General features: G+C 34.3%; 7 protein-coding genes across 7 annotated transcripts; 6 read left to right on the forward strand and 1 right to left on the reverse strand.

Moving 5' to 3' along the window:
- Positions 1-27974: 27974 nt before the first annotated feature.
- Positions 27975-29289, forward strand: LOC125056269 (alpha-protein kinase 1-like). Its single transcript, XM_047659299.1, has 2 exons — positions 27975-28110; positions 28479-29289. The coding sequence occupies exons 1-2, from the start codon at positions 28099-28101 to the stop codon at positions 29196-29198; spliced, it is 732 nt and encodes a 243-aa protein (XP_047515255.1). The 5' UTR covers positions 27975-28098; the 3' UTR covers positions 29199-29289.
- Positions 29290-31419: 2130 nt separating this feature from the next.
- On the forward strand, positions 31420-32498 carry LOC125056156 (larval/pupal rigid cuticle protein 66-like). The gene is made up of 2 exons (XM_047659127.1): positions 31420-31554; positions 32047-32498. Exons 1-2 carry the CDS (start codon positions 31543-31545, stop codon positions 32416-32418), a joined length of 384 nt encoding a protein of 127 aa, XP_047515083.1. The 5' UTR covers positions 31420-31542; the 3' UTR covers positions 32419-32498.
- A 727-nt stretch (positions 32499-33225) lies between these two features.
- On the forward strand, positions 33226-34251 carry LOC125055809 (cuticle protein 7-like). Its single transcript, XM_047658427.1, has 2 exons — positions 33226-33361; positions 33490-34251. The coding sequence occupies exons 1-2, from the start codon at positions 33350-33352 to the stop codon at positions 34126-34128; spliced, it is 651 nt and encodes a 216-aa protein (XP_047514383.1). The 5' UTR covers positions 33226-33349; the 3' UTR covers positions 34129-34251.
- A 4632-nt stretch (positions 34252-38883) lies between these two features.
- LOC125055811 (larval/pupal rigid cuticle protein 66-like) lies at positions 38884-39732 on the reverse strand. Its single transcript, XM_047658429.1, has 2 exons — positions 39602-39732; positions 38884-39527 (listed from the first exon to the last, which is right to left on the reverse strand). Exons 1-2 carry the CDS (start codon positions 39611-39613, stop codon positions 38955-38957), a joined length of 585 nt encoding a protein of 194 aa, XP_047514385.1. The 5' UTR covers positions 39614-39732; the 3' UTR covers positions 38884-38954.
- Positions 39733-41560: 1828 nt separating this feature from the next.
- On the forward strand, positions 41561-42603 carry LOC125055810 (larval/pupal rigid cuticle protein 66-like). The gene is made up of 2 exons (XM_047658428.1): positions 41561-41678; positions 41918-42603. The coding sequence occupies exons 1-2, from the start codon at positions 41667-41669 to the stop codon at positions 42488-42490; spliced, it is 585 nt and encodes a 194-aa protein (XP_047514384.1). The 5' UTR covers positions 41561-41666; the 3' UTR covers positions 42491-42603.
- Positions 42604-50257: 7654 nt separating this feature from the next.
- Positions 50258-51376, forward strand: LOC125055808 (cuticle protein 19.8-like). Its single transcript, XM_047658425.1, has 2 exons — positions 50258-50376; positions 50478-51376. The coding sequence occupies exons 1-2, from the start codon at positions 50365-50367 to the stop codon at positions 51276-51278; spliced, it is 813 nt and encodes a 270-aa protein (XP_047514381.1). The 5' UTR covers positions 50258-50364; the 3' UTR covers positions 51279-51376.
- Positions 51377-56006: 4630 nt separating this feature from the next.
- On the forward strand, positions 56007-57016 carry LOC125056153 (cuticle protein 7-like). Its single transcript, XM_047659121.1, has 2 exons — positions 56007-56110; positions 56436-57016. The coding sequence occupies exons 1-2, from the start codon at positions 56099-56101 to the stop codon at positions 56949-56951; spliced, it is 528 nt and encodes a 175-aa protein (XP_047515077.1). The 5' UTR covers positions 56007-56098; the 3' UTR covers positions 56952-57016.
- The last annotated feature ends 4180 nt before the right edge of the window (positions 57017-61196 follow it).

Genomic DNA, 61196 nt, shown 5'->3' on the forward strand with positions numbered 1-61196 from the left:
ATCTCGGCTTCGCACTGAATAACTGTTGAATAGGGCTTTTAGGTGTATCATGATTAAACGAGACCTATTTGTATGGTATGCTATAAAATAGGGTTTTTGTATATAAATTATCTTATTGCACTATATTGTTTTGGATTTTCTATCTATTACATTATTTATATTTTTATTTTGTGGTTGTTTGTTTAATTGTTTTCCCATGCTACATATGTTGTAATATAATTGAATTTATTTAATTTTGTTCCCTTTGAAGTTGAGACTCTTGGGCCGTGGGGTTCAAGAGCACAGGCGCTAGTTAAAGAGTTAAGTTTATTTATTTATTTATAAAAGCTTGCCAACGCTCCGCACACTGATACATTGATAGAAGAAAAATAAAATATAGTGACAAGTACTTACAGGCAAACATAGCATATAAGAAATAAAAATAAAAAATTGAGTCGCTAGGGTCCGCGAATATACACTGTACAATATATTATTGAAGACTTGTGTATGATAATAAAAATAATATAAGCGATTTTAAAGCAGAACAGAACAGAATTTCCACCAGCATAATACTCGAAAGAGAACTAATCTAAGCGTACGACCAACCAGGCTCCAGAAGAAAAACCACTCCTTACATGGAAATTGTAATCGTTTATACAACAACCTCCCAAGCGAAATTAGAGAATTATCTCTAAATAAATTCAAAGCCCTCGTTAAATCTAAATTAATCAATAAAGCTTTTTTAGAAATTCGACGGTTATTTAAATGTTCCTAATACTTGGTATTGATTTGCTCCAGTTCAAACAATTTGTATGACACAAAACTTGGCGATTAAAAAGAGTGGCGGAAAGTTTCTTGCCAGTTCTTCCTACCCGCTTTACGCCCTTGACTTGCGAACTAGTAGTAAATGTAAATTTACAATATTTTAACTTATTTCTGACATTTCATAAGTGTACTTGAATAAAGTTATTTTGAGTTTGAGTTCAAGTTTGTAAATACACATTTAATTTTTTCTTTACCAATTCAAACCAATATCCACTTAGACAGATCATGAATAAGGGACACAGAATCAAATGTTACTACTATCTACTGTGTACCTTAAACGCTGTAATAAACCGATGAGGTAGTTAATGAAAATAAACTACTGACCGTAGTCTTTTCCTACAAAAGTTTTACTGGCAATAAAGCAGTTATTCGTTTTAGTCGTAATTTATTAGCATATTAACCTATGTAATTACATAGTGATTTCCAGTATAATTAAATGGACTGAAAAAGTAATAAAATTACTCAAACTATAAAATGGAATGGAAAACAGAAAATTTTATTTGTTCGTAAAATGCTTGATAACTTTTGTTTGCCAGCGGGTACAATAAAAATAAAACATAAATAAATCAGTGGCGCTACAACCTCTTTAGGTTTGGGCCTCAGATTTCTGAATCAGTTTTATTATTTTTCAATATAATGAGCAGTAGGTGATCCAGCGCACATAGAAAGAAAGTCCATTAGTGCACAGCCGGGGATCGAACCTACGACCTCAGGGATGAGAGCCAACACTGCTCTTAAGCTGTAACCATTGTATTTTTTTAATGAATTTTCTCTGCACAATAAACATAAAACTATCTAATTTAACATTACTATCTAGCCTAACTTAAGACTAAAAAGTAATTTAAAACTTACTTAATTTACTAAAAAGCATATTTAACATAAGAAAGTGTCCAATAACACTACTTACAGTCTCTATTAAGGGAAAGACATTCTGTTTTTTTGCCTTATTTTTTTCTCACTTACACTTAAGACTAAGGTGCACTCACACTAAACCACTTATTGGAATGGTTTTGTCCTTTTCAATCTTCTCACTCTCATGGAGCCTCCATTCTCATAGACATTGTATAAATTATTACAAAGAAGGTTGAATTATGTTTAGGGGCATACGGGCAGAGTTCATCTGATGTTAAGTGTAGCAAATAAAGAAGCCAGAAGTCTTGCGAGCCGTTGCCTTTATTAAGTCCTTAAAAATATACAGCTACTCTTTGATATTAGACTTTGACTTCGGTATTCCTTTCCTTCTATGCTGGTCATATGCCGTGGTTTCCATATGTCCATAACAGCTCAGCTTAGAACGTATCACCTCTAGGTCAGGCGCCTACCGCTTATATATATAAAAGTGAATCGCCGTTGTTAGAGCAGTGTTGGCCTAGTGGCTTCAGCGTGCGACTCTCATATCTGAGGTCGTCGGTTCGATCCCCAGCTGTGCACCAATGGAATTTCTTTCTATGTTCGCATTTAACATATGCTCGAACGGTGAAAGAAAACATCGTGAGGAAACCGGCTTGCCTTAGACCCAAAAAGTCGACGGCTGATCACCTACTTGCCTATTAGATTTAAAAATAATCATGAAACAGATTCAGAAATCTGAGGCCAAAGAGTTTTTTTATTTTTAAACTCGATGGCTGGATCGATTTGGCTAATTATGATCTTGAAATATTTGTTCCGGGAAGGTTTAAACGGTGGGAAACTTTGGAACCGAAAAAACTGTTCATAGCTGGAAAGTATTAACTACAATCTATAACTACAAACAATAATTTTGACTTTGAGAAATAAAAAATTGTCGCTTGTCATATATTTATATACCTACGCCTTTAAAAATTTGCGTTTCATAACTGTAATATGAGGTCCGACATCTTTGAGTTGTATAAAAAAATCAATTAAAATTTGACACAAATATGACACGAAGTTCGCCGGGTGATTAAGTAGAATATACATATAACTAACCCGTAGTGAAGAAATCGTTTATATGAGAAGACATTAGAAGTTATGTTATACTCTCGACATAATATGAATTCTGTAACTTAGCGAATATTTGGTTTCCGCCACAATTCCAGAGACATAAATTGTTACATAATTACGCTAGCTTCCAGTTTTGAACTTAATATTACTTTTAGTTATAATGATGATATGCTACAGAAATAATACTTCATAGCATGGTCTGGGGGATTAGGGTTCCATTACCGGAAAAACAGTTATTAATGAATTAGCTTAGGTTTTATTTTTATCCACATTTCGTAATTCTTTCCTAGTTTTTAATTTGCACATACAATGCAGATCACATGCCTAAAAGAACACAATTAATTAAAGGGACGTAGGCGTATTTATCCCAAGCCCAAGTCACTAATTATAGATTTCCCTCTCGGGAGGTGAAATTAATTTCATTGACTGACTGAATAATTATTGGAACTCTTAAATAAATAATACCTTTGAAGTTATCTACATGACAAAAGCATACTTCGATGTACTTTTAAGATTGCATGCGTTTCTTTGAAGCTTTTTACTCCATGTACTCCATGGAATTCGAGTTAAAACATAAATCTAAATTAAATAACCTTCATATTTTGATAAAGTATAAAATATGCTGTATTATATGTTATAAACGATATTTTGAGGACATGCTAGGCTGACTACTTTTGGGAAAGTCTCCATGTCTTCATGCGTATGATGCTGCATCTATTGTTCTGGCACCGATAAAATTTTTATTATATATTTACTAAATGGATTTATCAATAATTGTAATTGTCTGCTGCAATATTGGAAATTGAGAAAATGCTTAGATCAGTCGGGATGGCCTCTATCGAACCCTGTACATGATAATCACAGCGAAAGGGCATTAATGTAAGTAAAGGATTTTCACAGAGTCATTGTTTGCGATAAGTCTTCACGAAAACGAGAAAAGCTTACGCGCCTTAAAACAGTTTGTAGTTTTCGTTAGTGTTACCTTAGTAACTGTCTTAGATCTGGCATGATCATTCAACTGTCATGGCGGACCGCAAGTCATGAGGTTCAATTTCCGGATGCTTAAATATGACGTTGCTGTTGATAGCCCGAAGTTAGGAGTGACTTGGATATTCGAACCATCATAGTTTTGGAATAGCGTGCACTTGTCTATTGAAGCTTGTACTCTATGTTATCTTTACAGGACTAGTCTTAATAGAGTGAACACCGTGGCCGAAACGACCAGGTAAATATTAATTAATAAGATGTGGTGGCGTATGTGGCTAAGTAAAGCTAGATACTGAGAACTAGCTCTTATATACATACAAAATATTTCATTTTCTTATTACAAAGTTCGAATCAAGTTTCGAAAGCGAATTGCACTTCAGTGATAGCTTGAGAATTGAAAACGTTGTTACGAAGTTATCATGAGGAGATTTCTTCAACTTGGAGAAAAACATTCCAGCTCTACGGAAAATCATTTCCCAATAGATTGAAGTAATAGAAAGTTTTATACTCTTTAACGATTTTATAATAGTTTTACATTTTTAAAGCAAATTTTATAAGTTATTGTTAATAAGTTAACGCCTTTAAATTTTATTTGTTTTATCTAATATATAAAATTCTCGAGTCACAATGTTCCTTCCCATACTCCTCGGAAACGGCTCGACCGATTCTTATGAATTTTTTATGCATACTCAGTAAGTTTGAGAATCGGCTACTATCTATATTTCAAACCCCTAAGTTATAAAATTTATGTTTTTTTTTATGATACAGCATACAAAAAAACATACCACACCTAATTTTCACCCCAATCAACCCCTATTTTTTATTATTGTAGATAGTTATTTTTATTCAACTAAAAAAATGTTACCTAGAAATAATATACATGGCAAAACAACGTTTGCCGGGTTAGCTAGTGGTATATAAAAATTGTTATCTAATTGAAAACGATATAACGTCATTAAATTACTGATTACAATAAATTTAAAAACAAAGGATTATCGGATGGATCGCTATATGAGTTATCGATGTAGGTCACGGAACAGCGACATATTTTTAAAAAGATTATGGATTTACAAGGGAATAAATACGCGTCGAATTTCATAACGAGAATTTTTAATTAATTTCCTGAATGCCCCACTATAGGTCTGTTTCGCTGTTGAATTTATTATCTCAATCATCTAATACACGTGAGAGTCATGTAAACACAAAAAGCTACGAATTATATTATGAAGTTAAATTAACGAAAAACCGTAGTCACCTTTATTATTTATTATATTACCTACCTCGATCTCAGTTAATAAATAAATATAGTTAAAAAAAACTAAAAAACACGCTTTTAAAGCACATCAAACTAAAAAGTGAAAAATAATTCCTAATTTAGGCTGAAAATGGTAATGAACAAAAAATACTGGTATTATTGTGAAAAAGCGTGGGTTGCTCGATAGACGAAAAATATGGCACAGATATTTATTTTCCACTTTTTAGTCCTAGCAGCAATACGTGTTGTCTCAATTTAAACGTATTGCTTTGTGGACTTAAAAAAAAATTTCATTGTTTTTTCGAGATAAACCTATGAAATTATTATATTGTCGCTGATTCTTTATAAGTGTACAAAGTTTGAATTAAATCTGTCCGTTTAATGTCGGTCAAAATCGAGTCCGAAGGAGTCGGTTACATACATACATACATACATACAGGTGAAGCTAATATAAAGCGTGTAAAAATTACATTAACGCTACTAGATTTTATGAGTCTTGGCCCCAGATTGCATTTCTTCCTTTGATTGTCGTATTCTCTGATTGGCAAGTGATCCGTATTCTGTGCTTGACACAAGTCGTTTCCTTCACTGTACAACCAAGTATTCATTTCGAATATGGATATAAAAATGCATTGATGGTAACCCAGATTACTCAACTTAATGGGACGCTTAATTTATTTCAATATTCCAATATTTATTAAATTATTAAGGAGTTAGTGCAATTCAGGTCTAAGATATCAAGAGAAATTGACTTATGACTCGCAACTTCTAACATTTTAACTTTTAATGGGTTTTGTTAATAACTGCTTCAGTATTTAAACTTAAGTATTTGACAAATTAAATTGGAGCTTTTGATTAAAATTCATAACAATAGTTAAAAATTAACAAAAGTATTTTTTACCAGGCGCTTAAAAATGAGAAATATGCCCATGAGTTTTTTACAGTTTATCTAGTCCAGCTATTGATTTGAGAACTAGCAGTAAATGTATTTTTTTTTATAATTAATGTTCATAACCGTTGTGTAAAAAAATATAATGATAGATTTATTTTATTTATTTCTTCCGTACTCTGTACTGTAGGAGAACTTAAATTATATATAAAAAACAGAACAAAACAATTATACTAAACATATGGCCAAAGAGTATAATATATACTTTACACTATTTTACACTACCACCCTCCACCTCCCATCTCAACCATGTAAACCTGTATCCTTAGTTTAGTAATTAGTCTTAGTTTTCTGTTTTCTTTATAATATAGTATTTTGGTTTCAATTATTGTTAAGTTACTATTTCGTTATACCATTTGAAGAGCGGCTACCCTGATGTACAGGTCTCTCTAGACTTAGTTCAGGGGCTCCAATATCTGCTAAAAATGTAACTTGTTATTGAATTTTTTGAATATATTTACGAAACTTAGGAAGGAAACAATAAAAAAAGTTATTAAATACATTAAACCAAGTAATAGCTAATTGGGATGTGTTATGAGATGGTGTGTACGTGAGGGCGTGTGGGGTATGCTCATGATGTAGCTTATTTAGCGCTGGGTATTCTTAATACTTCTTTAGCATATTCCGCGATAGCTTAAATGAGTCAAGGCTTAAATATTGGTCGTATATCTAAGCTGTGCGATACAAAACTGAGATTTGTTCATAGTTGTTGTTAATGTGAGCGTTCCTCTCCTTAAACAAAGCATGTTTACGAGTCGGTAGGCAGGAACATGGAACCAAGAAGGTGAAGAGTGAAGTAAGAGTGAAGTGATAATGACCACGCCTATTCATAAAATTTCGTTCTGAATTAATTTTACAGAACAGGGGGAAAACGCGCAGGCGGCTCATCTGATGTTACGTGATATCGCCGCCTATGCCAGAGGACTCGTGAGTGCGTTACCGGCCTTTTAAGTATTAGTAAATTGCAGGTTTCCTTTAAATGTTTTTCTACATGACTTAACGAAAGCAGAACAGCGCTTAACATATTCACCTCATCAATTAGATCTTCTTGAAACCAAATTAACATGAATTCAAATTATATAATAACCACGCTGAATATAAAAGATAATTAAGTAATATCTCAAGATGTTTGACGATTAAAATTTCCAGAGGGATGTTAAAAATTTCCCGACAAGATGATTTATTATATCTCCATTATATAAAATCCTTCGTTGAGCGAAAGTGAACACTTTTTAAAGATTTTCTTTTTTCTTCAGATTTGTATGTTTAAGACAAAATAATTATACTTTAAAATTATTTGGAATTGGTGTTTTTACTTCAATCAAGTCCAAAGATGACACCTGAAGTCTAATGATCTGTAACGCCCACACGAGTCTTAACATGTCTATGATCCGTTGACGACCTTTTAATTGGAAAATAACCTCACTTAACTTATTAAAAGTGGTAAAGGGCGGGGCTAATAGCAAGATACACAGATAAAAGGTGGACTTTAAAGACAACTGTATGGAATGGACCAAGGGGAAGTAGGAGAAGAGGCGCCCCAAAAAAAGGTGGATAGAATATATAGAAGCGTTAGCAGGAAGCGAATGGAGAAAGAAAGCCATAGATAGAGTCAGTTGGAAAAAGCTGGAAGAGGCCTTTACCCGTGAAGGGGTTCCGATCGACGGTACTGAAGGTAGCTTAGATATAGGATAACAAGATAAATAAAATAATGTATAAAATGTAGAAAATCTTTTTTTTTTGTCATGATTGGAAATTAAATGGGCTTTATTATTAATATTAAAAGTTAAAATAATAAATAAAAATAAATCAGAGGCGCTACACCCTCTTTAGTTCTTGGCCTCAGATTTCTGAATCTGTTTCATGATCATTTTTAAATCTAATAGGCAAGTAAGTGATCAGCCTCCAGTGCCTGACACAAACCCTCGACTTTTTGTGTCTAAGATATGTCGATTTCCTTACGATGTTTTCCTTCACCGTACAAGCAAATGTTAAATTCGCACATAGAAAGTCCATTGGTGCACAGGGATTGAACCTACGACCTCAGGTATGAGATTTGCACGCTTAAGCCACTAGGCCAACACTAAAATAATAAATATATTTAAATAAATTCAATTCATATTGTAAGCTCGTTGTTGTTTCAACATTTTTCTTCAATCATTAATCTTAATTAAAAAGTATACTAATTGAGATATTAATAACCTACCTGGTGCAGAAATCTGCCTATGCATTGTGTTGTCGCTTGCAGCTGACGCTCATCAAATGCCACCTGACCTACACCAAACACTCCAAAACACTTTGTTAAACTTATCTAGAAAATAACAGGAATAATACAAAAATAATTAAAAATTAAATTAAACTAATATGTAGTTACGAAAGTTGGCGCGTGAATCGCACGTGAAAATTTTCCTCGGAAATTATTTGAAACAGTCCGGACCGCCGGCGTTCGTAGGAGCTTCTGAGGGCAGATTTTGTTGGGCGGATTCAACGCTGGGCGGCGGCGCGGCGCCCGCCCAAGGCGCGCCCGATACCAGGCTGTCATAACGCACCAGAAGCAAGCATAGTACAAGTGGAACTACTGCGCATGTCCAAGAAAAGCTTGGGGAAAGCGAGTGAGACGGGTATACGCTAAAAATAGGGGTGCGAATGAAACAGATTGAAGTTAAATCGGGAAGCGCCAAGCAGTCTGTGAAGTTGATACGTATGATTTTGTTCCGAAGTTATTCGTGTATCAGTTGATGGAACACCTGTGTACACTAACTTCGATGAAAAGCTCTAGGCATTGCTCATTACAATATAACAGATGATATGATATATAATGATCATACTTTTGTTTGGTATTACAAACATAATCACAATATAGTATACCATTTTTAGGAAACAAATCTTTGGTTCAATAAAAATAACTATCTACTATAATAAAAAATAGGGGTTGATTGTAGAGGGGTAAAAATTAGAGGTTGTATGTATTTTTGTATGCTGTATCATAAAAAAATAAAAACAAAAAATTTTATCTAAAAAATTTAAATTTAAATTTAGGGGTGGACCCTTAACATTTACGGGTTTGAAAGATAAATAGTATCCGATCAGACTTACTGAATATGCATAAAAAAATTCATAAGAATCGGTCGAGCCATTTCGGAGGAGTATAATAACGAACACTGTGACACGAGAATTTTATATATTAGATACATTAGACATTTAAGTGTTATAAATAGTTGGTATGTTATTTGACAGCCAAATGTCACATGAGCCAATTGTTTTTAATATTAAACTTAAAATGATGTTATGATATTTTAAATAGTTAGTAAGTCCTCTGTAGAGGAAACAAAAAATTCTATCAATCATCAGACTTCAACCTCGTGATACTCACACTTATCTCCCAATACGCATGACCAATACTTCCAAAATATTCTATACACTTCTTACCGCCTGGTATTTTTAACCTTATTCCTGAATTTCAAGGAAAGGTCCTTCACTAAAGGAAAACGTGGGGAAATGTTTCAGCTGTCATAATGTATCGTTGAAAGTTTCCCTCTCGTCAAAATAAGCACGGAAATCGAATCCTGTATACGACATTTCTTTTTTCGTGAAAAATGTTGAAGTTTATCTTTGATAAAAAAAAGAAATTATTTTAAGCTTTTTCCAAAATATTTCATAACCTTTGGCGGGAAATGGTTCTTAAAGCTGGATTTCACTTTGATGAACAAAATATTGGTGGATTACCTTCAAATTAAATTTAAAAAAAAAATATAACACATGTGTATCACATGAAACACTAATAGAAGTGGGATTAGTCCCACAACGGTTCTCGTTTCGCTCTAAAATAAATCTCGATATTGAACTAGATTAAACAAAAAAGTGTCCCATTGTAAACTTAGTATTGATACATGAAAAGTAATGATAATTAACTAATAAATTACTCATAAAATAAATAAATGTATAAAATTACATTAAATATTGGCCCATAAACTAAACAACGTTAACCTTAGGAAACTACCCCACGTCTATTATGTGCTACAATTTTTTAATGATTACAATGAGTGTTTAATATACTCTTCTACCTGCTTCGAAAAAGAAATTTTCTAGCATATACTTTTTATTTTCCATAGCCAAAACAATCATTTTAATAATAACATTAAATAATAAAATATTAATGTAGTATACCTACATTAATAATAATGTAGGTATTCAATATATACAACTGCACATCGGCTACATTGGCCGATGTGCAGTTGTGTATAGCTTTTATTATTTTTATTAGTCAAACAATTTCTAAGAGCTTGGGCTATTGTGTAATGTGTCGAGACCATTTTATTTTAGTAATAGACAAGATGATCAACATTCTATACTGTTACACGAGTGTATGTTAATAGTACGTAGTAAGAAAAATTCAAGACCTAATTCGAACTCGCGACCTCATCGCGGAGAGTCGCTCGCTTAAGCCAAACACACCAGGGTTTGCAAAAAGTTTATCTAAATTTATGCTTTGGAAATTACAATTTCCAATTCTAATTTAATTGGTTCGTCGTTTGTTATGAACATACTCATGGTTGTCAACGGTCATGTTATATATATTATGTCATGAATAGCGGAAACAATCATACAATTTTTAGCAGAACATTTTCCGCGTTTTGCACCACGTCAAAACCGACACTGACAAGGGTGTGACAGTGACGGGCGTATGTCTGCCACGTCATCACTACGCTTTCGCCCCATCGGTACCAGGGGAGCAGCTCAGTAGGGGAGATCAAAGTGAGTTTAGAAATAGATCGCGCTTCGCCGGTTACAAATAGATATTTTATGAGCACGTGTAATGGCGCGATTTTAAATTTAGAATGCCTGCACTTGTTTGTAATTTATGTTTAAAAGATTAGTACAGTATGAGGTGACCTAAATATTAAAGTAAACAAAAGCTTTAATTGTAGATCAACAGATGGCGCTATACATAATAATATATCGTCACTACATAGTATAAAACAAAGTCTCTTTCTCTGTCGCTATGTATGCTTAAATCTTTAAAACTACGCAACGGACTTTGTTGCGGTTTTTTAATAAATAGAGTGATTGAAGAGGAAGGTTTATATGTATAATAACATACATTAATAGTGGAGAAAAACTGTTATTTTTGTGGTTTCTAATGTGATGTCGTAAATCGTAAATAAATACATTTTTCCGCTTACATTGCGATCCCTACGAGATTTTTCAAAATAATGTACTAAGTATTGTACACATTGAAAAGGTCTCCAGAAAACTCCGCGATGGTATATGTCTACCTCTTATGGAAATCCCACAATAAAATTTTTTGTCATTTACTTTTTACGACAAATAATGACTAATTTTCGAAGCGATTTTAACCAATACAGCATTAATTCTTATCCAATTAAATATGTTAAATACATTGTTGATTTAATATAGATCTATATGGCCCTTTACAGCATATGATTTAAATGAATATTTTCGAAGATATTACAAATTTAAAATTGCGGGACGCAGCGCATCGGAGGCCGCGCTTCTGCCTATACTCTATAGCACTTTGAATTAGGTATCAGCATTGCATCCGTGCGAAGCCGGGGCGAGTCGCTAGTATAATATAAAAAATCTGATTTACAACATGTAGGTACAATTAATAATTACATTTGTAATAGTTGAACTATTAATACTCGATTTAAAACAAAAATCTTCAAATATCATCAAGTATTTTGATTAATAACTGGTTTAAACCATTTTATAACCTGGTTATCGACTCGTACAATGGGCGTACATGACATTTAGCAGTTACTACGTGTCGGTAGCAACCTTGTCCACTTCCTACCGTAAAAGTAAATGTAAATATCAATTATTACCTCTCATAATTACGGCTGTTGCAAATCTAGAATTCCCAGTAATAACCTTTTTAGACGAGTTGTGTAGTTCAGTATTTAATTTATAATTCAAATATGGAATATATTTACTAATTATTATTATTATTTTTAAAGCTTTATTAATCCATACAACAATTGGTTAGTTTGCATTCCTTAATATTAGTATTAGTTCTGTTAGTATACATTTATGCTAGATTTATTTTTTTATTTTTTAGTGGTCTAGTCTTTTAGGGAAAAAAACCTCCTCAATATTTTTTCATTTCTCTTTGTCTTGAGCAACATTCATGCAGTTTTTCCCCGCTAATTATATAATGTCATCTGTCCATTTTTTCTTTTGTCATCCTATACATCTCTTTCCAGTAGGTCCAGTCCATTCTGTTATTTCCAGCGTCCATCTTCTATTACACGCTCTAGCAATATTTCCATTTTCATTTCCATGCCCATTACCATTTAAGCCTTAGAGCGTGTACAAGAGCATCTGTAAGCTTTGTTTTTTATTTTTGCGTATGTCAACATTTCTTATTTTGTTAATTCTCCTCAACTTCTCCTTAAATTTACTAATTATATTATATCAATACCCGTCGATAGTGGATGTAGAATTCTCGTCGGTCTTATTGTTTAAATTATTATGAATAAGTACGGTATACACGTGCGTGTGTATATAATGTACCAGTAAAGAGATTGATTAGATTTTTTTGTATGGAATCTGTAAATATACACTAACAAAAGCTGTTCAAAAGCTGTATTAATATAAATTAAAGGTACAAAAGTTGCCCTAGTGGCTTTAGCATGCGACTCATACCTGATGTCGTAGGTTCGATACCCGGCTTTGCACCAATATTATTTTAGCCTAATCGCATCTAAAATGCTGATGGACATGTCTGATTGATGACATGACGATTGTCTGACACAAAAGGCTAATCGCCTACATATCTATGAAATAAAATTGGCTACCTCTCTGTCATATTTTAAAACTCTTCTGTATAAACATTTCTTAACCTTATCCTATCCTGATCAATCGTGACTTGTGTAATTCTTATGTTTCCTTTTCTTTTGCATTGCATCACTATTAGCTGTTCATGAATCTGTAAGATTAGCTTTTAAGTTTTTAGTTTGTTATTAATATTTTTTTTTGTATTACTTTAGATTAAGGTTATATATATATATATTTTTTTTATATATAACATTTGGTTCTGCACTTCTCGCACGCATCATGTTTCTTTTTTTTTTAGTTTTTCTCTTTAACTAGGGTTGCCTGGAAGAGATCGCTTATTAGCGATAAGGCCGCCCGTTGCATCCCTTATAATTTTTATGTATTGTGTTTCTTTTATTTTTATTGCAACGAAGTGTAAATAAATAAATTGAAATGATCAAAGAAACGCATGCAATCTGAAGCCAAGACCCATACAGAGCTGTAAAGCTACTGGATATGGATGATTTATAATTATAAATTAAAGATTAATGACAAAGTAAGTCCCTGTACATCCTCTGGATTCGCCATTGAGTCTGTGTCTGTTTCACTGATCAGCCTTTTATGTGCCTGGTACAAATGTTAGTTACGCGAATGAATAGTCAATATGACAGCAATCTCTTGAAGCCTAAGGCATGATAGAAGAATCAGATACATAGAATCTTGATATATATAAATTACGCGAAACGTTTGTCCTCAATGGACTCTTAAACTACTTAACCGATTTCAATCAAATTTGAACACCGTGTGCAGTTTTATCTAAGTTAAAAGATAGGGTTACATCTTAATTAATACCCGCAATAATATTTTATTTAAAATTATTTGTTTATTATTTGACAGTCACAATTCTCATATATGGCGCTGTGTTGAAAGTACCAACGTTTCACATAATCTACAAATGAATGGCATAACCACCAAAAAAGCATGGTGGACTGGTGTTCTCGTCGTTTCCCATGAATAGTTTACTACTATGTAATGTAACAAAAATCTTAGCCACAGCAACGCTTGGCTGAGTCTGCTAGTTAACTATAAAAAAGGGACATAGAGATAAGAAAACATAGTAATAATTTAACAGGTTTCCGGACCTGTTATCGTCAAATATGTAATGTATAATAATCATTGTAATGTCGAAAATTTTTACGCGAACAGTAGATTTTTCGTTAATGTATTTCCTTTAAGATTTCCGTTTAAAATGGATTTGTGATAGTCTATGCAGGGTATAAAGTGAACAAAACAAATTACTTGACCTAGAATCATACTGACCTCTCACTATACTGCAATTTACTCAGTTAAAATCAAGGCTGCTTAGAATATTTTGAATTAATTACATTCTTTCAATTACATTGTGGTAAATAAAGAAAATATATAAAAGCAACAAATAATAAAATAAAAACACATCCGTCCAATTGGGAGGTGTTTATTAAAGGTTATAAGATACTATAAATTCATGTATAATAATACAAAAAATATACTAGCCAAAGTCATTTTATTAAATAAGAAAATTAATTCATCGTTAGGTAGCTCGTGCACACACACATTTATTTACATTCCTTTTTGTTTTACACAAAAACGTATATAATTTTAAACATAATAGAAATATTTTGAACAAACAAAAGTGTTTTATCTAAACAATCTCAAACTTAATTAATGAAAACTTAATCACCTGGTCATAAGTCTGTCCACGAGATTGAACAAAGAGACGACCTTGAATGCGCATACGCAAGCTAGACAGAGCGACAGCAAAAAAAATAGAATAAACTTTAATAATGATTTAGATTATTTTATAATAATTATTACTACTAAAAAAAGGCCGGCAACGCAATAGCGAGCCCTCTTTCAATGTGATTGTCTATGGGCAAAACAAAGATACAGGTTTACAAGGTTGAAATGTTTGTACACACTAGAAGTGAATTACTGTGATAGTTCTTGGAATAGGAGGATAGTGCTAGTGAAACGTAAGTGCATTGTGAAAATTAGCAAATGAATTCAGAAATGAAGAATACCACTGGGAAGAATGAGTAGTTAAGGATAAAACCCGTCATTCAACATACGATAATATTTTACATAGAAATATCAGAATTTATTCATTCCTTTGAAATGAGGGCTCATTTTGCCTTCGACACGTAACTTTACTGTCCATGTCTAAAGCTAAGATTTATAGAACACGATTTGTTACACAACAGGCCTGATAACAGCCCTTTGCGAAATAAGGACGTTATCAATAGGTTATACAAGTTGTTATTGCTGACCGTACTAGTCCACTTTCAATCCGCATTCCGGTCAAACTGCTGAATCATGCGCAGTTACAAATATAAGGTATGTTTACTGAGAGGCAACATCTGTCAAACACAACTTAAGTTGCTTGATATTTTAATGCTTTTACGGACATTATCAATAAAATAGTAAAAAATGTATCTGGAACCATGTTTGGTTATTCCCATATATCATGAGTGTACTCCTCCCTCAAAGGCCGGCAACACACCCACTATAAATGGGTGTCCATGGGTTACGATGAATGGGGTTTAGGCTAGTTTGCCTATGAATATGTCTTTAATATAATATTAAATTGAATATTCATATTATTTTTTACTGAAGTACAATAACTTGTGGTATTCGTAATGTGTAGGTTAACTTACATTACATTTAAAGTTTACATAGTATAACAAAACCGACCGGATGACGAATTTTAAAATTCCAAGCTTCATTATTACATATCATAAACACTGTCAACACAGGCTCAAATCAGTCGTGAAGCAGTCATTTTACGATTTGGCATTCTGATAAACAATAAACTACAAGCTCCCTCCGCTTGTCATGACGTAATGTGAAATTGCTTAACAGAACACCATGAGATTCCAAAAATGACGTGAGTGACGAAGGGAGCGTTGTTAGTGCGAGGTGAACTCACGGATTAACAGAATCGCACGGCAGGCCGGCAAAGAAAGGTGAGTTTGTAAAAAATCGCCGCGTACACAAGCGGCCTATCACGCAACGTGTACTACGTCCATTCATGCTCATCTCATGTTAGTGTCAGCGACCGAAGATGATCGTAATGCAAATAAACTCGTCGGAGCTTCTTGATTTATTGTTATTTTTATGGATAAGTGAGATTGAATTTATTTTTATGTTGATACTGTATATTGAAATGTTTGTTTGAATGTATCGAAATGTACTTAAAAAGTTTTCTTTGTGCATTAGCACATAAAGAAAACAGTATATGTGTATACTAGTAGACTCGGCCAAGCGTTGCTGTGTCGCGACGTTTTTTATTGAAAGTGATGTGCCCTGAAAATTTGTAATAAATCATTTTGTTCTATCATTAATAGTTTTCACCCGCACACGATTGAAGGAAGTTTTTTGTTTATTTTTTTACACCTTGGGTTAGATTATTCAAGTTTTAGTAAGCATCTCGAATTTTTTTAAAATGAAACATAACCTATGTCACTCGGGAATAGTGTACCTTGCCAACGGTGAAAGAATTTTTTAAATCGGTCCAGTAGTTTCGGAGCCTATTCATTTCAAACAAACAAAAAATCAAACCTTTCCTCTTTATAATATAAGTATAGATTAAATGATTTCTTTGTTCAAAATGGTAGTGACCTTGAGCTAACGCTTTTTCGCTCAAAGTGTGTGTCTAACACAGGAAAACCAAAAAAATTTTTTTTACACATAATTGTTTTTTCATTTAACTTATATTTGTTACGGTAAGTTAGGGCTAAAGTTTTTTATTATTTCTTGCCACTGTTATATTCAGTCTACAAGAATACCTCAAAGTTGTACCAAATATGTACCTCAAACACACTGAGTGATTTTACAAATAAAGTGAATTTATCACCAACCTTTGCTAAAGCATCAAAATTCTTTATTAATATTGCTGATTTACTTATCTATATTAACCTAAACGGCTGGACCGATTTTATAAAATTTTATATGATTGTGTTCAAGTGGATTCGTGAATGGTTTAGATTTACAATTTGATGTTTTTTGAAGTTATACTTCTTTAGGCGCGTTATGAAAAATTGATGAGAGTGAAATTTTACGATGCGCGCGCACCGTGACACAAAATTAACAGAATGAAGTTGCCCACGAAAGATGCTACGGCATTGGACATAATTTAAAAACAACATTCGAATAATAATAGAATTTATGTTAATGTAAGAGAATAATAATAAATATTTATTTATTTATTTTTTCAAATGTAAACTGAACTTTATTGACTATAATGACTTCTTTTCCAGTCTTTGATTATTAATTTGTAATTAATTATTTGCATGCAATCAAAAACTATTTGTAATAATGCCAAAGAAGTATAACTTCTTACGCGCGTACATAAGTACACGCACCCTTTTTTTATATTTAAGACATGTCCAAGACAATGTAAACCATATTCTGTTCAATGTATGTGTGACCCTGTCGTAGAATCGAACACTTAGTAACCATTCCGTGAAATTAAATGAAGGCCATATCGTGTTCATGTTTTAGAGAAGTTTTCGAACAGCACTCCGTGATTTAGAATACATAAAACGAACGTTATTTATGTTTCGAATTTAATTCAGATAATAGAACTAGCAGCTGCCATTTAATTAGTTCTTATTCTAAGCACCAAATATATTGAATGCAGTAAAACTGTTAGAGAATAGTATCGTATCGACATTTATGAGTAACTAACCAATTATAAATAAAGCTATTTGGATAGACCAAATTAAGGAATCAGCAGGTGGAGTGGCACCTTGCTAGAAATAGCAGGATCTGTAGGAGGCCAAAAAAAGGGTACACATATCTAGAAAGATGGAGATGATAGATATAAACGTATTTAAATGTTAACTATCTGTAATGAAAGATAAAAAAACCTTATAATATTGAACAAAGCTATTGTGTTTATATAATTGTTTTTTTAATAAAAGAAAAATTCTTCATACATAATAATGAAACGTACTTAATTGTATAATGTCTTGCGTTCATTAAAAAACAATTTTTTAATTTCACAAAGTGAACCCAACAATCTTTGATAGTTTGGCCCATGCTCCATTTATCGAGATATGCGTATTAGATATATAAATGAATCGAAAAATATGTTGCTAAGCGCATAACTGATGGACGACTAGACCAATGCGAGTATTTTATCCTTGAACTCAAAAAAAAAAAAAAAACTGGAAAATTTAGTAGGTACTTAGGTTTTTATTCCGGAAAAGCGAATCTCTATGGGATAGCATAATGCTCCATATGGTATATATCTACTAACAAGGTAGGCTAAGTAAAAAATAAAATTAAGGCGAAACAAAATTCGGCGTATAGCTAGTGTGATCTATAGCATCACAACTGAAACCGTGAAACTGCTGGACCGATAGTTCTTATATAAAACCCTTTAATATTCTTTGTTCAAGCTAAGTATTATTAGATACTCGATACTGAAGCTGTTGGCTTTGTTCCCGATATCGACCTCTGACCATATTGTATAGCTATTAAAAGATTATGTGCAGACTATACTTCTATTTATAATACTTTGGCGTCGCGTAAAGTACTAAGTTGCAAATAATTATGAGCATTTGATATGAGACGCGATTTTAATGTCAATCCGAAACACCGGTAAATGAATCCAGTACTACAATACGTTATTATTTTATATGCGGTTTTTATTTAATATAAACAAATATTCTAACATCAGTCAAGCCATTACCGTAGTAATAAATAATAATCTGTTTCATTTATAAAACAGGGCAAACAGGCACACGGCTCATCTGATGTTAAGTAATGCCAATGGAGACTCAATGCCAGAGGGTGCGTTGCCGGCATTTTAAGAATTGGTACTCTTAAAGGACCCTGATTTGTTATATTTTTCTTTAGGTGACTTGGTGCTTCTTTCTTGAGTCTTGAGCTCGAGTGTTTCAGAGTCAAGACTTAGAACATAGAATGACTTTCGTTTATGAAATCCAATAGGTTTCTCTTATTAGTCATAGAAAATTAAGTACCCGGGATTCGAACCAAATATCGCACGCTTTACCTAGACTCAGGCTTAATAATAATAATAATTATAATAATAATTAAGACAGCTTACAATTATTTTTATAAATAAAATATTTAAATACACAAATGAAATTGCCAATTAAGTGGTCTCGCTCTAGATACGCATTATTTGTAAATTGTTCATAAATCTTAACCAAGTCGTTTTACACATACGTTAACGGTACACATATGCTTAAGTTGTAGCTGTTGAATTTTTGAAGTGAAACTTCTTTATCGGGGTTGGAAAAAAATTTAGTGTAACATTTTTTCGTTACGCGTCACATTTTTCCGTCACGCGCCATCTTTTGAAGTGAAACTTCTTTATCGACGTATGGGAGAAACTTTGTAGCAGGTTACGCGCCATGTTGCTTTTTGAAGTCAAACTTCTTTATCGGCGTTGGAAAAAAATTTACACACATTTGTCACATTTTTCGGTTACGCGCCATCTTTTTCTTGTCCCTACCACGGTCGATCCGAAGAGATTCGAAGCCATTAGTAACAAAATTATATAATAACGATAACAATGATAGTAATACTAATAATTCTATTACAATTTATGAAATTCTGTAATAATCTAAGTACTACATAGTACTACAGTAATAAGTTAAAATGAAATAATTGTATTTGTATTCATGTCTATGATAATAAAAGCCTTTTGTTAAACTTTATCTAATTTAACTTTATTTAACCAATTTCTGTAAAGTTGCATATAGTAGATCATTTTTCGAAAAATAAGGTCATAAAGAAGTTTCACTTCTTACGTGTGTACACCTAGTACACGCACACATTTTTATTTTTTTAATCTAAATTACAAACGTCATAGACAATTATAGATTTTTAACTAATAATATTTATATAGTGATGGACCTAATGTCCTATTACCCTTGGATGAGGCAGAGGGCGTCCATAGTGGGTGTCCATTTTGTTTGGCCTTGAACCTCGTTCACCTCGCACCAAGTCTTTCGAACCTCTTTGCCTCATCTGTAGGAGGCCATGTTTGGTTGGGACGGCCACGTTTCCGCTTCGCTTACGTTTTCGATCAAGCACCTGCTTGCGGATATAATTGGAATCTCCAGGAGTGTATGGACCATCCATTTCCACTTGCGTCGCTTGTTCTACTGGCTTATAGTCCTATATATTATATAAAAATGAAACCCGTTTTCCGTTGTCACGACATAACATGAAAACGGCTTGACCGATTTGTCTGATTTTTTTTTGTTGTGTTTGTAATTGTCAGGAGAAAAAGTTGCGCGGAAAATTAGAAAATTTAAGAATACTTAACCACCATACAATTCGAACTTTTTGATGTAACCTTATGGCGTTTGACATAACATTGACAAAATGCGTGCTGCAAATATCGTCAAAGAGGATGAATATATCGAAAATGAATATCGTTTAAAATAAATGCTTCGATCGGAGTTATTATATTGATAATATAATATGCGAGCCAGAAAAACAAACATCTTTGTATAACATAAAGCATTAGAATAATAAACACTTTGGTTCTGAAATATTTTTTTATTAATTATACCAATTTGAAATCCATATTCATAGTTAAGACAGGACAACGTCTGTCGGGTCCGCTAGTTACAAATAAAAACAAGTAAAATAAAACAAGAAGAACTAATTAACAAAAATACAAGTTACACTGAAAAATTATACAATTACTAATCTAAATTTGAATACAGAATAGTTTAGGGTACACTTTTAACATTGTATAATCAAAAACCAGTTCCCAATTACAAATATTTAAAACAAACGTTTAAAGTTTAATCATTTTAATTTGGTACAAAGTTGCTTATTTTAATTGTTCAAGTTACCTTTGATATAAATCTAATGCCAGTTTTACCGGAATTATTTCAAGGCCAATATATGGTGCAGGGTCTCGAACACGTTCAAAAACTCATATTAAACCATCAAAGGTTTCGGGCTCAATTTCACAACAGCCCTGCAATTCTGTAACTCACTTTTCGAACTCACACAGCGGTTTTCGCATCGGCGGTCGCTCTCAAATCAGTCGTGAAGCAGTCATTTTATGATTTGGCATTCTGAAAAGGTGGGATCTTGTAGTTTACTTTACTTTCTCTTACTCTACCCTCTGTAGGTGTTTCTTTTTCATTGTTCCACTTTAGGGTTGCCTGGAAGAAATCGCTTGTTAGCGATAAGTCCGCCCGTTGCCTTATAACTTTTTTAATCTGTTTTTTTTTATTTTTGTTATGTGTATGTTTTTGATTAAGGTAATAAAGTATAAATAAATAAATGGCGGACGAAAGCGTCGCACCAGTGACTTGAGCACATCGCGATAGTTCTGTCAACTATTCGATTACGTTAATACAATAATTTCATATGACGACGGCTCGTATATACGATACATACACAAATACGTTTTATAGAATAGTTTACACGTACATTAAATGTTCATGACCGTTTAGTTCTAAATACATCCACTTCTAAGTTTCCCATACAAAAATGTATCGTTATTTTTCTATCATAAAAGCTATTCGATTTAATAATATATATGCCTTGGGATATCACACATAAGCCTATCTTATCTATACACATAACTGTTCAATATAATTTTTGATGTTTTCACTTAAAGTAAATAACAAAATATGTTTACGTGTTAAGGTCTATATACAATAAAATTAAGAAAGGATTTAGATCGTATGATTTTGACAATTGTAACGAAGAATACAAGAGAAAACATTTATTTTTTGGACGTTACATCATGACGTAACGTATGTTCACGTATATTTTATTTGAGTTCAAGGAATCAAAATTCAAACGAATCGCGCCGTCGTCTGTCGTTCTACATTTACAGCTCACTTGTTTCTGAATTCGAATTTACTGATTCTGACCACGCCTTTTATTTGAGCGTTGAGATTTATTAAATTGTATTTGTATTTTTAAGACAACTTGATTAAAAACCATGATGTTTTAATCAGTATAAAGTTATTAGTTAATATTTATGACGTGACAGTTATCTAGATCTTATTGTCTGTGGTAACTACACTCGGCGTCAAAAAAATCGCACCTTTCCTAAAATTCGTGTCAAGTGATTATAACTCCGAAGATCCTTCCTGTACCCTATCATGATTAATATCATTTGAAAGCTAATGAAATCCCTTATTTGAAAACGGTAGGAAATTGGCCACAACCCCCATAAAAAAAGAAAATTCTGGGAAAATGTGAAACAATGTGTTTTCTGATCAAAATTACAAATAAAAGGAACAATACAAAAATTAAAAATAAACAATGACAATCCTTAAAAATGAGTCTTAAAACCTAGTGTTGCCTCCTCTAGCCCTCCGACCAGCTTCCAAGCGGTCAGTCATGGACCTGATGAGCGTCACGACGTGTTCCTGGGGAATGTTGTCCCACTCCTCGATGACGGCATCTCGAAGCTCATCGAGAGTGGCAGGAGCTGGATTACGGGCCTGAACTCTCGGTTTCAGCTCGTCCCAGAGGTGCTCGATAGGATTGAGGTCGGGGCTTCTTGCTGGCCAGTCCATAACCTTGATGCCAACTCGACGTATGTAGTCCTTGACAATCAAGGCTGTGTGGCACCGGGCGTTGTCGTGCATGAACTCGAAGTTGGCGCCGACAAAACCTGCACATAGGAACACATGCTCCTCCAAAACCTCGGTGATATACCGGTGGGCAGTCAGAGACCCCTGGCCGCGACCATCTCCAGCTCTGGAGACGCACACGAGGTCTGTCTTGCCGTCAATAGAAATGCCGCCCTAGAATATGCAGGATCCTCCTCCATACCCGACGGTTTCCACGGTGCAGGCTGGTGTGAAACGCTCCCCTGGTCGCCTGTAGACTCTCTTACGCATGTTGTTGGATTATAGGCACACTCGGGTTTCGTCGGAGAACAGGACATTCCTCCACTGGTCGAATGTCCACGGCACGTGCGTTTCGTAAAATCGCTTCCTTTTCGTCCGGTGGATGGCAGTCAATTGGGGGCCTGTAGCAGCTCTCCGGGGCAGCAAATTCTTCTCTCACAGCCTTCTTCTGATAGTGGAGACGCTGTGAGCTGTCCTTCGAGTAGCTCAAAGCCGCTGCTGCAGCTCCACAGCGTTGGAGAAGCGGTTCCGCAAAGACGTCGACACAATGAAACGATCACCTCTGACGGTAGTGCAGCTACGTCTCCCGGATCCATGTCTCCTGATGTGCCCTCCAGTCTCTTGGAACCGTTGGTATACCCGTTGCACTCGAAATCGGCTGATTTTCAGTTGCCGAGCAACTTCAACCTGCCGTAGTCCGATTTGCAGTAGGGCCACCACTTGAGCTGCTGCTTTGCCATGGTATCCATTTTCACTGGGTTTTTTCTTGTCGAAGCTCTTCAGGAGTGACCTCTGTGACGTCTGGATACCGAATAACCCATAATTGACTTTTAATCCCTCGTTTTATACGCGTCCAGGGTGGTACAATTAGTGAGCCTCCAAACGCGTACATCGCCACTTTTTAATCAAAGTGCTGGCGATTTGTGGTTTTTGATTTTCCGTAAACAAATGATTATTTTTTTGAAAGCTTATTAATTGAGCTTTTAAATGATACTAATAATGATAGGGTACAGGAAGGATCTTAGAAGTTATAATCTCTTGACACGAATTTTAAGAAAGGTGCGATTTTTTTGACGCCGAGTGTATAACCACAGCAATCTATATGTTTCCAAAACATAAATATATGGACATCGCATTAATAAAATATATTTTCCCTGAACTTTACTAACACAATGTACACTTATGAACGTCAAAAAAAGAAATACATATTAAATGCTTCTAATTTTACATTTACTGCTAGTTCTCAAATCAAGGGCGTATAACGGAAGAGAAGAACTGGCAATAAACTCTCCGCCACTCTTTTGTAAGGAGCTGCAACCATTACACCATGCTCCACATGACATCTTAAGTATTGATGATAGTACCTTTGGTTGTCAAATTTAACACTTAAATATGATTGATAGAATTTATAAATAACAATTAAAATATTATTGTGTAATTTTAGATATAACTTAATTGATTAAACTCGTGTATTTCTTAAAATTCCCATTAAAAAAATGTATGATATTTTTCGCATTGGTTCTGAAAATTATGTTACATAGTGATACTTATAGGAACTAATAGGAGTCTTCGTTATTTTCTTCTCTATCAGATCCTATTACCTTGTAAGAAGCTTTTGATGGGACAACATCTTGGAATTTATTTATTGAAAAGGCTTATTTATTATTAGAGTGGAAAATCGTATCAGAAAGTTTAAACAGTAACTAAAACCTCATGGCTTCAGATTGCTGCTTCAGAACAAGTCTCGTGCTAAGACAAATTCGTTATAAATTATCATTTTTTGTTTTTATAATCTATTTCTGTAGAGTTACTAGCTGACCCGACAAACATTGTTTTGCCATGTATATTATTTCTAAGAAAGATTGTTTTAGTTCAATGAAAATAACTATCTGCTATAATAAAAATAGGGGTTATTAGTAGAGGAGTAAAAATTAAGGGTTGTAAGTATTTTTGCATGTTGTATCATAAAAAAATAAAAACAAAAAATTTTGTCTTAAAAATAAAAAAGTTTTTTTGGGGTGGACCCTTATCACTTAGGGGTTTGAAAGATAGATAGTAGCCGATGCTCAGACTTACTGAATATGCATAAAAAAATTTATATTCTTATATTCGGTCGAGCCGTTTCGGAGGAACATGCGAACGAACATTGTGACAAGAGAATTTATATAAAGAGATATTTTTTAAACGAACTTAAAGTAACATTTATTTATTTCATAAAATAACCACGTCAATTAGAATGTAAATTAAATATATGTATATATATGTATTGTAATATTCTTTACGAATATACTAAATTCGTATAGAATCTAATAAATTCCATAATTAAATTTGATACCCGTTATTATTAACCCCATCCTGTTTGTAATTATGATCTTTCGTTACAGCTGCGGTGAGGTGATTAAATGGCCATAATGTTTTACATGTAGTTATTAGTCTGATATAGAATAGGAAATTGTTATTGAAATTGGAAATGTTTTAGACATGGTGTTGTACAATTGTTCTTGGTGTCGGGGACTTGTTATTTCTTTGAATTTTGAACTATATAATAATTGATAAAATAGTAAAATGCTGTTGTTGTAGTTATGGTAAGTTAGTTGTAACAGTTATCGTATTTTTAAGGCTGGTAACGCACTCGCGAGCCCTCTGGGATTGAGTGTCCGGCGGCGGCAGTATAACTTAACATCAGATGAGCCGGGAGCAAAAGCGTCCTATAAAAAAACCTCAAAACTTTAATTTTTAATTGTCTTGACGTAGGAGTATCATGATTTAGGAATAATTAAAGTATTTAACAGTTAAACGTGATTGATTTTATCGTTTTCCTTATTTTATTTAATCGTGTTCCTAAACAATTCTCAGCTGAGTCAATTAATCTCAATTTTGGCACCAATTTTAATCTTATAAAAGGAAAAAAAGAGTGGCGCTACAACCTCTTTAGATCTGGGCCTCAAATTTCTCAATCTGTTTCATGATCAATTTTCAATCTAATAGGCAAGTAGGTGATCAGCCTCCTGTGCCTGACACACGCCGTCGACAGTCGGTCGACGGTCGGTCTAAGACATGTCGGTTTCCTCACGATGTTTTCCTTCACCGTTCGAGCAAATGATAAATGCGGACATAGAAAGAAAGTCCATTGGTAACACCGGGGATCGAACCTACAACCTCAGAGAAAAGAATCGCACGCTGAAGCCACTAGGCCAACACTGCTCTAGAAAGATTCAATAACCATAAATAATAAACAAAAATTCAATTACGTGACCCATAGCATACTTATTTTGAAACGCTTTATAAGTAAAAGTATTCTCATTCCAAAAACAAGTTCTGTTTATTTACCTTGACTTAAAAGGTGAGGTCGTGATTTCGGCTCAAGAAGCGGCAAGTTCATTGCCACGGCCGATTCTGTGTTGCATAATCTCTGATGCGATTTATGATGATTACAGGAAGGGGCGTGGACGTTTAATGCGAAAGTGGATTATAGGTTTAACTGTGAAGCTTAATGTTGAAGTGTGGTAAGTTGTTGTGAATCCCATTATGTTTGAGGTGACTTTGAATTTAATATAACGATTTAGGAATAATGGATTAACAAATTCTAATAGCTCATGAATTAATAAAAGCCTAATTTATAAAATACTAGCTGACCCGGCAAACATTGTTTTGCCATGTATATTATTTCTAGGAAACAATTTTTTAGTTCAATAAAAATAACTATCTACAATAATAAAAATTAGATGATAGATATCTATCGATAGATAGATGATAGTTGATCGTAGAGGGGTGAAAATTAGGTGTTGTATGTATTTTTTGTATGCTGTATCATAAAAAAATAAAAAGAAAAAAATTGTCTAAAAAATAAAAAATAAATTTTTGGGGTAGACACCCCTTATCACTTAGGGGTTTAAAAGAGAGATAGTAGCCGATTCTCAGACTTACTGAATATGCATACAAATTTCAAGTCGTTTCGGAGAAGTTTGGGAACGAACATTGTGACACGGGAATTTTATATATTTGATATTATATTGAGATATTTTGCGGATTATACGCAATATGATGCTAAATGCGTTACGCTAAGGTATGGAGAAGAGAGAATTACGTCATAAAAAATATTTTCGTACATAATGAACATCCCATTAGTCAGTACATAGTCCTCAACCCAAGGGTCGTTAATTCGATCCTTGGACCAATAAATTTTTCATAGTACGCAAGTAACAATTGCTGCAGTGAAGATTAACATCACGTCGGAAATATCGATGATGTTTCGAGGTAATGTCTTCATACAAATTATACCGTTCGTCTTTTTGAAGTGAAACTTCTTTAGGCGCATGAGGGTAACATTTTTACGGATGAAACGCAATAATAATAATATTAGCGTCACGAAGATTGAGACCGATTGAGAGAGAGTGAGAAGGCGAACTACCTTATAGAAATTATATTTTTAAAATAAAATTTCGTACAGAGAATTTATGAAATATTAGTATTTTATGCAAAATAATTGTAAATTAAAATGCCACGTATTTTTTATCGAAGAAATTGATTAAATTTATAATTTGTATTAATTCGATCGATCGACATTCGATTTCGACACTTTCGACACACAATTGTCTTTATTAAATTCATTAAATTCCTAACATATCTTCCTTTTTCCCTCCCGCTAAGTCTCGAAAATCTAAAGTTTTCGATTTGAACAAATATGAACAAGACTTAAAAATTAGTTTGCTTTATCGCACGCACTTTTTTTATTAGTTACTTTAATTTCCAAGGATATATCAATCAAATCATACAAAAAATACTATCAATGCATATTGTATGTTGCGTTTTGAATTAAAATGTATTACCAGTTTTTCTATTTATAATAAATTAACATGACTATCTTACCCATTGAACTATATTCACTGATAATGAATCATTGCAGTGATTTGTAATTTATAGTGTAGACACGAATTAGCATACTTTTATTAACTAAATCTTATATATAAAATTCTCGTGTCGCGGTGTTTGTAGTTAAACTCCTCCGAAACGGCTTGACCGATTCTCATGAAATTATGTGTGCATATTGGATATGTCTGAGAATCGAACAACATCTATTTTTCATCCCCCTAAATGTTAAGGGTAGTCCACCCCTAAATTTTATTTTTATTTTAGATAAAAAATTATTATTCTTTATTCTTTTGTGATACAGCATAAAAAAATACACACAACCCCTAATTTTCACCCCTCTACGATCAACCCCTATTTTTTATTATAAATGATAAACATGGCAAAACGACGTTTGCCGGATCAGCTAGTAATTATATATAATCTTAGTCACATCTTTTAAATAATCGTCGTTTTGGGTCTTTCCTCGCCATGATCTCCTTCTACATGTAAGTAAACGTGAATACAAAATTCCGGGTTTCGGTTTAAGACTTCATCCTTGCGATTCTGTAACTTACGACTGAGCGGGACTGCCGCTGCGTAAACCGCTGTGAGAGTTCGAAAAGTGAGTTACAGAATCGCAAGGCTGATTTCTAAAAATATACGTAGACAACGTTAATGAAGTCGTAAGTAGCGAATACGCATCGTATTACATACGTAATCTAGACCTACAATAGTCTAAACATTCTAATCCACAAGGTATCGAATTCTAATTGTGAAATACGGTATCATTTTTCACTTATTTGCATATAAATTGTAGAGATTTCATCTCATAATCACAGTCGTCAACCGTTCAATATTGTGAACACATCAATCAAACAAACAAGATGGTTCAAAAGGTAATAAATTTCATCCCCTCAAAAAGAAATCCCAACATTTGTTTTAACTTGATCAAATTCTAAACAAATTCATTAATACAACATCCCTTTTCAATTAATTGTGCCATTATTTATCGCTTGCCTTGTGTTTGACAGTTTTTGTTTGAAAACCTTGTTCGGTCTTTGAACCAAGCTTTTTGTTATTTCGGGAGACAAATGATTGGGTTTTTTAATGTTTTTTTAACGATTTTGTGTTAATCTTATTACAGTATATACCTTTCAAGTTTACAATAGCTTTTATTAGATAGTTATTTATAGATTTTAATTATGAGTAAAACAATCCAATAATAAACTTCTGTCATACTTAAAAATTATGTTTTCTCTTTCAGCTTTTAATCTTTTCTGGTCTTATCATTTCTGCAACATGCACCTTCCTCCACACTGCACCGGTACCAATTATACTGGAACAATTCCGTGAGCCGCCAGTATCTTACGACTTTTCCTACCACGTCAATGATGCTCGCACTGGAGACTTCAAAGCCCAATCAGAAGCTAGACGCGGCGACACTGTTCTCGGACAATACTCGTTGATCCAACCTGATGGCGTCAGGAGGGTTGTGGACTATCAGGCCAACGACTTAACTGGTTTCATTGCGACTGTCAGTAACCAGCCTTTGATCAACCCAATCCAAATCAACAAAGCACCTCAAGCACCTCAAGCTCCAGAAATTCAAGACAACCAAATTAGCCAAGACAGCCAACGTCAACAGCAGCAAGATCTCCAAGAGCAACAACAACAACAGCTCCAACAGCAGGAACAGCAGCAACTTCAGCAACAGTACCACCAGCAGCAGCACCAGCAGCTCCAACAACAACAGCTCCAGCAGCAGCAACAGCAGCAACAGCACCAGCAACAACAGCAACAGCAGCTTCAACAACAGCAACAGCAGTTTCAGCAACAGCAGTACCAAGAGGAGGCGTCCCGTTCAACAACAGCGAACGCTGGTGTTAGCATTGAGAACCAGTGCCCTAACTGCGCTAGTTCCACTCCTCCCTCCATTTCTCTATCAACAGTCCTCCACCCATACCAAAATAACCCTTGGTTGTAAATTAAAAAAATATCTTATTAACTAGACAGACCTCGCAAAAGTGTTCCTTTGACTGTTTATTTAAATATACTATGGCACTCGTAACATAAAAGGTATTTTCTTTAAAAAATCTAATCCTTCTAATGAAATGAAATGAACATTTCTAACAATTTTAGCAACACGTCATTCAAAGAAACATACAAATTAAAAAATATACTTAGCTGAACAATTTTGCTTCCAGAAGTTTAATTTAAACATGTTTGCACAATAATTTAAATAATAAGCAAATACTTTACGCTAATAAAGAAATTTTGAAACGTTTTAACTATATGTAACCTTTACAAGCGAACCGTAAAATAATCGTGTAACACCTTAAACGTTTTTATAGTAACTCTTTGATCATATTATCTCAGATGGTAGAGTGCAAACCAAGTGTAATAAAAATCATATTATTCCTTCGTAAGTTTAAATAAAAAATGCCTACAGTTTTGTGCGTAATATGGGCAGACGATTATTTATTTATTTACATAATTGGTAACACTTAAAGCAGTCCAATTACATCCCTTTTCAACACAACATAAATTATATTTGTTGTGACTGTTTAAACAATTATACAAATACGTCATCAACGCAGATAAAACGATATTATTATTTCACTCCGAAGTAAGAGTTCAATTCCAATAATATCACACACAGACATATGGGTCACCTTCACACAAAAGAGAACGCTATAAGAGAAAATTTTCTCAACATTTTTCAATATAAGCCTGTGTTTTCCCTCATACGATGTTTTTCACTTTAAGAAATTAATATTTAATAAATTTGTTAGCCCTATCCCACATATGAAAATTATTTCTCTAATATAAGCCGACAACCCGGCATCATAAATCCTATATTATCTCCATTTATACATAGTAAGGATGACGAGAGAGTCTTTGTATACTATGAAGCTTAGTGAGTTTTTGACTTGAAAGCTTAGTGAGTGGTATGTCTTAGTTCGATTCCACTTTTACTAACAATTATAGCTTCAAGAGTTAATTGTTAATACTCATGGCATATAATCGGATACAGACATTTGACACTTTAGGAAATTATTAATTAATAAATTTGTTAGCATTATGCCACATAGGACAATTAATAGTCTAATATTGGCCAACAACTCTATGCATAAGTCACATATTATCTCCATTTAGACAGTATAGATGACGAGTGAGTCGCCCTATTTATGCTATGAAGCTAAAGTGTTAACGTGTTGGCCTAGTGGCTTCAGAGTGCGACTCTCAACCCTAAGGTCGTAGGTTCGATCCCCGGCTGTGCACCAATGGGCTTTCTTTCTATGTGCGCATTTAACATTCGCTCGAACGGTGAAGAAAAACATCGTGAGGAAACCGGCATGTCTTATACCCAAAAAGTTGACGGCGTGTGTCAGGCACTGGAGGCTGATCACCAACTTGCGTATTAGAATTAAAAATGATCATGAAACAGATTCAGAAATCTGAGAACCAGACCGAAAGTGATTGTAGCGCCACTGATTAAAGTGTTAACGAAAATTATTTGTTATTTATCTAGGAAGGTTTTAAGCTAGGGTATAAATAATATACATAGTTAATAGCTGTTTCAAAATTAAATAGCAATAGTTTTATGTAAAGTACAACATAGATTTATGCAAATCAGTTTGGGTACGTTCTGCATACTTTGTAGTTTCAAATTGCTTTATTTAATTTTACGTTATTTCAAAATGGTTATGTTAATAATCATAATTGTAAGGCCAACTGATTCTAGTTAGATTGAGAAATGGATTGTAGTAACTGACTAGTTATTTTTGGAATATGATTTTTTTAAGTTAGTCCCGAATGAGGCATGGTGAACATAATCAGTTGCGCTACCATACATCATGTACATTAACCACTAAAGAACAGTATCATAGGATTTCGATGATAAAAACATTTCGCTTGAATCATAAAACGTCCAAAATCCAGATTTTTCGCAATCATAGTATTTATGTTACCAGGAAAAATATATTTAACGGCTTCAAAATAAGATAATCTTAACTTATATTAATCTCGAGAATTATATCCTGGCCTTGTATTTTTCGTTTAATTAGACTACAATCGAATGACTAAGATTAACTCACAACACGTATTTATGCACTTACATAAACTTTAATCAAGGCTGTCATGAAGTAGAAAGGTCTCTAAAAGTGCATCGTTCTGACGAACTTGACTTTTAAGCATTTCCTGAATTTCTTCTTAAACAGGTCCATCCAGATCTAGATCATATAAAAAGGTATCGAAACATATCAACAGCATCACATCTTCAGGACTCTTCAACGTAGTCACAACCTCATTCATCTATAACATTAAACATGGTTGCGAAGGTAAGAAATTTATAACACTTCTATTTTCGTATAAATAAAATTGATTTATAACAATAACTAGCTGACCGGGCAAATGTCGTTTTGCCATGTATATAATTTATAATAAAAAATAGGGGTTGATCGTAGAGGGGTGAAAATTAGGGGTTGTATGTATTTTTTAATGCTGTATCATAAAAAAAATTATCCAAAAATTAAAAAATAATAATTTAGAGGTGGACCTTAACATTTAGGGGGATGAAAAATTGATGTGATACGATTCTCAGACATACCCAATCTGCACAAAATTTCATGAGAATCGGTCAAGCCGTTTCGGAGGAGTTTAACTACAAACACCGCGACACGAATTTTATATATTAGATTAGTCCCTGTTACTGGTAGCGTAATTTTATATTCAAATTGAAACAAAAAGTTCCTGAAACGTTCAACAAAAAAAACTTCCCAATATTACTACAGATTAAATCAAATTTATAACACCAAACTCTTTACCAACAGTGCGTCATTCTTTTCGCCCTCTTGGCTGCTGTCAGCGCTGATTTCTCCAGCTTCTCATATGGAGTAGCAGACCCCTACACCGGTGACTTCAAGCACCAATTCGAGACCCGCAACGGTGAGAGAGTTCAGGGCCAATACGCCCTCTTGGACTCAGATGGAACACAGAGAACCGTCGACTACGCCGCTGGTGCTGAAGGATTCAACGCCCTTGTGAGGAAGGACCCAGCTGTTGTTGCACCCATTGCCCGCGTAGCCCCCATTGCCCCCATTGCCCCTATTTCTCCCCTTGGTCTCCGCTCTTACGCTCCCTACGCCCCATACGCCTACGGTCGGTACGGAGGTTACGGATACCCTTCACCTTACTACTACTGATTCAACGAAAGCTATTCACAACGGAACTCAAATTTTAAAAATTTGTAAATAATGTAAATAAATTAAATCCAACATCAGAACAATTTCTTTTAATTTCCTTAATATCTGAGATGGTCCAAGGTACAGTAGCGGTGTCACATTTGAAACTACGGGTATGAAATATGTACACAAAACTGTGTGTAATTACTACAACAAAATATAAGTATATATTTTGTTTCTATATCTGAAATGTTAATAGCTAATTCAAATTTACATACACACACGGATTTTACTGCAGTCTTATTCTAAAGTTTAAGATTTTAATTTCCAATACACAAATATACAGTATTTACAATATTCTTAACCTACGTAGTAATAATAATAATAAAAATTAATTAAGAGAAAACTAAAACAAATTTTAAAAGATTGGTCCCTGTGGCAGTGTACCTTTAACGCTGGCAGCATTTCCTCGCTGTATTGCGAAACTAATACATAATTTTCAATAATGGAAAAGTTATGACCACTTTTGTTTCTTGTTGACTATATGACTAAAGCATAGAATTGTTAACATTAATCGATAGAAATCTCATATACGATTGTGTATGGGCGAAAAATTAAAAGTAATTTTAATTTATTACAATAACCAAATATGTTTATAATCAATCATCAATACACGCCACAAATGATTGTTATTGATTCGGTTTCCTGGAAATCTCAATATTAATGCCCGTACAATATCCGCCGCGGTCCGAGTGGGTCCGACTAGTTCCGCATAGCAATTCTGTCTGACGAAATTGAACTCTAAAAAACATTCACTTTACGTGACCTAGAGTGGCCCTGCCATTATTTCCTATTAATAGCGCCGATATTGTTCAGGACCCGTATAAAAGCCCTATCATACTCAGGATTTAACATTCACAGTTCACTGTGCAGCATAACCATACACCTCGAAATGGCAGCTAAGGTTAGTTGGCTAGTCGGGTTTTATTGTGCAAAAGTGTTGCTATCAATTTTTACGACCAAATTTTATAATTGAATAAATTTTGTTTTATAAATAAATTTTCTTATACTAATGATATTTTTCCTTAACAGTTCGTCGTCGTCGCTTTATTGGTAGCTGCCGCCCAAGGCAGTGCCATCCATGGAGGTGACTACTCCAGCTTCTCCTATGGAGTAGCAGACCCCCACACCGGTGACGTCAAGAGCCAGCACGAGACCCGCCACGGTGACAACGTGGTCGGCCAGTACTCTCTCCTGGAATCTGATGGCACCCGCCGGACAGTAGACTACGCTGCTGACGCCCACAACGGTTTCAACGCTATCGTACGCAAGGACCCAGCTCTCATCGGACACGTTGCCCACGCCGCTCCAGTCGTGGCTGCCCCAGTCGCCCACGCTGCTCCCTTGGCTTACGCTGCCCATGCTGCCCCAGTTGCGGTTGCTGGACCCTCCGTGTCATACTCTTCACACTCAACCTCAGTGAACCACGGAGGTGTAGCTGTCGCTGCTCCTCTTGCCTACGCTGCCCCATTAGCGCATGGTGCCTACGCTGCCCCATTAGCGCACGGTGCCTACGCTGCCCCCTTAGCGCATGGTGCCTACGCTGCCCCCTTAGCCCATGGTGCCTACGCTGCCCCCTTAGCGCATGGATACGGAGGACTTTCCCACGGTTACGCTGGTCTTGCCCACGGTGCCGCATACGGCGCTCATGGTCTCGGCTTACATTACTAGATTACTGACCTAGGAACAAATTAATCTGTCTGTGTATTTAATTCTTCTGAAAATGACTTATGATGTTATGAATGCAACTGCTGTGATGTGAAATAAATGTATAAAGATTTATAGTTTACAGAACTTTGTAGTTTTACATTTATCCTATACAAATTATTAACAGTCTATATTACGAATGAAAGTTTGTAAGGTTGTACGGGATAATCTCTGGATCTATTTTACCAAGAGAAGGCCACCACCACAACGCCATTTGTGAGTGTCAAAGGATATATATTAAACGCAACAACGTATGACTTTTATATCATACAAATCTGGCGCATCTGCCTGTTTGGTCGCGATAACTCAAAAACTACTGCGCGGAATTGATTGCAATTTTAATTAAAATCTAGAATGATTCATGAGGAAGGATAATTTTTCGTGATTTAATCAAATAAAATTCCTTAAAATGGTATTCCCAACTGAAAATCATTGAATAACGACACTAATTTCGGAAATTCTTCACTACAATTCCAAATTCATTCTTCTAGATCAGTCCTCACACGGAAGGAATATTGAAGTGTTTTCTTTATCGATTAACATAGTATCAACAAGTTATTGTCTTTTATTTACGCAAGTTTTAAATATTTAATGTTTCAATAACAATAACTGAAATTTATTAATAAATATATTTATTACTTTATTTAACTATAACTGTTTTATTAACCGGCAGGTGGCTCATCTGATGTAAGTGATACCCATGGATAGTCAATGCTTGCGAGTGCGTCACCGGCCTTATTAAGAATTTGTACGGTCTTTTCTTGAAGGCCCTAAATCGAATTCGGTCGGAAATACTTCAGTACAATACTTCAATAACTCGCCATTTTGAGAGCATTAAAAACGTGGTTAGCGAGAGACAACAACCTTTAGTGGCCTCTGTAGGTGAAAGTATTTTCAATAAGTTAAATAGTTTATTTCCTTTAATATACATGAAGGAAGCTTACAATTCTGTGTTTCTGTTGTTTAATTCCAACAATCAATAGTCCAAAATAGTAAAAGTTGATTATTTCGTATTCATCTTAAAGTTAATGCGCCACGCCACGTCTTTGAAATTTTATATTATTGAAGTTTATTAAAATAATAAATTTTATTATGAACATTTTTTCCGTAGTGTAGTTAAAAAAAGGTTAAAGGTTGGTGAACTCAGTTACTCACTTAAGCTCTCATTAGGTCCGTTGAGCGTAAAGTCCTGGCAAACTAAGCTCCTTCCAGAAGCACAGAAGTCTCCTGGGCACTTCGCAGTTCGCACGACCTAACTGCTCCGAGGATATCTGTACGTTTGTTAGCCACAGCCACGCATTCCAAGTACGTAGTGTAGTTTTATCTAATATATAAAATTCTCGTGTCACAATGTTCGTTCCCATACTCCTCCGAAACGGCTCGACCGATTCTTATGAAACTTTTTATGCAAATTCAGTAAGTCTGAGAATCGGCTTCTATCTTTCAAATCCCTAAGTGGTAACGGGTGACATCAAAAAAAAATGTTTTATTTTTTAGACATTTTTTTGTTTTTATTTCTTTATGATACAGCAAACAAAAATAACATACAACTCCTAATTTTCACCCCTCTACGATCAACCCCTATTTTTTATTATAGTAGATAGTTGTTTTTATTAAACTAAAAAAGGTTTCGTAGAAATAATATACATGGCAAAACAACATTTGCCGGGTCAGCTAGTAGACTGAAGTATTCAGAATAATATGATTAGTAATTATGTTAATTCGTTCATAACAAACTTGTCATTTTACTAAATCCTGGTTCAATCGCCTTTGTTATGTAAACAGTAATAAGCCGCTGAAGTGCTAAAATCCCTTTTTGACGTGAAACTTCTTTAGGCGCGTTATGAAAAATTGATGACAGTGAAATTTTACAATGCGTGCGCACCGTGACACAAAATTAACAGACTGAAGTTGCCCACGGAAGATGCTACGGCATTGGACATAATTTAAAAACAACATTCGAATAATAATAGAATTTATGTTACACTTAATGTAAGAGAATAATAATAAATATTTATTTATTTAATTTTTCAAATGTACCTAAACTGAACTTTATTGACTATAATGACTCCTTTTTCAGTCTTTAATTATTTAATTGTAATTAATTATTTGCATGCAATCAAAAACTATTTTTAATAATGCCAAAGAAGTATAATATAACTTCTTACGCGCGTACATAAGTACACGCACTCTTTTATTTCTTTATGTAAGCACATAAGTTCTTTGTATTGATTTATCTTGTACCGTTATAATTAAATGTATTAAAATGATTATTTATTTATTTCTACGGGCTATAAATATCCTATCAGACTATTGTTTGGAAATCAGTTGTCTTCCAAAGGGTCATCAATTATTATGGTCATCATTGATAGGTTGATTGTAGTCATCATACATACTCATTGATTTTTTGCAAATCCGAATAATTTGACATCTCGATCATCCAGATCGGTTCACGGACGGAGAACACAAAAAATGCACACAATGATAACCTCCTTGTTGAAGTCGATTATAAAGTAATACCTTACGATAAAACATAGACATGTGTCTGCCACACGCCCCATTTTAAGGCTTCAAACAATGTACCTCGTACAGAGCGTACCAATTCTTAAAAGGCCGGCAAGCACTCGCGAGACCTCTGGCATTGAGAGTGTCTATGGGCGGCGGTATCACTAAAACGTATAGGTATATAATATGTAACCAATGTTAGGTTACGTAACTATAATAATAATAATAATCCAATGGCGCTACATATCTAAATGGGTCTTGGCCTCAAATTGCATCCATTTCTTTCATCAATGTAATAGGCCTGTTCAAACATATGATAAGCTTAACATCAGGTGAGCCTCCTGCCCGTTTGCCCCCCGTTCTATAAAAAAAAATCTGAAGGTTAAAAACTTAAATAGTCGTGATAACAATCAGTGGAATTAAATCTACATAACGTGGAACTAATGGACAATTTTAAAGTCCTTCAAATAAAGTTCACGTACTTTTACCAATTAGTCACACTATACCATTCCCATAGTTAATAATTATAGATAATTAGTCTTGGCAAGGTCAATCGAAAGATTTTCTGAAGGAAGTATTTGTAAGATATGTCACTAATACAGGATATAATACATTCGACCTTGATTAGTTTTTATAGTGATACTAGCTGGCCGGCAAACGTCGTTTTGCCATGTATATCATTTATAATAAAAAAAATAGGGGTTGATCGTAGAGGGTTGAATGTTAGGGGTTGTATGTATTTTTTAATGCTGTATCATAAAAAAATAAAAACAGAAAAAAATATCTAAATATAAAAAAAAATATTTAGGGGTGGACTACCCTTAACATTTAGGAGGATGAAAAAGTCCGTTTCTCAGACATACCCAATATGCACACAAAATTTCACGAGAATCGGTCGAGCTATTTCGGAGCAGTTTAACCACAAACACCGCGATACGAGAATTTTATATATTAGATTGTAATTTTGATGCACCGCGCTCAAATGATACTGTAGTGTGAAGTAAGGTTAAAAAAAAACATTTTTAATACCTTATAAATGCCACTTACACGAGGAAATTTAAAATATAAATGTGCCGTTTTCCCCGAATTTTAGTTTGTTTTTTATACGTAATTTATGAAATTACCTATTTCATATGAGGAATATTTTAATATTCAATTATATCGATATGCAGTAAGGAACAGACATAAATTGTAATATTTTTGTTCAAAAGGTGTAAAAGTCCAATAAAAAAATATTATTCTTTAAATTTGCTGTAAGAAATAATAACTTATTAATTGCATATCATAAAACTCTGGCTAAAACCGGTGATTGCTATTTTGGAGAGAAATAGGAAGGGCACATGATTCATGAGAGCTAAAGAAAGAAATGAAAGCGTATCATGTGTTATTACGTCTAATGACTTCATTGTTTACAATATTTTTAGGTTTTAAGGTCTCTTCTGACAGCCAAATTTTGTGCTCTTTGCTTTAAGCTAAAAGTATATTGTAAGTATTGTCTTTGGGAGCGTTCAAGTATTACGTCACGCAATTTTTGGAGATTATTGACCCGCTCCCATGTATTGCGCCGTAACGTTTTTCTGTACTGTTTTCTATAGTAAAATGTTTCGTGACCACTTAGTGACTCTTTATACCTAAAAGTTACCATCTGTAAAAATATGTCTAGTTGTATGTTTGTTACATTCCAGGAAATAATGTACACTGGATATGTAGCACTATACATTTTTGTGAAACAAAATAAAGAATTTTTGAAATTGATTGATTAAAATACAATTTGTCCTAATGATGTAGCGTGAAAGACATATTTTATCTACTTTAAATAACAGAAGCGATAAAAGTATCTATTTTTATTTAGGACTCCATTGATTACTACCAAATGTGCATTTGAAATAACTCTAGTTTTGGCAGCGCACGCCAGAATTGCTCGCAGATAGTAGATTTTTTCCTACATGATATTTTGGACAATTCACACATTATCTTTATAACTTGTAGCCTATGTGTTATTCTGATGTATAAGCTATGGTATTGTAAAGTTTCATTAAAATCCATTCAGTAGTTATTACGTGAAAGAGTAACAAGCATCCATACTTACAAGCTTTCGCGTTTATAATGTAAGTAGGATTGACTCTCCAAAAAAATGGAGACTACATATTTAAGCAGACTGTACTATAAGGAATAGGTTTATAATATTTTTAGGTTCAAATTAATTAGACTTTATGCACATAAATATGTTTATTTTTTTAAATTAAAGTAGATCACAGACATTGACTTTTCTAAATTCGGATAAATCACCAGGCGAGACGGGCGTTAAGACCATGAGCGCCGTAGCCGTAACCCAAGGGAGAACCGTAAGAGACGGCTCCATGGGCAAGAGGAGCGGCAGCGTAGGTGTTGACGGCGACTGGAGCGGCAGCGTAGGCGTTGACGGCGACTGGAGCGGCGTATGAGTTGTAGGCAAGGGGAGATGGGTGAGCTGAGTAAGCGGGAGCGGCGTACGCGGATGCGGCGTAGGCGGGGGCAGCGTAAGCGACGCGAGCATGAGCTCCGTACGCGATAGGAGAGGCGGCGTATGCTACGGGAGCGGCGACAACAGCTGGAGAGTGGGCTACCAGAGCTGGGTCTTTGCGTACAACAGCGTTGAAACCGTTGTGGGCGTCAGCAGCGTAGTCAACAGTCCTGCGGGTTCCGTCAGAGTCAATGAGGGAGTATTGGCCGACCACATTGTCACCGTGGCGGGTCTCGTGCTGGCTCTTGACGTCACCGGTGTGGGGGTCTGCTACTCCATAGGAGAAGCTGGAGTAGTCACCTCCATGGACGGCGCTGCATTGAGCAACTGCCACGAACAAAGCGAAAACTGCGACCTGAAAGTAGAACGAATTAGTAGGATTCATAAATAAATATATTTATTATTATATATATGTGATTTAAAATGTACCTTTGAGAACATTTTTTCTAGTTTGAAGTCTATGAAACAACTGACGATTATGCTTTTTGATCGCGACCTTTTATAGCGATAATTTTTATCAAGCACGTATCATGCAATCACATTATGTAGGAACTTGTGAAAGAGCATGAACAGTGACCTAGGCTCACACGGGCATTCCGTTGCTTTTGTTTAAATAAACGGCATTATATATTTCATAAATTTTGACCATTTAATATAAAACGTGTGAATTATAACACATATTACTGTTTATAAACGAAAAATTGCATAGGAAAACATTACATATGCGTCTTATCTTTCATAACCCATCGATTATAAGACTTTTTTTCATATTATGTCGACTATAAGCAATTTATATAAATTTTGAAAGTAGTATTAAACCATCGTTTGTCTTCCTTTTATTTATTGCTAAAACTTGCCAACGCTCGGCACATTGATACATAGTAAAAGAACCACAATATCCATTTTTTTATGTGACGCAAAGGCAAAACAAAACAATTAAAATTAGAAAAACTAAACTACTAAATCTACCTGCTACTACTCCTCTGTTATTTTATTACAAATTACAAAACAAGGGAACAATTTCCTACTATGTAATATTATTATGCAGATTAAGTTATAAGTGCAGCCACAAAAGTTTTCTTAAGCAAACTCCTTTGTAAGCAACGTGTTATATGTTAGGTTTTATCAGATGCTTCCCTAAACCAAATACCTTTTTAGCGCAGTTTTCTGTAGCTATCTCTATCTATCTTCTATATTTAAAAGAGACGGAAGCAAAAATTCACTGAACCGGTTTACAACGGCGTTTAACTATCAAAATTTTCAATTTAACAAAAGAAGGTTGAAATATTTTGTTGTAACATCAACATCTTAATACCAAGATGGCGGTGTGTTCTAGCCCACCACTAATCACCAACAATTGGGACTGTAAGATTTTCTGCCAATGAATAGTTGATGGAGTTGCTGAATAGCAGCCTGAGAAAAGCTGCTAACTTTACCTAAAAAATTGTTAAACATTCATTAAACTCTATCCCACACCCTTTGAAGACCACCAAAGTTCGGAGGTTATTTTTATTTATTTTATTTTAAAAGGCACACTAACGAAACACTTACAGATAACACATGACATACAAAAACAAATACATGGCATAACAATAACAAGTGCGCACAACATTAAGAGAGAAATATTACAATGATAAAGTTATTAAAAATACATTACAGAAAGTAGTATCTTACAATAATATAACTTTCGAATCAGGTCAAAATTTTGAGGAAATTCAATCGCTTTGTCTAAATGAAATAAGCCTTTAATATTTATTATACTTCTGCAATTTCATTTAAAAATACATTAATTATTAGCCTGACTCTTGGCAAAGGCATCCTCCAACTTTTCTTCGCTATATATATATGATAATTCCTCGGGACAGTGAGGTCCCTCCGGGAAGCCCAGGAGACTTCTGTGCTTCTGGAAGGAGCTAGGCTGGCTAAATTAGCCAGGACTTTAACGCACAACGGACCAATCAGGAGTCTAATTGCGGAAAATGAGTCCTACAACCCTAACCCCTAACCCTATATATGATAATTAAATTTAACTTAAATATATAAAACAAAAAACTTAGCGATTAAAAAGAGTGGCGGAGAGTTTATTGCCAGTTCTTCTCTTCCGTTCTACGTCCTTAAATTGAGAACTGGCAGAAAACGTAAAATTAGAAGCATTTAATGTATATTTCTTTTTTGATGTTCATAAGTGTACATTGTGTTACCTACATGATTTTTGACTTAATTTTAATTTAATAACAGTTAAAAAGTATGCCAGTTTAAAAATTCATTAAGAAAATATCTAGTTAAATAAATTAAACCTCCCGACCTTGCGAAAAAGTTGAACATTAACAAAAAAACACGGCCGACGTAACCAAAAATTAATTAATGCATGGTGGAAAGTACTGCTTATGAACTTCCTGCTATGTATCAAAATCAAAGCCTTCGCGATAATATAAATAGTAAACGCGAGCTCGATTAAAACAGTTGCGATCAGAAGTCGAACAAAACACGTACAATGGCCTCTAAGGTAAAATTACTATATTTAAATTACACATTCTAGGCCTTTGTTACTTGCGAATTATTGCGTCAAAGTTTTTTATGAGTACCAGCATGTGTGCCGAATGGGTACTTTAAACTACCCAATTATAACTTTGAGTCATAGTCGAGAACTTCATATATTTATTAAAGCATATATGCATTTAATATAATTTACAATGAGTAAAAAATTTTGAAATGATTTGTATTTAAAAATATTTTCTTTTGCAGTTTGTTGTCCTCGCTTTATTGGTAGCTGCCGCCCAAGGCAGTGCCGTCCATGGAGGTGACTACTCCAGCTTCTCCTATGGAGTAGCGGACCCCCACACCGGTGACGTCAAGAGCCAGCACGAGACCCGCAACGGTGACAACGTGGTCGGCCAGTACTCTCTGCTGGAATCTGATGGCACCCGCCGGACAGTAGACTACGCTGCTGACGCCCACAACGGTTTCAACGCTGTTGTCCGCAAAGACCCAGCTCTGGTAGCCCACGCTCCAGCTGTTGTCGCCGCTCCCGTCGCATACTCCGCCTCTCCTCTTGCGTACGGAGCTCATGCTCGCGTCGCTTACGCTGCCCCCGCCTACGCCGCATCCGCCTACGCCGCTCCCGCTTACTCAGCTCACCCATCTCCCCTTGCCTACAACTCATACGCCGCTCCAGTCGCCGTCAACGCCTACGCTGCCGCTCCAGTCGCTGTCAACGCCTACGCTGCCGCTCCTCTCGCCCATGGAGCCGTCGCTTACGGTTCTCCCTTGGGTTACGGTTACGGCGCTCATGGTCTTAACGCCCGTTTCGCCTGGTAATTAATCGATAAAAAATAACTGTGATCTTAGCTAACTTATCTATTAAATGTTCCTCAGAAATGCGTTCCCATCTTGTAAATACGAAGTTATTGTAATATAAACTTTTATTACAACACGTTTTTTTATTCATATTTACGCTCCTTGACACAATTTCTTCAATTTTAATTTCATTTATAATAATTAAAGATATTATTATAAATTTTGAAACAAATTATTCTAATCCGCAACTTATAGAACAAGGCTGTTTTAGGAGAAGGTTTTTAAAACATTGCAGCATTGTAGGCAAAAACTTCAAAATTAACATTTTTGGTCTATGAAACAGCGACTTCAATTTAAAGGGTAACAAAAAATAAACTTGATTATGAATCGCACTTTGCAATTGTAGTTAAAATAAAACAAAAATAAATTAAATCAAAATGTATAAAAACAGTTTTATGGACGTTTTAATATGTTGAAATAATTACTTAAACACTAAAACATACAATTTTGAATAGCGCAATAAAGTATAGAGACCTAGCCTACTTGCACAGAATAACTTCAACTTCCTGTTTGGCCAGTTTCGGACAGCGTATCGAAAACAGTTTGCATTTGTCCTTCAATGCTCTATATCCTATTACATGAAGTAATTTGGCCAAACAGATTAGCATAACTCAATATTAGGTCACTTGAATACCACATAACCAGAATAAACTTACAATTGAGTAGTTACGAAATACTAGACAAAAAAGAACAGCCGCTGTTTCACGTCCGCTATTTAGACGACTATAGAATTAATTTTAAAACACTTTGAAGTGGCAACAACTGGCTTTAATTGTTTAAAATTTTACCGGCTAGCCTGAAACATAGATTCCTTGTACTTGTAAATAACCATGGTAAGCAGGATCGTTTTACTAGTTTGGTGCATCATATAACTGACACAAGGTCAATGTCCAAAGGTAAATTTGAAATACCCATTGTGCAAAATTATTATGGAGATAGAACGTTGAAGAAGCGGATTCCATACTTGCTCAATAGTTTACCCGAGGACATAAGACGTGAGACTTCATTGGATAAATTTAGAGGTTTATTAAAAAACCATTTGTTAAATATGCTGTAACCTATAAGTAAATTAAGTGTATTAGTATTAGTTGTAGTAGCAGTGTTAGTAATTTAGTGATTTAGAAGTTATGTTTATTTAAGGCGAGTCACCTGCAGTCAAACTGCGTAAGCAGTTTTGCGGGGCATGGTTTGATTTAAGGTGTAACTTTTTTGTGAATAAATATATTTAAAAAAAAAAAAAAAGAGTTGATAACTATGATTACATTAGGGGTAGTGGGGTTGCGACGCTGGATTAACAAAAAACGAACTTGACTTATTGAAGCATTGTTCTAATTGTTTTGGATGATAGGGATCTTTCGTTGAACGTGCGTAGTTTTAATTATTGTGACGTGACTTAACCGGTGACTGTTGTTGTATGGATAATGGATATGTTCAGATATATTTTAAATTAAACTCTTTGTTTGAAGCTGGGTAACAACTGACTTTAATAGTTTAAAATATGAGCTTATAACTAACGTAAAATTAGGGGCTTGCGACGCCAACAAAAATCTTACTTGAATTATTGAAGAGTTCGTAAATCTAGTGATACTTATGTTATTGAACATTATCGGAAATGAGGATGTTAAATTACAATTTATATTGCTAAAAAGTAAAGGGCTCATATTGGCTTCAAGTATGCGATGATAGTTTTGTTTACGCTCCTAATTATTAAAATATATATGTATATGTAACTTAACCAACATAGCTATAATAATAGGTGTTGGCCTCAGATTGCATCCATTTCTTTGTTTATTTGTTTTCAGACTAGTAGATTTTTGAATTTGAAACAGCTGATGGCGACGTGTATCTCGTGCGTATATACATATTAAGATTCTCATGTAAATAAAAATACATTTTTTTTAATGAGAAATAAAAGTTTTTTAAACATTACCTACCGACTAATATTTACCTGTTTATAAAGCTACACAGCTTTAACAGTGTTTATACATTCTTATTCTTCGATATTTTCTTTTAGTAAATTTATTAATAACTATCTGGCTTGGCGAACATCGTACCGCCTAACAGTCGATTCTTTATTTTTTTTTAAATACTTATTCTGCTATTCGGGACACCGGTCTAGCTAGTAAGATAAAAAAAAGAAAGTTGATAATACAACAAATACATAATGTCAAAAAATAAAAATTTACCTTCCCGGAACCCCTCCACTAACACTTGAACTTTATGATATGGTATTAAAGTTCAAATTGCCTTTAAATATTATTACGAATATTTTGTATGGGAATATAGAAAAGTGTTTTTTTTTAGACTTTTTCACTCAATTTTTTTCAGTTTTCTCTTTGTGAGAACCATCCTCGTACTTCAAGGAATATTATAAAAAAAGAATCAGACAAATCGGTCAAGCCGTTTTCGTGTTATGTCGTTACAACGGAAAACGGGTTTCATTTTTATACGAGTATATGTATATAGATTATCGAAACGTATACGTCCCTAAGTAATTCGTTTAATTTAAGCTCGAACGCTCGAAATTAACGAACTACATATTTGTATAATTTAATACACGTCTATTTAAATCTGAACCCTAAGTTCTTGTGTTTGAATCCCGGCTTTGTAATGGATGTTATATCTATTTGCGCAATTAGTACTTGAAATTATTTCTTTGCTTGTCATTGATTCATTGTCTCATTAATAAAAAAAGGTCTCCTACAGGATTTAATGTACAAAATAATATTGAGTAAATTGTCACACACACGTAAGCACATACACACCAATATACATATTATATTTTAGTAGGGCTGTTTATGGCTTTTTTTCTGAATATATATTTAGATTCACTCTTGCTGTTGAATAAAATATAAAATAAATCAGTAGTACTACAAACTTTTTAGGTTTGGGCCTCAGATTTCTGTATCTGTTTCATGATCATTTGTCAATCTAATAGGCCTGTTCAAACATATGATAAGCCTCCCATGCCTGACACACGCCGTCGATTGGGTCTATGGTAAGATGATTTCCTCGCGATGTTTTCCTTCAGCGTTTGAGCAAATGTTATTTGCGCACATAGAAAGGAAGTCCTTTTGTGCACAGTCGGGAATTGAACCTACGACCTCAGGGATGAGATTCGCGCGCTGAAGCCACTACCAGCACCAACAGTCCTGAGTTGCTGTTGGCTACCTAAAGAAATAAATTTATTTTTACATGTGAGGAATGTATGTCCATGAGTATAAAAATTTTCTTAACAAAATTTGTAAAATATATCGTACGCTAAGATAGCTTTTAAAGTTCACTAAACTTTATCTAGGCTAGGACAAATACAAGATCTAGTTGTATTTGCATCTCATTGACCAAGACTTAATAACAAGTAATTAAATGCTAGAAGCAGATATTGAGTTTAATAAAATACCTGCTGACCTCATTCACTTTCGTGCATAGGTTAACCAGATTTCCTGGGTCTTTTGGGTTCATGGTGAAAAACTTTTTGGAGAGAAAGAAGCCTTAAGAGGCTTTATGTGACTTCAAAAAACCTCAATTATTAAATATAATGTTAGAGACGTATACAAAGATAATCTTAAACTACTATTATTTATAAATTAAAAATTATATGATAAATAACTTTATTAATATATAAAAAATAAAAAAAATAACAGAAAGAATATATATGATAACTAAAATATATTATTAAAAGGAGTTCCTTTAGGCAAGGTTCCGAACATACTGGCAGCGTTCCCCCTTTATATAACTAGACTAAATCTTTCTCTGAGGTAGCTGCCAGCTCTTCGGTCTTCTGTGATGTCGACAAACCTTTCTGCTATTTCCTTATAGCGCTAGGACCCCACGTAACATGGGTCTCGACACCGAATGGGACAAAATCATATTCGGAGCCTAGACCCCTAGTATTTGCATTTTTTTTTACTGTTTATTATTTATTTTTCACTCTTATTTATCAAAATTTCCTTTGATAAATAAGTTACTTACACTTAACACTTTTAATAGAATTATTTATTTAATAATTGTGTTTAATTAAACAACTCTAAGAATTTAAGATTATAAAACTGTCCGGACGTTTTGAGCTCACATCACTCACATTTTAATTCAGTAATATGACAGGTTTTTATTGCTTCAAATTGATATATATCTTAAATTACCTTAATTTTATTAATCAATGTAATTTATACAATTAATTATTAAAATTTTATGAATTTTCAAAGTATCCTATAGTGACATTATCAAAATACAAATCTTTATAGTTTCATAATGCCTTTATTAAAAGTATTTTATTCAAAACATAAGCCGAAGGGAAACAATTCCAAATCTTCGATTTCCCAAATTACGTTCGTTTTCGAATTATGTCTTTAAATAACAACGAACTATTAAATATTCTGCTTCCGTTATCCAAACATTTTAAGTTATAAAAGTTGACGTAATTTTATTCAAACTTCCTTAAGCTTTTGAATTGTTACGATGCGTCCACACTAACATTTTTATTACTAACTTCACACGAACGCTTTCAAAATTTTATGGCGGAATTTTTATTAGTATATAAAGTAATATTCTAGGTTTATCTTGAGATATTACGTTCAATAATGTTATTTTCATAATATCATTGGATTATAATAATTAATTATATGATTTTATTAAAAACATTTAAATATTAATATAAGTTCATACCGTAAATATTTCATATCTTATTTTTGTTGAAATTGTCTTTTACACATTTACATCTACCAGCCTCTAACTTAAATAAATAAGCATTGAGAGATAAATCTATGTTTAATAATAGGAAGCAAACTGGTAGGAATCTAACCAGATGTTAAGTGATACCCCATGGACACTCACATTGCCAGAAGGCTCGGAAGTGCGTTGCCAGCCTTTAAAGAATTGGTACGCTCCTTTCTTGAAGGACCCTAAATCGAATCGTTTCCGAAATACTTCAGTGGGTATGTTTCAGTTTAGTGGGTACTTTATATGTTTTTTTCTTTATAAATACAGGAATTCTTTTTACGTTGAATTTATACCGTTGACCTATACTTGCTTTTTAAAAGGCCCTTTATATAATAACTATGTAGCTGTTATAATTTAAATCAGTACATTGTCATCATGATTCTGTGTTCCGTTTTGTGGAGACTTTTTTTTCTTAATAGGCACGTAGGTGATCAGTCGTCTGAGCCTAATGATTTAACGTCTAAGAAGTGCTGGTTTCCCACCATTTTTTCCTGCACCGTTCGAGTGCAAATGAAGAAAAGTTACACACAGCCGTATTCGAACGCATGGTCTTAAGGTGGGAACTGACCAATGTTACGAAGTGTAATGTAACATGTAATGTAATGTTGTACAGCGAGCATTCGTGCAGTCAGTACGTCGTGTTACGTTGTTTTTCCCCGTAACACGACGTACTGACTGCACGGAATACTCGCTGTGTAACATTACATTACATGTTACATTACACCTCGTAACGTTGGTCAGTTCCCACCTTTAGGTGAAGCCATAAAAAAACTGTTCATAACAAGTAAAATCCCAAAATAATTAGCAATCGTTACACGAGTGTGTACGTAGCATAACACAAAACGTGTTAACCTTGCGCTGATTCACTTCATCGATACTTCTTTCTTCTATATTTGTTATTGATTTTAAATACGAATATCTTTTAAATTGCTTTTATATAGTTATTATAAAGTTATTTGACATGTTTTGGCTTCTTGAAGGACAGAGAATACATCGATATAATTAAATAATATTGGTATTTATAGGATATCCATATTGCTCCCATCACACTTTGAAATAAAGTTTTCTTTAGATTTTATAATTTATGAATCGATGTATTTTGTTTTACTTAAGTAAAACAAACATAATTTGTTTTTTTTTTTGTAAATAAATAAGCTTGATGTAAATAAATAATATATCTTACGAAAAACCAGTTAAAAGGTGTCGGTTCGATTTCCCAGTGTGCAGCAAGCTGCCCGATAATAATAGGATTCCCTCTAGTTGACGATTCGTTTAAAATACCTATAAAACATTTCATTAAAAAAACAGTGGCGCTACAACTCTCGGTCTCATCATCATCGATGTTATACTTCGTAGTACGAGCGATGGTTATGTCACCGTAAAATTGTAAAAACCGTTAGATTGTAATCTATCTCGCGAGATTGTAAACTGTCGAAAGATTGTCAACTCAACATACTGCTTGCAATTTAACGTATTATTATTCGGTAGTTATATGAAATTGTTGGGAAATAAAATTAATCTGTAATTGACCAAAGAAGTTTGAATGATAACTAAGTTAGTGTAGTACAATCTACCGAATACCGATAACCGATAACCGATAGATTACAATCTAACGGTTTTTACAATTTTACGTTAACAGTTACATTACAATTAATAATTAGGTACATAAGTCTATTGGTTTTGCTGGGGTTCAAATGAACTTAGGAAGCAAATCGTAAAAGCCACTAGACCAATACTGCTGTCCCCATTACATATGTTTATAAAATACATTTCTTACTCCAATATAAGCCAAAAACTCTTATTACAATGCCCACGTATTGAGGCATTATGTCTGCATACGAAAACCCGTACGTGCGATGCCAACAAATGGATAGCTGATAAAAAATCTTTATACAGTCGTAACCATTTGGGAGAACAATCGTATCTTTATTACCGTATTACGCCTTAATTTTGGGGCATTTTTTGTCGACCGCACCTAGATTTAAAAGGTTTGAATCTAGAAGAAAAACTAAGGTAGCAGATGTTAAAATAAAAATAAATAAACTTGAAATGGCACATGGCAAGAGGAACAGAAAGGTGGATCAGGAAAGTACTAAACAGGTCAAAAGGTACAATAAATGAAAAAGAGGAAGACAACTTAGAAGGTGGATAGAACAAATCAAGGAAACAGCAGGTGCAAGGCAGAGAGTGGCTTAGTGCAGACAGAAATGGCGACATTTGGAGGAGGGCTTTGCGAAAAAAAGGCACATAGATAAAATTGTCTTTTATGGACATAACCTTTACACATTTAAAGAAAACACTTTTTTACCGGATTAAAGTTATGTATTATTATAAATTTACAACTATTTAACATAATTTTAAATTTAACCGACGTTTCGCGTGCTTTACAGCGTGTGTGGTCACGGTGACTGAAGACAAAAGGTGTTGAATGTCAAAAAAAGTATCACAGCTGTAGAAAAAGTTGCATTATCTGTATTTATGTCCCCGGAGTTGGTATCGATTAAAAGATGGAGGGTTTTGGCAGAAAAGGCTCACGGTCACTATTTTCGCGGATTGTTTAATTAAAATTTTAAAATAAATCTTTAATCCGATAAAAAAGTGTTTTCTTCACATAGATAAAAATTAAGAGATAGAATTATAAATGTGTTTTAGTGTAATACTATCTGAAATAAAAGGCTATTATTATTAATTTAACTTAAATATGAATCTATTTTTATTTTTAATCGCACTTTAATAATCGGTGAATGCACCTTTAATATGAAGCTTTTTTTGCTTTCTCATGTCACCTGTCGCGCGAAAACTTGTACTTGTCTTGCAACATAATTTAGTAGCACAAGCTGTCATAATTCCATAGTTGAACAATAAAAAGTTGATCCCATAAATTTCCACCTGCATCAATCATTTATGAGTCCAAAGAAAGGCATCTTAATGGATACAAATTATCATTTCTTTGTACTTTCCAGAGTACACGGCCTTGTGTTTCCGGATACATCGACATTATCATGTAGTTTAAAATATCAAAAGACCACGCATTAACCACGCCCGCAGATTCGTATAAAAGCTCCCGTTTAGATTCATCAGTATTCACTTGTCGAGATTCACTTGAACACACAGCAATGGCAGCAAAGGTGTGGAATTGAAACTTGAATATTAAATACTCATTACAGTGTCAACTTGTTTGTACGTGCCGGTGTTTGATATTTGTGATTAATAGTGGTTTTTTTTCCAGGTTGTAGTTCTTACCGCTCTGGTGGCGTTAGCCCACGCATCAGTTGTACCAGTAGCGAAAGTAGACAACGATTACACCAGCTTCGCATACGACGTAGCTGATCCCTACACCGGTGACTTCAAGAGCCAAGTGGAGACCAGGTCTGGAGGTCTTGTTCAGGGACAATACTCTCTTCTCGATGCTGATGGCACCAAGCGTACCGTAGACTACACAGCTGATGATGTCAATGGATTCAACGCTGTTGTACGCAAGGACCCAGCTGTGATCACCGAAACTGTTGCTGCCCCAGCCGCCGTTGTTGCACCAGCTGTTGCTCCAACTGTTGTTGAGGCTCGCGTTGGCTCAGCGGTTGTGTCTGCCGCTCCCACTGTGGTTGCATCTGCCCCCGCCGTCGTCGCATCTGCCCCTACCGTCGTTGCTTCCTCCCCAGCTCTTGTGGCTAAGACTGTCGCGCCTACATACTACGCTGCCGCTGCTCCATCTTTGGTAGCGACCAGTTCTTACGCTCCCTCTGTTTACGCTTCAGGTCCCTCAGTTCACACTTCAGCACCCTCGGTTTACGCTTCTGCCCCCTCAGTTTACGCTTCAGCTCCCTCAGTTTACGCTTCAGCTCCCGGCTTCGCACGCACCTACTCATACGCTGCGTCTGCTCCCGTGGTATCTCACTCTGCCCCAGCCTTCGCTGGATCATACACTCCTTACCTGAACAGCTACGCCCCTACCCTGTACTCAGGCAACTCTTACTTGGCTCCTACCCAATACGCCCGTTACGCTTCTCCTTACTACTCCACTTACTGGTAAACGATAATCGATTATATTAAACCAAATGTTACTCGAATAGTAGTGTATATATAGTATGTTGTATATAAACATCTGTTAAATAAACGACATATAAATTATTTATTTTTTTAATTTAACATATTATTCCATATATAAAAATCAAAATCAATTTCAAGCCCTTTGTAAGTATACCTATGAAATAACAAAGTCAAAGATCTGAATTAAGAGACTATTATTATTATTATGAAAAGAACAGAAGATACCGTATAAGGTTAAGGTAATCTAAATCAAAAGTTATATTATAAGAATTTAGTATTATTGATCACATTAATCATAAGCTCAATAAAATAACTAGACTTATCAATCTTATTAAATATTTATTATTGCGTAACGAACAACTAGCTATTTATTCGACATTGAATTAAACGCAAATAATTTTATACCTCTTTAACTAGTTTGCTGAACAAAATATTACTTTAATATAATTTGAATGAATTATAAAAGAGCAATCTAGATATCTCTAGAAAATGTATGGATACCTTATTTGGTTTATTCGAGATTCTCAATAGATGAACTTGCAATATATTTAAAACACATTATGGCTAACTACTTAAACAAGTGTTCGTGTCACTGAACATACTTTCGTGTGACATATACATACGTATGGACTATGGACAAGAAAGCAAAAATGGAATTGGGCGGGTCATAATTGCACGCATGGATAAGGAAAAATGGACACCAAGGGTACCTACCAGGACCAACAAATAAGAGGTAGACCAAAGGAAAAATGGATTGATGAAATAAAAAGAAAAGCTGGTGAAAACTGGATCACCAAATCATAAGACAGTCCTTGATGAAGGAGGGTTTTACCCGTCAAGGGTATATAGTGATTAATGATTTATAAAAATGAATTTGGATTTTGATTCTTTTTAATTTATTTATCATTTAAAATTTATATACATTGAAATTATTAATTATGATTGGAATTTAAATTTAAGGATTAATTGGTAATATTTAATTTTTTTAATACATGCACATATTATGTAATAATTAATCATAAGTATATCAATAATAATATTAAATATATACTTGCTTAATACAATATTCATTATGGAAATAAAGAGGCTATAATAATAATAATAATATATATATATTATCAACATTAATCGTAAAATATGTTTTTTCCAATTGAAAAAAAACCTTGAAACCTTGAAAACCTTCCTTGAACTCTGAGGGAGGTTAAGGAGATAAATATTTGAAGAATTACAACGAAAAACCTAAAAACCAGTTTAAAAATCTTATTAAGGCGAAACGAAGTTAGTGATCAATATTATTTAATTATTACAATTAACTTTTTTGATGCTTTGTCATTTTTTACGTCTGAGGCACAAAAGGTTGTGGTCTCTCGCAGAATGACCAGCGCTGTGGAACACGTCTGCTCCACATCATAATGCGGAGCCAGGGCCAGTTACTACCACAACACACATTACACCCTTAAAATGTGCCTAATTCCTATTTTGTCAAATTTTTTTGTTATTTTTCTTTTTTGATTATTATTATAATTATTATTTTGTGTTTATTTTATATATATTTTAGAGGGGGCAAACGAGCCTACGGGACGCCCAAAAAGGGCAGTCATCGCAGCCCATAGACACCCATTTTTAGTTGGTGCGTTGCCGGCCTTTGAGGGAAGAGTACACTCGAGTTTTGTTAGTAATAATCGTTATCGTAATCGTAAGTTGCGTCATGGCATCTTGACGGTTAATTTAAACTTTTTAAGGAATTTCTAAATATATTTATCCGTCATAGATAGAGCTTAGAAACTTGATGATATTTAACAGACAAGTGGAACTTGTTATAAATTAAATGACTCATTTAATTATTTCCTAAGACCTTCAGCGTTTCCTTCGTGTATATGTTATATTATAATTTATCACATATAGTGAGAATGAGGATTATAAAAAATAAAGGGCACTATTATATTACAATGTATGATTACAATTTGTAATCGATAGTAATAAGTATACTTAATGGAGTTTTAAACCAGTTTTCTATAAAGTTAGCTTGTTTTACGTAGATTTCATCCATTTTAAAACAAAGTCTTTTATTCATTTATTAAAGTTTACCACATCGTACATAGTCCGCTACGGCATATGTTACGGCAAATCTTGAAGAATACAATTAAAATATGTACAAGATTAAATAAAACTACTATCCGCTTTCCTATTTGCGACGACTGACAAGACTCAAGACTTTAGACACCTGGAACGAGCGCTATGTGGGGGGCGAAACAGCCTCAGTCACAAAAATGTTTTTTAAAGATGCAAATGCGGCATACAAACAAATCAAGACAAGGCGTTGCGCACCTCACATGGCGCAGATCCTGACTGGCCACGGGGCTTTTGGACACTATTTACACAGACTCAAACTGAAGACAAGCCCCGCGTGTGACTGTGACGACAGAACCGACCAAACGGTGGTTCATTTACTTGTTGACTGTGCGAATTTTGAAAGGGCCAGGTGCGATCTGGAACTCGAGACTGGCATGAGGGTATCCCGAGATGGGCTATCCGACATGTTGCTTGAGCACAGATCGCAGCTGGAAAAATTCTGCGACAAGATTATCAGATATGTCACTCACAAAAATAGCACGAGAGGTAACGCGGGTGGCGCCGGGCAGCGGGCCCCGACTCGCCTATGAATATTATGACGATATTTTCGGAGTAGTTGTCGCCCGGGCCCGGCGGGAGACGCCAACCCTTTAAGGCAATAATGTCCCTTTTTAAGAAAGGGGAGATTTTGACACTCCCCTGCTGCTTGGCCACTCGGTCACAAATCTGCCTGGTAGGCCAGGATGTAGGGGCCCGTTTAAAAAAAAAAATATATGTACGAAATCAAACCAACCAGTTTGTCATGCACAAAACCTAGATTCTTTATACATATTTTATCTAAATGTAGATTTTCAGAATCATGGCGGAACTGTTGATACATATCATAGCTATTTACATTTAAATTAATAGACATAATTAAATATAAATTTTGAGAAATCCAAGTAAAACATGTTCTTTACCAAATTTATTATGTATATACTTTTTGTGGTTATATACCTTAACTATTAAATTATTTTTCAGTATAGAATATACTAAACCCTCATTGATAAACTACTATAATCCATATAGAGTTGTTTTAACCTTATCACTATCGTGTATTTAAAATTGCTATGACAAAACATTCTTAAGCTATTAAAAGTTCTTTTAGATAAAAGTTGCCTACACCTGCAGCGCCTGGATTTCAGTTCTGTTGCCTTTCAGGTAGTGGTACAATGCAATTTTTATGGCCTGGCCTGAAAAGTAAAAAAATACCAAGGACGTTGTTTGAAAGTATGTTTACCTTCCTGCTGAACTGAACATCTTCTGAAGTTATGTATAAGTTCAAGCTAAACTAAGTTAACTATACCTCGCATCGCTGGAAAGCATGTCTCTACGTGATTTCTCGTATATGTTATGTGATGAAACCACTGTAGATCCGTCACCAATAATAACAATGGCAAAGTAGAAATATATTAATTTTTAAATTGCATATTTGTATTTCTTAATCTAGTTTATTGTCTTTTGTTTTTATTGTATAATTTATTTTCCCTTTTAATATTGTAATGTTTCCCTTTAAATGTTGTGCACACTTGTCATTGATGCATATATTGTGTTTTTGTGTGTCGTGTTTTCTCTGTAAGTGTTGGTATGTATTTCGTTAGTGTGCCTTTTTAAAATTAACTGAAAGCTTTAAAAAACCTACTAGGTTCATCGAAAAATATAGTAAAGTGGACGCGAAAATGTTTCTTTCACCCAAAGCTTTTTAACAAGCTTAAGTGAATGTGAATTCGTAAATTTTTTTGGTGGAGTAAAATTAGTTTGAATTTTAAAATATTGCTAAACGGTTTAATGATTGAATGACTTAATTATTATATTCCTTTATGATTTTCTTCATAGTTCGCAAAAGTTTTTGTTGGTAGGTCCCTTGTTCGCAAAAGACAGTCCCCTGTCTGTGGAAACTTGCAGCCAACAAGGTGATGTTGATGAAATTTTTAAGTGATACGGCTCGTACAGTGTTGAAACGAGGCAAAAGAGATTAACCCAAACAATTCTTCAGAACACTCACCGTAGTACACTTTATAGAACACGCAAAGAGACGCAATGTCTCTGCGTAGAGAGAGAGAATCTGGTCAATCAGTATTATGTTGGAGATTGACAATTCGACCACCATGTGAAACCAGGTACCCACTGAATTATTTCCATACTCGACTTAGCGTCCTTTAAGAAAAGTGCGTACCTTGCTTAAAAGGTGAGATTCTTGCCCAATTGTGCTATAATTTTTTTTGCTATTTGATGACATAAAATATCTCCACCCAGATCTGAATCCAACCTGGGATAATGTATGAAGCATGTTTGCTACTAAAGTATAATAAATTCAAAAACGTTAAAGTAACCGCGCTTAACTTAGCCGTGGATTGAAAAGCCATTCAAAACTTTACACAGATTTTATAATACAATCCTGATTTTAATTAAATTCTAATGTAAATACATTTTTTATGAGGGCATGTGCCAATTTCAAGGTTATAGATCAATGTGCTGGCTTTGCTCTAATAAATGTAATTATTCAATATTTATGATAATGGTTTATTTATGGGTACTTTATTTTCCAAATTGTCGGCCTTGTATTTCCGGATTTTAATGGAGATTTTTTTAAAGATCAACCACGTATGACGACATATCCTAGACTTGTATATAAGCTTCTGAATTTATCAAATCAGTATCAGTCAATTAGACAGAATCACCCAAAGCACAATGGCAGCTAAGGTAAGACATTACTATTTCCTTTGTTTTATTACATAATTTGCAATATATTAAATATCAGCAATTACTTTTGCTTTCTGGATGAAATTACTGATGTTTTTCCTAAAAAGTTTTAAAAAAAATCCTTTAAAAAATATTTACAGAGATCCTGAATTCAATTACGGCACAACTTCAATTCTTTGGAATAATAAAATTGCCTATAAGTTTTTTTAATAATATTAACATAACATGTACTCGTATGTGACTATATATGGGCTTTCGGGATTTCACTCTCATCTCATATATTTGCAAAGTTATACCGGCTGACCTAATAATTACTCTCTTCCAGCTCATCGTATTCCTCTTCGCCGTCGCCGTGGCTCACGCCGCAGTCGTGGTCGACAACGAAGCCACCAGCTTCGAATACGGCGTCGCTGACCCCAGCACTGGTGACTACAAGAGCCAAAGTGAATCCCGTGTTGGAGGCGTTGTCCGCGGCCAATACTCTCTGATCGAACCTGATGGCTCCAAGCGCACTGTTGACTACACCGCTGATGACGTCAACGGATTCAACGCTGTTGTACGCAAAGACCCAGTCGCCACCTCTGTCGTCACCCCCGTTGTTGCCGCCCGCTCTGTCGTTGCCCCCGTGGTCCCCAAACTGGTTGCTCCAGTAACCTACGCTCGCTCATACAGCCCATCTGTCGTCGGCACCGTTGCCCCTGTCTACGCCAACGCTCCAGTCTACGCTTCAGCTCCCTTTGTACGTAGCTACGCTGCCCCCACCGTCTACGGAAACACCGTTGTTTCCCAGGCTTACCCCTACTACAACAACTACAACACAGTCCCAGTCAACTACTACTAAGAACCTGTACAATCGTCATGTAAATATTGTTATTTCGATGCTTTAAATACAGTTGAATTTCACTATTTTCTTGTATTATTTAATACCTTTTGTGTTTTTAAATATTCTTTCACTCAATCTATATATTATTAGCGGATCGGACAGACGTTGTCCTGCATGATAATTGAAGCGGTACATATAAAATCGAGAATACATAAAAAAAACATTCAATTCGGTCCAGCCGTTTAAGAGGAGTAAAGTGACATACACACGTACAGTAGAATTATATATATATATATATATATATATATGCAGGCTATCCTATCTTTTAAGTTAGATCTGCACAAGTGCACACGGTGTGCAAATTTGATTGAAGTCGGTTAAGTAGTTAGGACTCCATAGCGCAAAAACAACGTGACGCGTAATTTATTTATAATTAGTTAAATAAAATTATTTAAATGTTGAGTAAAAGTAAACTATATCTACACATAACTATGCGAAAAATAATAAACGACTCAAATATAAGAGTCTTTCCTCCAACTTTAATTTTTGTTCCCTTTTGAGTAGAGACTCTTGGGCCGTGGAGTTCAAGTGCACAGGCGCTAATTAAAGATTTAAGTTGGCGCCTCGTTGGTAGTACCGGTTACCCCAGAGCTGGTGCTTTTCTCGCTCAACGAATATACGTAATTATCGCAATATAGCGAGACAATGCTGCCAGCGTTAAAGGTACACTGCCACAGGGACCAAACTTTATAAATTTGTTTTAATTTTTTTTATTTTTTTATTAATTTTAAATTATTATTATTATACTACTATGTAGGTAGGTAAGAAAATTTTAAATACTGTATATTTTATTATGTTTAAGTTTTACTAAGCGGTACTATAGCTAGATAACTCGTAAGTAAACACATGTTTACCGCGTATTTAGAGAGAAATTTGTAATTATATAAAAACATTTTTTTATACATGTATCTTCACAAGACATCATGGAACATTACGATCTAGCCTAACTTAAGACTAATAAGTAATTTAATTCTAATTTACTAAAAAAGAATTTAAAATTTAACTTAGATTTTCTTTTATTATTAACTTTTTAAAATTATTAGAGATATTATTATATTATATAATATACTAAAATATAAATAGAAATAACTTTCCTAAATCTACATACTTCGAAACTAGAAAAATTAAAATAGCTTAAAAAGTTGTAAGCTCCTTAGTAAGAAGATCGTGCCTCACGCCGAACGCCGTAAAAGGTGATCTACAAAAAACATAAAACTCAACAACAAATGTGAAAAATTTTACGTACCATATGTTCTAGAGTGCGCTTTGTTTGAAAGACTAAGAAGGCTTTTATCCTTAAAGTGCATGAAAAGATATCAGCGAAACAGACTTAAAAATATATACTCCGTAGAAATATAGATACGGGCTTAGTGTTCCCTACAAAAATTTGTTGTTACTAAAATAATAATACAGATTATTTCCGTTCACAATATTGCATGCTGTGTATATGCTGCAGGTATTGATTATCTTCATGAGAGGCTGGTGCCTATAATTGGCCTATATAAGTCCTATAGAAGTCCTGTGGTAACAGGTCGCCAGCCTTGTCATCGAAAATATACAAAGAGTGATATGAGAATGACTACATATTATAACTAAAGTAATAAGCAAAATAAAACTAAAGTATGAGTGGCCATGTCTAATACCTTTTCAGAATCCCAATTAAATGCGCCAAAACTACAACTGTAACTAGTATTTTTTTTTCACAGTGGGGTCCGAAGTAAACAAAAAGTTAAGATTTGAGAAATGTTTGTATCCTATAACTTAATATTGTCTTCAATACACTCAATAAACAACTATAAATAGCAAGTCTAACGCAAGGACTCATCAGTACCAATCTAGTTGATAATATGAAACAGATACAGGATGTAGATTTTTCGAATTTTAATAAGAATTAGTAAAAAAATCAATTTTCTTATAAAAAACGCAAAATAAATTATAAGTCTGCAGGGGTTGAGCTTAGTAGAACAATTTTTTGCAGCTGATGACCTCATCTATCCCCTAGTTGCGTTTGATCCATGACTTTTTGGCCAACCTGTATATATATTTAGTTGAAATTTGGCCATACATAATAAATAAATAAATCATCCTACCAAAGATATATTAAAGTTCATTAATCTGTACATAAATGTAAAAATTATCGAACATATTTGTATGTGGGTGCCTGGTCTGTGTTATAAGAGCGAATTACCTAAGATTACATCGCCAAAAAGATATACACGTTTTAAAGATCACAAGGAAGGCAAAACAACAAAATAGTATTCAAGGTGATGTTGACATTTATTGCGCTCATTACGTTAAAGTTTTGATTTAATGCTCTTTAAATTAATAGATCTTTCCTATAAATTTAAAATCGCGCATGTTTATTAGCGAGTGTTTTGTTTTAATCTTGGTTTTTAATTAAAATTACGTCACAAAAAATGTGTTATAATTATTTAATTGTATTGATAAATATATCTGGACAACACTAGAGGAATCCTAACATGTTACTTGTTTCGACTATGTATTTGCGTGTTGTTCCCACGAGAATGTAAGTGCGTGCTCCTATTTCACCATGCCTCCTGCTGATAGAGGACACATCTTTGATTTTAATTTATTTTATTATTATGAATTAACTAATTACTTAATAAGTCATGTGGAACATGGTGTAATGGTTGTAGCTCCTTACAAACATCATGTAAAACAAAAAACTTGGTGATTAAAAAGAGTGGCGGAGAGTTTATTGCCAGTTCTTCCGATCTACGCACTTGATTTGAGAACTGGCAGTAAATGTAAAATTAGAATTAATAAATATGTATTTCTTTCATGATGTTCATACGTGTACATTGTGTTACCTATATGAATAAACGATTTTGACTTTGAAACACGAAGCGGTAATGACGTCATCGACCGTAGTCGCGGGATGTGCTTTGTATATAGTAATTGACATTAAAGTACTGTCTGTTTAATAGTTAACTTATTTACAGTTATATTAATAAAAACTACTTTAAAAAAAAAACAGAGTTTGGAAATTAGTAGATTAATAATAAAATACAATTTTGATCAATGATTATTTTTATATGAAACTTTGTGGATTTACAGAGGAATCATCATAACAGAATATGGAACAGAAGAAACGACAGGGGCGGTGTAAAATGACGGACGTATGATGGGTCCAACGCCAGAATATACCTGGGCAACCCGGGCAACTACTGGCGAGGCAAAAGGCGAAGCTTTTGCCGTCGTCTAGAATGACGTCATCGACCGTTGTCCCGGGATGTTCTTTGTACATAGTAATCGACATTTAAGTGCTCCTATTTATTTATATATTCTAAAACAATGTGTATGCTTAAAAAATACAAGAAAATATGACATCAAAAATTTAACACACATACACATAAATTATATAAGAACATAAGAAATCTATCAAAAGAAAAAGTATAAATATATATATTTAAATTAGTACAACGCCTAGGGTCACAGTTAATTAATCTATATACATTCGTTTGTTGAGTTCGAGTCCCAGAGAAAGAATTATTTTCGAAAATTTGTCAAAAACAACAATGTCCTTATAATGGTAGCGAGACTATTATCAGGTACAAAACTTTTTGTTCACAGAAATTGAAATTTTTATCTACGTAAGGATAATGAAGCAGCTGCGAAAATATTAATGAAGACAGATGTTTAATCATCTTAATTATGCCAAAAACGGTCGGGTTATAGTGCCGGGTGGTTGGTACTTCAATCAGGTTGTGTATGGTCCCCATGTTCACCAATCATCTGGCCCAGCTACGTTCTATTATTATTGATACAATTGTGTAGCCGTAGTAATACTAAATTCCACTTTGCAATGTTTTATTTCACACATTCTGAAAAGCAAATCTTCTACACGTTTTAATATCGCAAATATATTCCTGCCCTGTGATTCTGTAACTCACTTTTCGAACTCACACAGCGGTTTTCGCATCGGCGGTCGCTCTGAAATCAGTCGTGTAGCAGTCATTTTATGATTTGGCATTCTGAAAAGGTGAGAGCTTGTAGTTTATTGTTTATCAGAATGCCAAATCATAAAATGACTGCTTCACGACTGATTTGAGAGCGACCGCCGATGCGAAAACCGCTGTGTGAGTTCGAAAAGTGAGTTACAGAATCGCAAGGCTGTCATTTTAATTTAAAGTGGTTGGTTGATATTTGGTTGGCAAATAGTTAAACGAATAAAGACATTAA

The sequence above is a fragment of the Pieris napi genome, chromosome 14, assembly GCF_905475465.1.
Source record: "Pieris napi chromosome 14, ilPieNapi1.2, whole genome shotgun sequence".
NCBI classification, from domain to species: domain Eukaryota; kingdom Metazoa; phylum Arthropoda; class Insecta; order Lepidoptera; family Pieridae; genus Pieris; species Pieris napi.